Source organism: Triturus cristatus, chromosome 7 (genome assembly GCF_964204655.1).
Source record: "Triturus cristatus chromosome 7, aTriCri1.1, whole genome shotgun sequence".
Lineage (NCBI taxonomy): Eukaryota > Metazoa > Chordata > Amphibia > Caudata > Salamandridae > Triturus > Triturus cristatus.
The window spans coordinates 765,954,650-766,026,738 of record NC_140590.1 but is presented as its reverse complement, the minus strand read 5'-3'; the positions used below and the strand labels follow the sequence as shown (position 1 = coordinate 766,026,738).

Sequence of the window (72,089 nt, the reverse complement as noted above, 5' to 3'; positions counted from 1 at the left end):
TTGTCCTCGAGAAGGGGGGCATGCTCCTCCTCATAGTACCCATACTCATCCTCCTCAAAGTAGGCCCAGTCTTCCATGTCCACCAAGGGGCAGGCGGCACATCAAGACCAAAAAAAATATATATAGATATATATGAATCCCAAGGGGATCAGTCAAGGGGGAGCCACCCTAGTGCAAATCACTTTGAAAAAATATGAGTAAATATCCTCGGCAAAGCTGTATTCAAAAAACCCTTAGCGCACAGACAGCCTCAACTGTCCTACCAGCCTGCACACAGCTGGAGGCCTGCCACTATTATACAGCCTGGGAAGGCGTCAATTGAAGGGTACTGCACTGGGACAACCTGTAGCTCCGACGCGCGAGGTAGAATTGCGTGGAGCGAGGAGGAAAAACAAAAGTAGGCGTCGCGTAGCCCAAAAGAACCCCAAAAGGAGCCCAATTGGGCTACGCGACGCGAGGCTCAGAGACACACTGCGGGCTCGAACGAGGGAGAGCACCGCCCGCCGCCGGTAACGCGGTGAAATGGACCGGGCACAGAGGAGGCGCGATCGGAAGGTGAGGAGTGCTTAATAAGCAGAACCGCCACCTTCCGATCGGCCGTTAAAGCGCGTGAGCGCAGTGTGCTGCCAAGAGGCAAACGAGCGCGAGAAGTCAAAGCACCAGTAAGAGACGCGCATAAGATGCAAAGCACCAGCAAATAGGCATAAAATACACAGTAAACTACACAATAAAAGGCTGCAAATATTACACTGAAGTACCAAGCAAGAGAGAAAGCAAGATGGGAAATCGAGCACTTATCTCTGTGAGGAGCAGCAAAGAAAGAGGAGGTGTTCCGGTTTGAGGACTGTTATATTGAGCTAGTCTCTATGGTTATGGTTTATCTTACACTAAGCATTCTGGGAATGTTGTGTTATATGTTATCATGATTCTCATTGGCTGCTGTTTGTTTGCAGTAAATGAAAGAGAAGCCTAATCTGAAGCCTCCGGTCCTGTAATAGAATTGTGCATGTGTGAGGGGCGCATTTCATTTCAGCCTTCTCACACATTCACAACTCCATAGACACGCAGGGCATGCTCAAAGCAGTGCAGCATGTCTAAACATAGGAGCGTGCTCGGGTGCTGACGGGTTTTTCGCAACATCGCCCCAGGCCCAATAAGAAGTCAGGATAAATCTGATTGAAGGATTGAGACCCAGCTATATTCTGAGACCTGATAGGGAAGCAGCAGTCGGCAGGCTGAGGCTCCTGAGTAGAAAAGAAACTTGTTTATTTGTGTGCTGCGCTTTCTACGTTCAAAGCATATACAAGGAAAGTGAACATTTTATTTATTTTGTCATGAAGGAATGGCTGGCTACAAAGTGGGTAATTCATAGGATTCTGGGGTGTAGTCATGGGTCAGTGCACAGTACACGTCGCACCCTGGCTCCCTCTCCAAAGTCAGAAGCTGTGCTCAGCCTCTGGCCATTACGGCCATGAACCCTGTTGCGCAACTTCTACGTCGCACGCAGGACTGTGTTCGCCAATCATGGTTGTTACACAATAAAATGATGAGCTATGATGGACGCTGAGTCTCGGACCTGGTTCACCTGAAGAGAGCCAGGTTCGAGTATCGGCATCGTCGGCTCAACATCCTGTGATTCTGGGCAAATCACTTAATGGGCAAATCACTTAATTGAATCATCATATTTTAATCTCCCTGTGCCTAACAAAAAAGTAAGTTCGTTCCCTCATGGACTTTGTGAAGTTCACATTGCCTGCACACCACACTGCTTGACTTTGCAAGACTTTTTGTGTGAGGACACTGACTGACTGTGTCCTCCGTGTGTACTGACTGGCGCGCGCATGTATAGCCAGCCACACTAATATGTTCGGGTCGCGTTCCCGCTATATAAAAATTAACACTCTTTGAAGTGCAGAGTGACTCTGCACTTCAAAGAGTGTTAGTGTTTATATAGCAGGAATGGAGACTGATGCAGACACTCAGAAATGTTTCTGAAGCCGAGCCCTACTGGCACACACCCAAGAGGTGAGTGCCAGCACCACCTAGCTTCAGAAACATTTCTATCTACAAGGAAAGTAATGTTTCTGAAGCTAGGCCCTGCTCTGCTGGCATGCTGCGCACAGCTGAAAAGCATACACGCTGTGTGCCAGCAGGGCCTAGCTTCAGAAACATAACTTCTTGTAGATAGAAATCGAATTCTATCTACAAGATAAGTTATGTTTCAGAAGCTCGGCCCTGCTCTGCTGGCACGCACCTCTGAAGCACGCACCTCTGAAAAGCATACATACTCCATGCCAGCTGTTACAAGTTTTCAGGCACGGGGAGATTACATAATGTGCCCACAATAACAAGCTGCTGGACTGGGGTTGGATTCATACTTGGTTCCCCAGTTGCATATTCAGCAGCTTTAGCTAGGTCACATCTCCTCCCGTGTGCAAACAGAAGTGCAAAGTTTTCAAGTCAGATTGCAGGGTGCTTTACAATGTAAAAGGAGATAAGGAATTTTACGTACTTTGTTTCCAGTTGGTGTAGGCCTGCTCTATTGTGGAATTAGAGCATAAAGAAAAGGTGTACTGTGGACTAGCCATGAAGATCAGAGTGATGGGGCAGAGGATTCTACAAGCACTCAGGTTAACCGGATGTGTAATAGGTACATAAACTCTTCAATCTGTTTTGGAGCGGAAGGCCCTGATACAGGATTGGCACTGTCACAATTGCTTTATTAATCTTCTTGCTTTCTCATATTTGCTTGAAAATGCACCATTTGCCTACTCTTTTAAAAAAAAAACCCGAACCCCCTTACGTCATTCAGGCTAGCGCGCACCGTACGCTCACCACAGTGCGCTCCACCACAAGTGTTACGCCTCGCCAATTTAAAATCTCACCAGCCGCCACTGTCCACTTTTTCATCTTGCCCGAACCATCTAATCTACGTTTTCAATAGCACTTTCTGACAGGAAATCTACTTAAAAGGGGCGTGTTGGGAACATTACATTACAGAGAAGTCAGGATGGAGGCTCTAACAGCAGTAGCCAGAGTGTCCACAAAAGCGTAATTCATTCAGACAATGAAATATCTCCACCAATCATAAAAAAACATTTGTAGCCTCTAGGAAAATCATCAGCAATAAGTTTCTGCAACTTATCATGAAATGTAATCAGCGTTTTGTTTTCTTGAAATATACACAATTTGCAATTAAATACTTGTTCTTCATTTTGGATAAATAGACTTGTTACTTAAATTACTCCACCCCCAGGCCCATCCTTCCTACTAAACTCCCCAGACCAAGTCCTTCTGGACTTGCAACTCCCAGACCCCCAGTTGCCTGGATTTATAAAAAAAACTCAGCACCCAGGTTAAACCACCTTGCGGAAAGCTACTTGAAGATGAAAAACTTAATGCAGAGATCCCACTGAGCCCCTCAGAAGATTGGCACCCCGGGCCCAGCTTGCCTATGCCAAAAGCCAGCCCAGCTAGAGGTGGCTCATTACATAAGAACGTAGGGACTGCCCCCCTATGGTGCCAATATCGGCAACATTCCTCAGTTCTCATACAGCAACATACATAAATAAACCACAAGACACCTTGTTAGTGGAGAAAATTGCTGCAGGTTTATTTGCATAACAAATATGCCAACATGGTGGGTTATCTTACGGGTGATCCAAGGGCAGGCCAGACCCTATTCCGCCTGCCCGCCTGAAGAGAAAAATTACACCGTGGCTGTCCCCAATCGGTGGTTACCAATTTTGGGAGGGGCCACCCCTCCCATCAGTGGATCGCCAGCCCACGCCCTTACTCACGCCCCCCAAAAGGTGGGCGGAGAGTTCCAGGCAGCCCCTGGTTGCTCAGATCCACAACCGCCCGTAGGACTAACGGGGTGCCGTCGTTCTTCCAGGGGACAACGCTAAGACATCCCTGGGTATCCTTGGCTTAGCCCCCTTGTTGTGCTGCTGCATATAGTACCCTTCTGTACCTTGCAGACTCTGGATCGCCCTGTATTTCCACCACAGCTCTGGGGGTGGCCACCGTCACAACCAGAGCCCCCCACCAAGGTAGGCATCTTACCTACATCCTGCTGATTCCTGGGCCTCTCCCAGGACCAGCCAAAACAAGTCCAAGCCCATACTGGACAGGAGGCCAGCATGCCCCTTCTGGACAGGTGCCCCCATCCTTTCTCAACTCCCTGTGGACTTTAAATGGATAAAACCAAAATCCTTCTGTTCAGGGATGGATACATAACTTACACCAGGGGGAATTCAATTCTGGCAGCAGGACCCTCCTATCCTGTCCTAAAACAATTGATTTGGTGTTGGTTCAATGTTAACATTGGCTGGCTGAAGAGCAATACCTTTGACAAGCCACTCCTGACAAGAAGTGCCAATGCGGGTGGAAGTAAGAGTTATCAAGCCCGCCTTACTTCCTCTCTCACCCAGTTATCTGTGTATAGCACTTGTCGGAGTATGTCCATCGCATTCAGCCAGTCACCACCCTAGGTGACGCCTTGCCCTCCCAAACTTCTGCTAGTATACCAGGGAGCAGACAGGACAGTGTGAACCAGAGGGGAAACATAAGTATAAATACCTGCCCTGTTTTGAATACTGGGAATGCCAAAGTGTTCTTTAATACTTTGTAGCCCATTTGTGCTTAACCCAGGGGTTTCCCCAATCTTATGGACCATAGCACACTCGTTGGATGACGACTTCCACAACCTGCATGGCTGCCAGCCAAGGCTATAGGGCGGGAGAACTTGCCCATGTTATTGTTACTCAACTCAGTGGTACTTGTTTCATCGACCTCAGAAGGATGAACTGCTAAGTGGACCTACCAGGATCTGAACCTCTGACCAGCGGTCAAACCCAAGCCCCTTTCAGTTCTACCGCTCCACCTGCCTGTGAACTTGTATCCCAGGGCAGACTTCAGGCACCATAACCCATACTTGGACATGCCTGAGCTAGAAACACACATCTAAAAGGCCTGCCAACCGGCTAACCACCAACTTTGCAGGCCGAATGTTCGCTGACCACTCCCAAGGCAAATTTGCTTAACTGAAGCCACTGGTGACATGCCAACAATTCAATCTTAACTATTACTGCAAAAAGTGCTCTGATAGTTTGTCCGTATTAGTGCTCCATCCCCTCCATATCAGCACTAACAAGGCAACGCGCACCCTCTTCGCAATGGCACACTCACGCCCCAGCTGACAGAAAGTGCCTATTCGTGTGTAGCCCATGACCTTACGTTTATCACTGACGGTATACCAGGCTTATCTTGAAACTTAGCTGGCTCTACTGCTGTGTGCGTGTTGCACCATCACAGGAATGTCTTTGCCTCTTCAGTTTCTGGCTGCAAAGTTTGATGACATTGCCAGCCTCAATCCCACGTGAAATAAAAGGACGCTTTACTGCCACTCATGTGAGCCGCTGCTGGTGCTTATGAGGTACAAATAGCACCGGTAAACTAGATGCTGTACTATAGCATTAGAGGGCCATTGCAGCACTTCTTAAATTCCATGGCTAGCCTACTCACAGTATGGCTGAGACAAGAGAGGCTGTAAATTTAAAGCCCAAAGAGATGATCGTTAGATAGACCCAACAGAATGATCCTGTGAAATGAGGTAGGGACCACCACACCCCACCTGTGAATCAGTCCCAGTTTACTTTGTCATGTGCAGTAGCGTAGCCACAATTCGCCGGCATCTAATCTGTGCAGTGTCCTGTGCAATCCCTCTCATGCTTCCACTGGGCACCTCTGCCTGATGTGCATGACCTAGGTACATAGTCCCCTAGCATGGCGGACTGCCAGTGAGACAATACATCACATACTTCATAAGTACCGCTACCTGCCTTCGCTAGTATCTGACCTGGCATCCCTCATGCCCAGATAAACCAAGTGATAGTGGCTCAACTCGGTCAAATGACCCGACCACACATAAAACCCACAGAGACAGATGCGGCCCGTTAACCTGCCCCGCTAATCTGTGGATAAAAGCATGACAGTCATCAAAGTATCTCACACTGTTGGAACGTAACCGCAGCTCCCTGATATTACTGCAAAGAAATATCTGACACCCCCAATTCTTCATAATTGCTGGATTTACTGCTAAATGTGCCCAGTTCCTACACTGCTATTCCTTTACAATTTTATTCTTTCTATAACTGCAAAATGCAAGGAGATTGTAGGCCCCAGTTCTAATGTTGGAACAACTACAATGCAAGCCGAAGTTGTCAGGAGACATTCAACCACTGCCTATGAAGCGCAGCAACATGGCCAGTCCAATACAGAGTTAGCACGCCCCTCTAATTACCCTGAACTTAGATGCCCCGGACTGCTGGTCCTATTACCTGGAAAAGTGGGGTGCTTCCCCCCGCTGGTAACGTGTGTGTGCCCACCGACCCCTGCATCATCTAACATGTGAGGCCCAAGCTGTTTTAGCAGTCCACCCCAAGTTTGCCAACTATACTTTTACTCAAGGTGTCAGGCTCTTCTCATTAGAGCGGCTGCATATCTTTCTATAACTGCAAAATGCCAGGAGATTGTAGGCCCCAGTTCTAATGCTGAAACAACTATAACACAGCCGAACTTCTCAGGAGACATTCACCTCTGTCTTAGAAGTGTAGCAACATGGCAAGTCCAACACAGAGTTGGAACGCCTGCACCATCTAACATGAGAGGCCCAAGCTGTTTTGCAGTTCACTCCAGGTTTGCCAACTATACTTTTAAAAACAGAGTCGGGCTCTTCCCATTAGCGCGGCTGCATATACCCTTCAAGCATGCCAAGGGTGTTGAAATTTGTCTGTTTCAGTGTCTTTTAAAAATCCCTGCTCCTTAGTGGTCAATCCTACCTCTTGTCCCTCCTTTTGTCTTTGGTTTCCTCCCACAGGAGCAGGGGTCAACTACGGTATAGTTACCCATATTTGGGGGACTATTTTTTCTTTGTTTCCTGCTCCCACATCCCTCATCCCTCCTGCCACATCTCCCAAAACCTCCCATGTACTACATGCTCACCCCCACCTACCCCTTTGCTGCTGTGTTTTTATTCCATAAAGTTCATATTGATCTCCCCGTTGTCCTCCTCTCCCTGCACTCCTCGTCTTTCACCGGTCACGGAAATCACAGAATACTGGGACATGTAGTTTTTTTCCTTTAAACTGCAACTATGTGCACAAATAGCACGAGTTACAGGGACTACATATCCCATCATGCCAAGCCCTTTCTCACTGCGCTTTGATATCAGCTCTATTCCAGCTGGATGTGCAAGCGTTTTTAGTGAGCCCTGCCGTTGTTGTAGATGCATTGTACTGGTGCCGCAGCGGAGGTCGGAGGATTACAAAGGAGGCGGCTGCGGCTCAGGAGACAGCAGCGGGCAGCAGTGCAACACTGGCTCGACAGACCTCACTCTAGCAGAGCCCAATTTACAAATTAGTCAAAAACACCAAGATTACTTAAATTTTCCGACTCCATCCATTTCATAAATCCTGGAGGGGATCCTTCGCTTGTAGGCCCTGCGTCACGTTCTCTAAGACAGTGCATTTACAAATGATTGCTTAATTTTAAGCGCCACCTCCAAATAAACGGTGTCTCAAACATTTTAACCGGCAGAAAGCTGCCCTCTCCTCACTGTTGGTCCATATAGTCCCCCAGTCTCTCTTTATCTTCGCCGTCTTCCTTCCTTAAGAGTGCAGCCCTTCTGTCCCTTAGCTGCCCCCCTCTGAAATAATGGCTTCTGATTGTGCATTAACAATACCTACAGTAAGGGGCACAGCTGTTAGAGCTGGTTTCACAGAGCTTGCCCAGCCCTACACTTGGCCTGCTTACGTTCGCTGCAGTCTCAGTGGGTGGGGAACCGTGCAGCAGCATTTCACTCTCAGCGCATCCCTAGACAGACTGACACATGAATGGGGCCAGCTAGAGGTAGATGTTTGCCGCAATCTATTAGCATACATTTTCTTTTGACATCAGTGTGAACTATTTTATAACTTTTGGGATTTCAGCAGCCAGGCAAAAGATGTTCTTTTTTTTCTCAAGAGCTTTTCAATTAAAATAATTTCATGAGAACAAGCAGGCTTGAAATGATGCAGTCACGGGGAGAATAGGTAAACAAGTACAGCGCTTGCACTGTGAATATTTTACTAATCTCTCCGTGGCTGCACACATTTCAAGTGTGCTTGTTGATCAAGATGAGGGATATACTCACTGCCCAGGCAGTGACTTTAAGAGCTGCCACCATTCTCCTACTCGGTGGGGCTGCTTGCCATTCCGTACAACTCTACATGCTGCTGCGAGGCCTGGTGGTAACACTTTCCTACTGATTACTTCTTGCAGAAGCTCACACATTCAGAGGGAAAGCCCCGAGCTTTAGCTTAAGTGTTCAGAAGGGAAACACTATGCATGCACTGTATGCAACTGTCCACTCCAGATGACTATTATGTCAGCACAGCTGCTGCTCGGTGCCAACTTCATCAGGTTTCTTTGAATGCACCGTCTGACGGAGGTCTTCTTCACGTGACGTCATATGATAGCGAGTGGGTTAAAGTTGCATTATTGTCTCTATTACAATACAGTACCTTAAAAAACACAAAAATATCAAAAACAACATTCTTTGTATCACTCCTAGTATAGCCATAAATATTTGTTATAAATGTAATTAAGAAAATTACATAATTTCGATTATAAACATGCAAGCATGTCAACCCACACGCGCTCTAGGGAAAAATAAATTCATTGTACTTCCAAAAGTAAATCTTTCGATTTACATTAGCAGTTGAGGTTTCCATTAAAGGCATGCCCTTCAAAACTCAGTCTCTGGAAACTCATAAACGTTTCACCGGTTGCGACAGGCTTTGGCTGCTGTACCGGAGAAGGCACCCAACCCACGCCTTTCCTCTCAATCCAGCACCCACACCTTCAGCCAGTGCTGTGTCTTCGACCTGCTGGTCTGGGGCTACAGTTTAAGCACCATGTTATATTCTCTTAGTCTCTCTTAACTGACCTTTGTGTGTGCCAACGTGTCTTCCTCCTTCTTTGTGCTTAGACTCCATCTATTCCTTCTCAAAGTAGCTATAGAATCCTCTCTGGGCAGAGGCGCAGAGCCCTCTCCACATAACCTGCCCTCTACCTATGTAAGCTCAGGGAAGCCCCCCAGAGTTTGTCTTTAGAAGTCACAGTAGGACAGGGACCACCAGTACTTAAGGACTACCATTTTATAAGGATTCATGCTGTATCCCATCATTTCATGAGCACAAATGTCACTAGGGGTTGACTCTGAATGTTTTCATTTTGACATTTTTTTTTTGTAAATCTTTTTATTAACATTTTCACTTCCAACCTTTACTGCATTACCATATCGTGTTTCACAACGTACATTACATCTTTTGCGATTACATGTGTATTCTACATTAAGGACCCCTTTCAGGTTCTTCCTTATCTTGACACCTGTCTCCTTCAACACTCCCCCATCTCCCTCCCCCGATCTCTCTGCACGCTCCCCTACTAGTCGGAATTGTCTGATTGTGAGTCGTCCTGTGGAGGATCGCAGATGTTGCCCCGATATACATTCCACTTCCCCCATATCTTGTTCCATTTTTTGGGGCAGCCTCTATGTACGTATACTGCTCTTTCGGTTACCATCAGTTCATCCATACCACTGCACCATTTTCGGAGTGTCGGGGCTTGCCTGGCTCCCCACTGCTGCGCTATATCCCTTTTTGCTAAGGCCACCCCTAGTGCTACCCATGTTTGTACTGTCTGAGTAATGACAGCTGCCTCCCAGATATTCAGGATGCAGCCCCGCGGTTCGGGAACCAGGGTTACTCCCGTTACCTCCGCCATTGTGCGCACTGTTGCTTTCCAATAGTTCTGGATGGCGACACATTCCCATAGTATGTGCCAGAACGTGCCCTGTTCCCCGCACTGTCTAACGCAAAGCGGCGTATCGGCTCTGTGTAATTTGTGTAGTAGCGTCCTTGTGTAGTAGGTGCGGTGCAGTATCTTTAGTTGTATTAGTTTAAATCGGGCCGAAATCGCCACCTCCCTGGGGGACGCTAACGCTTCCTGCCAATCCGCCTCATCCAGCTCCCCCACGTCAGTCTCCCATCTAGCTTTTAAAGTTTGCGTAGCGTCTGGCTGGTTATTTATGATTTTTTTGTAAGTGAGTGATATGGCTTTCTTTGCCATATGGTCAGTAAGGAGCCTGTCCTCGAGGGGAGAGGATTCAGGTAATTTTGTGCCTTGGGGTATGAGTGCTGTCAATGCATGCCTTATCTGTAAGTATCTGAACTTCTCCGAGTCCGCCAGTCCATAGCTCTCCTGCAGCTGCGTGAATGCGATGATCTCCCCCTTCATTTTGAAATTTTGACAAGTCTTTGCATATTATAAGGTTTTGTAAATTTGTGCGCAACGAAAAGCTGCCTTTTTTTGTACTTATGTTTCATAATTTTTGAACTTGGTAACACAATTCCACATCATGCCACAAAATTCAACAGCACATAATTAAACTTCACAACATACCACTCCACAACACAAAATGACATTCCACATAATTGGTCTGACACAAAATGTCACTCCACATTATTCCAGGACACTCAATACCACATAATTACTATCCACATATTTCCACTGCACACCATGCCACGTAATTCAACTACACAAATCCATTCCACACCACACACAATTCCACAACTAACAATTCCAATACAACCCACACAATTCCACTCCACTCCACATACATCCACTCCCCTCCAATACACAAAAGTAAAAGACATAGCCATTTACAACTCCAATAACTCTAACTCTCACAAATGTGAGACCAATTTGCATTGCATATGCTTGTTTTCATATGTGCCTCTTCAGCGCCGGCCCCCTCATTTAGGTTCCGCTTTCATGCCTCTGCCATCAAGGCCGGAGGCTAATCCAGCTGATCACTATGTGACATGTGTCATTTGCCACTATGAGCCCGAAAAACCATGTATCTCCTAATCAAGGTCTTTTCAGGACTAGTACTCATTGGACTATATGTCGGTGGATGTCCCAGCCAGTAATGTGTTTGATACAGGACAGGGCGTCTGTCCAGAAAGGTTTGATAATGGTACTGTGCCCTAACATAAGCACAAAATCTGCCGTCACCGCACGGCAGCGGGAACAGCTCTGCTCCCTAGTGGGGTATATGGAATGCTGTCTCTTAAAGGGATAAATATACCATGTGTACAATATTGTATTGGATCTGCTTGAAACTGGTGCAGATAGATTTTTCGGACCCCTCATGGATTTGTAACCAATCCATGGGAATAATTGGTTCTTCACTGGCTCTCTGCCAGACTGCCTCGGTGCGAAGCTGCCGTAGTCTCCTGTCTGTGCGTAGTGCCCTCTATAGATGTGTAATGAGCATACGTCCTCCTGCCACAGCTAGTAAAGTCACCAGAGTTTGTGAAGGATCAGGGGCCTCAGGAAAGTTGCCCATAATTTATGCGCCATGGCTGCTATTTCGGTGCATTGTAAAAATTGCCTCCCTCTTCTGCCAAAAGATTCTATTGCCTCCTGCATAGTGATGAAATGCCCCTCCAGATAGAGATCCGATAAAATTATGCATCCGCTGGATTCCCACTTATCAACTGCCATAAGGTCAACTATTTGGGCGAATGGGCACAAAATCCAAATATCTAAATCGGGGGCATAGGGTGTGCAGCAGATTATTCATGTGACTGTCCTAACGCAAAGCCCTCCTATGAAACGGATCAAGTGTGGAAAATGGCCTGGGATATCCAACAGCGGTGAATGATCTGAGATGTAGCGGGCCAGATAGTGTACATACTGTATCTTATGTGCCACGGCTGCAGGGACGAAGAAGTATTCAAGGCAACTATGCGTACCTGGAGTGGTCAAGCTTTTCATAGTCTGGCAAAGAGCCGAAGTCATAAGGATTTAGTGTCAGAACAAGGAGGGGCTCTGTCCATCTGACCGTCCAATACACAATGAAAGTCCCCAGCAAGGAGGACCTCCGACGTCTGGGAGATTAAGGCATCTGTAATCACCGTACCACTAAAGGCTCCATCGTCAGTATTAGGTGCATAACTAATGACTAGACAGAGATCGAGAGCATCTTAAGAACCCTCCACTATGATGTACCTGCTTTCTTCACCAAGGGTCACTCGGGCGCGCTTAATTGGTACCCCAGGAGCTACCCATATTAAGGTCCCTCTAGCATCGGCGGAATAGGATGTAACATATATCTGACCCTTCAGATGCCTCTGCAGACTCTTAATACATTCACCCCATAGGTGCTTCTCCTGGAGGAAAGCAACAAATATGTTGTACCTGCGGAGGTAAGCATCTACTCTGTTTGTTTTCTGTTGACTTTACAGACCCTGTACATTCTAAACCAGCAGTTTATACGTGTTCCCCCAGACATGCTTTATAAGACGGTGTGGTGTGAACATCTTCCCCGTAAGTAGATATAACCCTGGAACTAACTAACCATTTCTGTAATATGTAGAAGCTCTACCCCCTCAATCCCCAACATTGACAACAAAGAAGTAAATAATAGTACAACACCCCCCCCCCCCATCTCCCTAAATCCCACCCTCAGGCAGTAGTCAACCACCCTCACGCCACAACCAATGGACAAGAGGAAACCAAGCACCCTCCCAAACCCCAGAAATTGAACTAGAGGAAAAAGATTTCATCAGTGGTCAATGTTACTTCTGTCCAGGGAGCCCAGACCCATGCTGATCACAAGCCCACAAGAAGCTCAGCAATCCATGCTGGCCTAGTCCCCAGGCCAATCCCGCCAAGGGTAGTAGTATGCCCATCTCAACGATAGTGTAAAACAAGACAAAATAACAGCATGTATGGTGTCTTTATTAGTCTCCATACAAACATAAGCTTATTTATATACCTCCAGGAGTCTGGTGTTTGTTATAGGTCGTAACAATACTTAAACCACAAAGAGTGACAGTGCCCCTCAAACCAGCATTCTTTGCTCATCCTGCCACAGCTCCATCACTTTGGGTCTCATGGACTAGGCACAACATTGAGAAGAAGTTCTGTGTAGCCAAAGGCTCAGTGTCCGCCCGTAGGGTTACGGCCTGGAAAACCAGGATATGTTCTTGTCCCTCCGACTCTGCAGAACTTGGTCAATTGACAGGTGTGAGACATCTTTGAGAAGATCTGCGCCCCCCTCGTCATCTCTGCTCCCTCCATTACAATGATTGCTGCCCTAGGCCTAGTTTCAAAGACTCCAACACGTCTGCTGCCTCCCGAGGGGATTCATAGAAATACACTTTGCCCTCATGTTGGACGTGGAGCAATGCAGGGAAAAACAGACTGTATTTGACATTATGCTCGCATAACTGTCTCTTAACAGCCAGGAATGATTTCCAAAGTTCTTGCACTCTCCTGGTATAATCGGGGAATATTTGGATAGCTCTGTCGCCATGCCCGGGGGCAGGGGGAGGGCCATGCACACGGATATGCTGGAGAATGGAGTCCCTGTAATTGAGAAATTGTGCAATCAGGGCATGCGGTGATGCGCCACGACAGGGCATAGGCACCAGAGCTCGGCGTGACCGTTCGATGGAGATAAAGTTAGAGAGCCCCTTAGGTTTGAGCTCTGTGGTTATCCACCCCTCCAAAAAGAGATCTGTTGCCAGACCCTCCTCTCGCTCAGGAAACCCAAGAAAAATGCAGGTTATTTCATCTGGAGCGCCCTTCTGCGTCCTCCAGACGTTTCTCCACATGTGTTGTGCTACATTTTAGGCCCTCAGCTGTTGTCCGAAGCTCTTTAACCTGCTGCCGTAATGCAGTGACCTCTCCCTCAGTAGATGTAACTGTATCCGCCATTGTGCGCAGATCTAATCCTAGGTGGTTGAAGTCCATGTCCATAGAACTCATTTTTGTTTCGAGCACTACCCTAGAGTTTTGCATGGCCGACAGAATATCAGAGGTTCTCTGCGCAGGGTCTCGGTGCTCATGACCCAACCGGCCCCCATGCTCCTGTAACTGGGGGCCAGGACCACCATATCTTCTTGGCTTGGCCTCTTTTTGGAACTTTATTGGCTAGGCATCACCCAGCCTGGGGGCATGACAAGCACCTCTCAGCTACAGCAGCACACCTGCAGGGGGCAGACATCCCGGTGGGTAAACAGCCCTGGATGCGCAGTTCAACATGCCCAAGAGAAGACCTCTGGGGCCCTGGCCAGGAGTCTGCCTCAAGGAACACGACTTGCAGATAAAGGCCAGGCAAAAGGGGGCACCAATCTGGCCTCCAGGGCACATCGCATGCTGACATTAGGAAAAGTGCGCTGTTCCCAGTCGTACAGGGTACTGTCTCAGCCCAACCGGCCGCCCAACATCATCAGGTAGAGTTACCTCCAGCAAAGGGGCCGATGAGGAGGATGCTGGGCAGCCACGCCACAGGCTACAGTCCGTCGCCGACACCTGCTCCTTATCCAGTGATCGTGTCAGACAGGCACACTGTCTTGGAACAGTACGTAGCGCGCTTGCAGAATTTCAGCTCTCACCCACCAGTAGCAGAAGTTGCCAACACCCAAGCCCCTAAAGCAATTCACTGGCCCCACCAGTAGGACCTTTTCACCTGGGGGCCACCATCTTGAGAGACAATGCTCGACAGCCTCACCTCATGCTCCAACTGCCTGCTGGCAGCTCCGGGCAGAATGTCTCCCTTCTCCAGGTCTCCACAATCGCCGACTTGATACTTTATGATTCCGCTACAGCTTAGGTAAGTGTTCTCTCCGATCCACTGTAATTTACTGTCGCTACTAGTAGGACCTTGTCACTGGGAGGTGCCATCTAGATAGGCCGTGCTGACAAAATAGTTGTATTTAAATTGTTGTTTGTGTAAATACTGGGACAGACCAACATATCTAACATTCCTACAGTGCATTCATATCTCTTCGATCCAGGGACTGAACAGAGTCAAAAGCATGCCTCTCTTAAGTACTTGTGAAGTGATAAGCTGTGTGCATTTGTTTTCCCTCAATTGCTTTTAGGTGTTCAACTCCCCCTCACCAATCTCATAGCTCCCAGCTAGGATACTTAAACAAAAGGAGACCTGATGGCCCCTTAATTTCGACCTTTGTTATGGGCTCAGCTGAAACCCGATAAGCCCTTTCCCCTCCTGCACTCGGACAAGCTTGTCTACTCCTCGAACATATTTATCGCATTTTTCCTTTTCTATTTATAAATATAAACAATGGAAACATATTTTCTGGCCATATTTATATGCAAAAATCTGTTTAAACGGAAAACGGGAAGCCTTATTTATATTTCAATTTACCCATGTTGACACAAGGTTTGCAAGAGGTTTTCAATGTACTGCACAAGAACTGAATTACATGGCATATTTAGGTACTCAATATTATTAAGATCTGGTAAAAATGTAGGGGTTTTCTGCATACCCTTGAGGAACTCTGCACTATGCCAAACCCCTATTTTGGGATCTAAAGGTGGAAAAGGAACTGGCTTTCTACATGCAACATAATGGAGAAGAAAGCCTGGCACAAATCGACAACAGTGAACCGCTCAGCCTCGCTTGCTAGCTAGAATAATATTACAGCTGGATTCGGTACCACAGGACAACAGGGGACAACAATATTATTAATTTTCCTATGGTCCTGCACGATCTGGTGATTACAGTTCAGTTTCTGCAGGTCCATAATGGGTGATTTACGTGGACTCCCCATTAGCTCTTTCAGAATGCCTTGTATCATTGACCCATTCACTGGAGTAATTCCAGCTATGGTTTCAGGGGTGAGATCATATTGGGGCCTCCTAGGGTATTCAACGTTTGGTTTAATGGTTATTCGGATAGGGTCAATATTCTTAATTAGATCAATGTCTTTACCCAAAAAGTCTCAAACTTCGGGCTTCACCGTATTTCTAAGTTCTGGCGGTAAGTCTTTAACAATCATCAAGAGATGCAATCCGACAGCTGTCCCTAGTGAGGCCAGTTTGAAATCAACATCTACATCACGTATTTGAAATTCAACACCATCCGGTTTGCAGTATATATTGCAATTCAACTTGCACAACAAGTCTCGTCCTATAAGTTTTACAGGACTAGAATTGCAAATTAGAAATTAATGGTCTTCCTAAATATTCCCATTTTTACAGGTACCTTTTGTGAAACAGGGTTAGTAATATATTTGTTAACAACTCCCACAACTTGAATCTGTTTTCCCAGAGGAGTAGGTTTGGAACTTCTACTGTTCTCACTGTGGAACGGGTAGCACCAGTGTCAATAGGAAAAGACACATGATAGCCATTCACTTCACCTTCTATGAATGGACCACTCTTGTCTTCCTCCAAGACTACGCCAAGAACACAATCTTCCTCCCCGCCTCAGGCACCATCATTGTGACTGGTTGGAGCCACACACAGACGATCATGCTGGGCTCGTTTAGGTCCCACTCCATCTCCATCAACAAAGGGATGCTTCTGGGCTCATTCTTGAGCCTGACGTTGTTTAACATATATGTAGCCCCCCCTTGCCCAGAATGCTAACTCTTGTGACTTTGGTGTTATATCATATGTGGGGGATACCCAGCTGATCATCTCATTCGGTCAGGATTCTGATGGTGTTAAGCACCGATTCATGGACTTGATGAGAAGCATAACTCCCTGGATGACGGTGGACTGTCTTCAATTGAACAGCAATAAAACAGAAATACTGCTGTTTGGGAAAGCCCATCACCTCTGGCTCCCTGACTGGTGGCTTTCTGAACTCGAGGAAGTTCCTTTCCCTAGGGTAGTCGTGAAAAATCTGGGCGTCAAATTAGATCAGGCTTTATCCATGAAAGATCATATCTTAGCAATCTGAGGGGCTTGCTTTGCAACCATGCGGCTACTGAGGAAAGTTTAACTCTGGCTACCATACTCTGCAAGGAAAACTCTGGTCCATGCCCTAGTATAAAGTTGCCTTGATTATGGCAACGCATTGCTTATGGCCACCAATGACACCTTATTGGCCAAACTCGAGGTGGTGCAAAACACGGCTGCATGCCTGGTTTGTAATCTTCTGGCAGGTTCTCCCTCGGCACCCATTCTGAGAAACTTACATTGACTCCCAGTCAGAAAACGCACCGTTTTCAAGATCTGTTGGCTTACTCACAAGTCTTTGATGTGTGGACCACCCACATATCTAAAAGACAAACTGCAGTATTACTGTCCCGCAAGAACTAATAGATCCAGTAATTAGGTGCTTCTTACTGTTTCCTGCATCCGCACCTTCAGATTCTGTGGCAGAGCTGTCTCCTTTAACACCCCATTGGCTTGGAATCAACTTACTTACCATCTCCGCTGCTGTTCTGACTTTGCAATGTTAAACAAATTCTTAAAGACCTGGCTGTTTTATGCTTTTGTGGTGTTTCTGTGTTGGCTGACCACCGAGATATACCTTCAGGTGTGAGTTGTTTGTGCAATATCAAGAGGAAATAACAAGACATAAAAAATAGGGAATTGTTGAACGGCAACTTAGTTTGGAAATGTGTTTGAATTGGCTCATGGACATTTAAATTTAACCTAGGGTATTGTGGCTTTTGCGCTTGAGGAACGTGCATCATTGGAGCTTGCGACATATTAGGATTTTGCATTCTGTGCACAGGAGAATTTGGCATCTGCACAGTGTTAACATTCTGCATTGTCATGGGATATGCGACTTGCACCTGATTATCATTCACCCCCTTATTGGGATTCTAGCAACACTGCCGCTTCTAATGGCCCAACTAATTACAATAATGACTTGGGTTACATCTCTTCAATGTCACAACGTCAATCCCAGTATTTGAATCAATTGGACCACCACAACGTCTACCTTGTGAACCACCAGTTCCACCCTGTACCATGTGCCCTCCAGATGGGTATCCTACATCTTGCATTCCAACAACATTTCCCACATAAGGTGCATTCTGGAACCCTTTCTAAGCCAATTTTGTTTGGGTTAGCACAAACCTTTCTTTAAGCCGTTGCTGTTTCATTTCCTGCTCATAACTGCAGTATTTCACATACCGAAGGACCACATCTACCGGCTTATTCTGCCAATATATCACATTCTGCTGAATATGCATGCTAATCTTTGGCCGTACCCAAAGAGTTTGAACACCAAGCCTACTACTTGTTTGTGGCCTCTAGTTCCTGCTTATTCCCAGCCTTATCCAGCATTATCCACTGACACAGCTGCTTCCTGGGTGTTTCTGCCTGGGTTTTCATGCTCACCTTTCTTCTTTCCAACAGAAGCCCCACCCACCCTAGGACCTACCTAATGCAGGCTGCAGTACAACCGGGAAGCAGATGCACACAGCAGGTGCGCTAAATGAACACCAAGGGCACTTTCTTGGTGAGTAGCACACTACTTCGGAACCCATAAACGATTGATGGTGAATTAGTATTGTGAAATATTCAAGTAATTTGAGTGGTGGACATGGTAGTTTGTTAATTGGATTGAAAAGGATAGTGGAGGAAAAGAGGAGGGAAGGATTTAGAGATCATTTTTTTGGAGCTCATAGCAGTAGATGGAGACTTGGGATGAGTAAAAAAAGGGAGGTGGAGGGGGAAGAGTCAGAGTGAAGGGGTTAAAAAGGCTTGTTTGGGAAATCTAAATAGTAAAAGAGGTATGAGGTGATGCAATGAGGGGTAGAGTAGGGACAAGTCTAGGAAGGGTTATTTTGGAGATCAATAGTAGTGGTATGGGGTTTGGGATGAATGAGAGAATGGATGTAGAGGATATATTCGTAGAGATAAAGGGTGAGAAATAGGGTAGTGCATTGGAAAGAGTAGTAGAATGAGGCTTGTGAGGAGTCAGAGAGTTAAGGTAGAGGACATATTGAGAGCGGTATAGGGTGAGAAATAGGGTAGTGCATTGGATACGCTGAATTGTGTGCGCAAAAATGCCTTGTTATATAATACTGTAGTCAATTTATGCTTAATGTGTTTGTTTAATAATCACAGTAGACCTGAAAGCCAACGGTGGAGTTGCACTGCCTAAGACAATAAATGAGGATGTGGCCTAACTGCTAGAGCGGTCGACCTTGAAGCTGGGAAGCCGGGTTTGAGTCTCGGTAGGGACTCTCAACATCCTGTGATTCTGAGCAAATCACCCAATCTCCATGTGCCTTACAAAATGAATGTGATAGTCTGCAACGCAACTCAACTGGTGCTCATGTAAAGTGCTCTGATACCTCCCGGTCGAGTTCCCGCTATAAAAAACATTGCAGTCAGAGAAAACAGGGTAGAGTGAGAAAAACCATCAACATGGGTAAGTGTACTAAATCTGCACATATCTGTGTAGGGGCGTAGCTTCGGAGGAGGCTGGGTGTTTGGGATGTGACACCCCCCAAATAAATTAATGCATTCTTGGCTTGGTAGCTGTGTCTGGGGGAGCGGCGTGAGCCAGGTCTGCTATGTCTGTTTATAAGACAAAAAAGTGACCTTTGACGTAAAACAGGACAGACAGACAAATATACATCTGATGGCTGAATTTCAAATGTGAAACCAGATAACCTGTGTGTCCAAATTGCATGAATCTAGACAAACATTTTATGTCGCAGAGCCTCCTTTTTCTTTATCATCACATATGAGAGCACTTTTGAATACTTGAGTCCAGAATGTGCCCTGTACAAAAACACCTCCTATGTTTGATTTCATAGACTATAATGTTGTCTCCATCTACAATAAAAATCTAGGCCACATTTAGGATTTGCGTGACTTCTGACTTGTCTCTGAGTTAACTAATGACATTTACGCAGGGAGAGAGCCATTGATATATTGTGATGTACTAAGCTGAAATGATTCTGCATGATAAAGATATTTAAAAAAATGAATTTTGAAGAAACTATCATATTTTTACATTGCACAATATACCGTCCAACGGTCTTCATGGCTTAGCTCATGCATGAACTCTTACACTCCAGCTAGACCCTTGGCTCGGCTCACCCTATTAGTTTGCTGGTGCACCCTCCTCAATTTGCAACTGAGAGCTGCCAGTCTTTTGATAAAATGATTTGTAAAAGGTGAGGGCTGGAAACAGGAAACCATTTAATGAAAGTATATTGAAGGGCACTGTTACAGCCAGTAGAGAAAAAGGGCCTATGTTAAGCTAATCTATCTTTGTCTGCCTTCACAACTCCTAAAAAGCATGGAGGGAAGTTGTTCTACTACTAGCCCTTACTGCTTGTGAGGATTGCAGCAGAAACTGGTGGTGAGGCATATAAAATACAGGTCAATTATGGCAGCAGTAAGCATTAAGGTGGCCACTGAATAGTCATCTAGTGATATTACTCTTGTCTTGAGTATACAGACCAAAAATGTTAGCCAGGGTTAAATCAATGGAATCTTTCGGGGGAGATACATATGCATCACATAGTAGCCTATTGCCTCAGTTTAATGGCTTCAAAATACTATCACATTTTCCTGTTGTCACCACCACCAGGAAGAAATTTCCAGAGCTGGACTAGCCTTTTATTCTGAAGTGGGCTGACCCATATCCAATGCTGTATGATGTAGTGGGGGGTGGAAATGTGATGATACCAGAAGCCAATGCATGAAGAGGGGTTGCGGACAATCTAAAGTACACTGTATATGTTATTTTCCTAAAACCAGAAGGTCTTGGTTAATGCTAGGCATACGAAATAATACCGTTAGTGCCATTGCCACAACATATTGATTTAACGTTTCTAAGTCACATCATTCTTGTAGATGCTATTCCAACAAGAATTTCTCAAAGCTAGAGCACAAGCTGTGACTGGAAAATGATTTTCTTTAAATCAGTGCCCAGTTTAATTTTAGTCATGGATTTCTTTTCTCTCCAGCTACATAAGACACAAAGCAGATAGTATAAAACACTCATGAAACACCCAAGAAAGTAAAATTGTGCATGGTTAACCGCCCCCCTTCAACTAGAGCTTCTGCACCTCACCTCACCCTCCCTGCAAACGTCACAAAAGTGCCCTTCCTCAATCCAATGCAAACCCTGGCCTTGATGTAGCATGCTCACACTCCACCCACCCTCTTCACTTGAACTACTCACTGTAAAACTCATATTGTGTACACCAATTTATGCTGTAACAAAAGTATGTAAAACCTATAGAAAAAGTTTCTATGTGTCGGGAATATTGAGGGGAAATAAAATGTGTTCTGCTGTCTCCTGTTCAACTTTAAGCCTTATTGAACAGGTTTAAATGACTAACAAGATAACAGAAGCAATCCACCTGCTACAAAGTTGTGAACCTGTATATTCTTCGCTCTTTTAGGTGTCAACCATGTTCGCATTGTGCATCCTTGGCCACTCGTTAAACACTTATATTTTAAAAATGTGGTGAATTTGCAGGTGGTCTTCACCCACTTTTCACTGGCGGCTTGCAACTTGAACATATGTAAGTAGCGTAAATTTCGTACATAAAGAAGATTTGCATTGGGAATTGAAGTCAGACCCATTTTAAATGTATGGGTTTTGTAAATTACCAAATTTGCTTATTTTTAGGTTTGGGTTCTGCCAGCATAGCTGTCAAATAGACCTACTGCTAACCATATACGTAGGGACTTTGGATTTACCCATTTCAACAATTTGCTTTCTTTAACCAGCTTCTTGCCATCAGTGGCCTGAGACATTGTCAATCATGTATTGTACCAGCCCAATGGAATATTCATCTCTCAACTTATAGCACAGCAATCTTTCTTTGTCCGAAGGTAGGCTGCCCACAATATGGAAGCATGGGAAAATTCTCCCTCTTTTCAGAAAACCATCAGCAGATCCACTGGTAGTTAGTAACTATCGGCCCATATCTCTCCTACCGTTTTTCTCCAAGGTGGTGGAGAAATATGTGAATACAATTACGACAGATTTTATTGAAGGAAATCAGATACTTCATCCGAGTCAATCGGGTTTTAGAGCAAACTATAGTACGGAAACTGCCCTACTAGAAATTGTAGAGACGATCAAGAACACCCTAGATACTGGAGGAAAGGCGGTGCTGATACTATTGGCTTTATCAGCAGCTTTTGATACCGTGCCCCATGACCGGCTCCTTCATAGATTGAGGGAGAGCGGCATAGGGGGCACGGTGCTTAGATGGTTCACTTCTTTCCTAGAAAATCGCCATTAAACAGTTTGGGTCCCTCCTTTTTCTAGCCCCATTCAATCTCTGAATGTAGGGGTCCCGCAGGGTTCGGTGTTGAGCCCTACCCTTTTTAATATATATATGGCCCCTCTGGGTTCATTGGCCGAAAAATATGGGGCAAAAATTATATCTTACGCATATGATACGCAACTGCTTTTCACCTGTGGTAAGGGAGAGATGTTAGATGGAAATAAAGTCAACATCTGTCTAACCGAGGTGTTCAATTGGTTTAACCAAAACCAGCTACTCTGTAACTCGGATAAATCAGAAATTATCTTTTTCGGGCACACCCCGTACAATGAATGGCGCAAATGGTGGCCTAAGAATCATTCCCCTCCGGAGAAGCCTGCCCTCACTGTGAAAAATTTAGGAGTAAAAATGTATTCTGATATGGCCATAAAGACCCAGGTTCAATCAACGGCAGGTACATGTTTTGGATTACTAAAAACGATGAGAAATTTTCTCCCCCTTCTCCCGAATGTGCACAGGAAAACTGTGATCCAGGCTCTTTTCATGTCCAGGCTGGACTACGTGAATGTGCTGTATCTGGGCCTCCCGAACTACCTATTAAATCGTCTGCAGGTGGTTCAAAATGCAGCGGCAAGGGCAGTTCTTGCAGTGGGACCAAGAACCCATATGTCCCCTCATCTGAGCACTTTGCATTGGCTTCCAGTAAGACAGAGGGTCTGTTTTAAATCCCTGGTGTTAACTTTTAAGGCTTTGAATAAGATTGGACCCCCGTATAAAAAATCCAACCCTATAAACCCTCCAGAACACTGCGTTCATCATCCCAACAACTAATAATTGTGCCCAAATTTCACCGTTCTCACAAGGGAAGCCGCTCTTTTCAGGTGGTCGCAGCCAGATTATGGAATAGCCTCCCTCTTATCTTGAAGCAAGAACGTGACCTTCTCAAGTTTCGTAGAGGCTTAAAGACCTGGCTTTTTCAGAAATAGTGTGGATGTTATTCAGGTTTGCTTCTCTGTTATGGGGTCAGGCTAGCGCCAGGACACTCTGTGGAGTAGCCGTGCGCTTAAGAAATACCCTATAACATAACAACATAACAGGCTGTTTGGATGTACCCTGCCTCCTCTTGAGTGATTGAACTGAACTACATGGGGACTATTTTACAACTACATTCCTCTCTCCTCTTTGCTGGTTCCCACCCATGGGTCTATTGACTTTACCACCGGTTGGTACTGGTCACGCCAGTTCATGGATAATGAAAACCTTTGTGAATCTGCCTCATGGTTATTACTAACAAATACTTATTTTCATATTTCATATGGTATGGCAGAAGTTCCACAGAACCAAATGGAAAAAAACCTTTTAACTGTGGATTTTGACCACAAAATGTCATTCAATGGTCTCTAATCGTATCCATTTTTAAAATGTACTTCTAAAGAACTTTTAATTTAAATGATGCATCTTAACCTCCGAGTGTCCCAAAACGTTCCTACAAAATTAAGTCACGTGGTGTACACAAAGAAATTGAATAAAACTTACAGTGGTTACAAATCATGCACTGCCCTGGTGAGCAGACAAACATATTTTTATCCCTGGCAGTGTACAACAAATGTCTACAACTGACACATGCCAAAGCCTTAATGGACAAACATAGCGGCTACTGAGTTGCGCTATTTTTGTCACAATAGTATTTGGGACAATTTGTCATGTGTCAAAATAGTGGCTGTAAAAACATGAAACAGTGTCAGCAAATTAAGTAGGCAGAAAATAACCTGAAAACTGTCAGGGCATGACTCAATGTAATGATGTCAACAATACATGGGATGGAGCTTTTTTCTAGGTTTGAGGAACATTATACTCGCCGAATGCTAACATATGACAATATTATAATTTTTAAAATGGACAAAGCTTTGAGTCGCTTTCCATAGTGTAAAGCATGCCACTGCAAATCAGCGCCAGTGCATGACCTGAAGAGTCCCAGGACACTGTAGAGGAACAGCTTGGACATACACCAAAGAGTGCATAGTATAGCCAGAAGAGTGCCGGAGTATGCACAGAGGAGTGTCAGGTCAGAATAGCAGCATAAAGCCTAAGGACTAGCGGGGCATACCCAGAACTGGCATGGTGACAAAGACAGTGCTTCAGTTACCAACTTCTGATGGCATTGGTGTCACCGCTGCCTGCACAGACAGGCTATGTACCCACCCACCAGTGCTACACATGTCAAAACATGCCACTAAAATTGAGTATGGCAACATTTGCGGAATCATGGCAGCACATTCCCAGAATACAGCAAGATTGCAAAAAAGTGGGGCAGAGCAAGGTGGAGTCAGAGTGAAACTTACGCCGCTCGGCCACACACGCCTGCCACATCGACTATCGGCTAGGCGCCCTGCGATGCGATGCAGATGCTGCTGCTGAAAGCGAGGAGACTGCAGACGATCGGCTTGTGCCCTCAGCCAGCCGTTATCGAATTGTTTATCGAGGAAGCGGATGAGGTAAATCCCAAAGACTACAAAGGTTCCCGGGTTGTGCCAGTGCCTGCACGAGTGTGTTGGGGGCTTCGGACGCTGCTTTTCCTCTGGATTGTGCAGTGCGCTGCTTCACTGGTACTCATTCCAGCTCTCGCTAATCTTGAGATTTGTGTACGTGAGAGAGCTCAGCGGCATCGGCGCTGGTCTAGGATCATATTGACCAGGGGAGCAAAGACGGATAAAACCAGCAAGATAAAAGCAGCTGCTGCCAACGCTGATAACGGAGACACCGGACTAGGAGAGAACATGCCCAAAACCAAGCTCGAGGTCAGTGCTAATAAAAAAACGGTAGGGAGGCACGGGGGAGGTGGTGCACATAAGGACTTAGTGGTTTCCCAGTCTTCAGTTGCTAAGCTATTTTCTGGGGCTAAGGGACCACTTCCTTCCACAGATCCTAAGACTAACCCTGCACCTCACATAGCTCCCCCCGAGAATGCCCCTGTGGACTCGCTAACTGAAGAGCCAACTATGCTGATCACTCAGCAAGGAATGTTCTCCGCCAAGTGAAACCCTGCAGGAGTACAACAAGCTGACATGGGGACAACGAGTGGCCTGCTAGAAATGGGTGACAACTTGACCGCCCCTCCCTGTCTTCATGTAGAAGGGGATGTTGGGGGACCGACTGCTCAGGGGAACTTGCTACCTTCAGTACCTGTTGCCCAAAAAATAGGAGGTGATCCCGACCCCAAGACATGTAATCTGGAGAATACTTCTAAAACCCCTGAAGCCAATATTGATAATTATATCCAGGGTTTAGAAGCTGCTTCTGGCCCTCAAGTCCCATGGACACCAGAGACAGGTATTGAAAACGTATTCGGTATCGGATGGCACTGGAACCTCCTCGGACGAGGGTGGATTTAACACAAGCGAAGACAATAGTGAGGAGTCACTTAAGGACACAGGAACAGTACAACGCCCTAGGAAGGCAAGAAGCAAGGCTAAAAGATGCAGCCAGCTCAAATGGGACTATTTAGACTCACAGATGTCCTACCCTCTCGAAGATGATGACTCTCACACGACGCTGTGGGAAAACACAAAGAGCGCACCGGAAGACACTACCGAACCCTCACTAGCTTCGATCCTAGCCTCTATAAAAGAATTCCAAGAAGAGGTTCGGGCAGACAATCGCGCAGCAAAAGGGGCTGCTAAAAAACTACAAGGTGGCATGAGAAGACTGAATAAAATCTGCACTGACATAAGTGACCGTGTCACCATGGTTGAAGGTCATACCGAGTGTCTGGAAACAGAGGTCTCCTCCGTTAAAAATCAGAGCGACTCCAATACCGCATGTCTGCTTGTTCTAATGACAAAAATTGAGCAACAGGAAAATCTACAATGCAGAAACAACCTTCGTCTGCTTGGAATCCCAGAAGGGAAGGAGGGAGAAGATCCCAGGCGATACATAGTGAAACTTCTACAAGAATCCTTTCCTGATCTATCAAGTTGGGACTGGGACCATGAGGTACAAAGGGCACATCGTTTCCCTTTTAATTTGAGATGACAACATGACGGCAGCAGCTCATCCGGTGGACAACCAAGGGCGTTCCTGGTGTTCTCTGGAAACTTTCTTCTTAGGCAACTTATATACGACCAGGCCCGCCCTAACTCCATGAAGGGATCCAATGGGGTAACATTCTTTGGGAAACCTGACTTTTGCCATCAGACGGTAGAACGAAGATGGCACTTGCGTCAGCTAATCTCCCCGTGCCAACAGATTGGAGCTCAAGTGTGTTTAATGAACCCTGCCAGACTTAAAGTTATCTTTAATGAGGCTTCTAAAATATTTTTGTCCGAGATTAAGGCTGGCGAATACCTGGGAGAAATCAAGTCTAAGAAGGGCTCAAATTAACCTTAAGGAGATTATCCCCCTGCTTTTTTGGTAGGAGGGGAAAGGAGGGAGTGGTGGGGATCTCCTCTTTCTTTCTCTTTATCATTATGTGCTCCTTTTTCGTTGATTAGCTCTATCAAGAATCTAGGGCACACCTATCTAAATGTTCTTATATAATATGTGATTAGACATAGCCGAAGGCTTACTTAAACTCTCTAAGGCATGGTCTAGCGGCGGACACTTACCCCTGACTACCATCACTCAGGTTATTCCTGATTGCTCAACAAGAGGGGGGAGGGTTGGGGTGGGGTGGGGGGGAAATCGCAATGAAATGGCTGAATTGAGGACACTTTTTTAATATACAATCACTTGTTAAAACACTTGTAAAGTAAATAAGCTCACAAAGTTAAGCGTATTTAAGGGAACAAGAATGTATTGGTTTAATCTCCTTAAAATGCTCAAATGACTAAGATAAATACTCTTAGATTTGTCTCAGTGAACATATGTGGGTTGAATGAAGCTACAAAGAGACAAAAAGTAGCACAAGGTTTACGATCGCTGGGGGCCGATATTGTCAGCCTCCAGGAAACGCATATAGAGGGTTCACAAAAGCACTTATTGAATTCACTGGGGTTTAAAATAATAGGGGGTACTTCACAGGGTGCAAAAATAAAAGGCGTAGGGGACATGGCTGAAAGCAGACTACCTTTAAAATACCCCCATGTGAAATCTGACTCATTGGGTAGATGGGTAATCGCAGAGTGCCACCTGCCACCTAATCTCCCTTTTACCTTATGTTCAATCTATGGGAGCAATGCAGACGACCCAGGGGTCATTAACTGGATTACAGGGGAGCTTGCCCATTGGCTTTCCCCAATTATTATCTGTGGCGACCTTAATATCAACCTGCCCTGTAATTGGAAAGCGGATGATAAATGGATTTATGCGGGAAGGAAACCCCGAGTATATCAAGCAATAGTTAACCTAGTTCAAACTCATGGGCTTAGTGATGCCTGGGCTAACCTAAACTCTTCTCTGCCAGGCTATACTTACTTTTCTGCCCCACACCGGTCATTTGCTAGATTAGATTACTTTCTGATCTCGTCCTCTCTACTCCGTGAATGCTCCATAGATACTGCTCCGTGGTGTATGTCAGACCACAATCTGCTTATTCTAAACATTGGGGAACTTGGGAACTGGAGGGAAACCCCGAAATGGAGCTTCGAGAAAGCATTACTACAAGACGCGGGATATCGGACACACATGCAAGCATGGGTCCAAGAATTTCTTCCGATAAACATGGGATCGGCCCCAATTATGACTGTGTGGGACACATTAAAGGCAGTTATTCGGGGGGAGACACTTAGGTTTTCAATTAGGAAAAACAAGAAAGAAAAATTTTTGATTGGTGAACTTCAGGAAGAGCTGAAAAAGGCAGAGGAGAAACTAATTCAAATTGTTCAAGCAGGGGGGATACTGAGCTCACCCAAAACAAAGTGATTCTCATTAAAGCTGAAATTGGGTCAGTATTTGCAGAGAAGGTTGCAGCTAAATGGGCCACGACGTGGGAAAAAAACTACGAATGTAGTGACCTTATTGGCCATCATTTGGCTATTAAAACCAGGCAGCAGGTTTCAGGCAGTGAAATACTGTCGATCCAACTTGCAACGGGAGAAGAGGCTAATGACCTCAGTAAAATACAAGAGGGCCTCCAAGAGTTCTATTCTAACTTATATGCAGAGAAGAACAGTAGCTCAGTAGATGTAAGAGAGGACGAAATCATTAGGTATATGGAAAAATTGACTCTAACCCAACTTAGTCAGGAAAATCACGATCAGCTTGATGCTACTCCGACTTGGGAAGACATCGCCGAAGCTCTAGCTAGTTTGCCGGATAGGAAAGCTGCAGGGGTTGATTGTAACTCTGTGGAATTTTATAAAATGTTTGCTCCCCAAATAAAGTCCATTTTCTTCCCTTTAGTAACCTCTATCTTTAACGGGGCTTCTCCTCCCGCTTCCTGGTCCAATGCTAAAATCTCTATATTTCCTAAAAAAGACAAATCACCGTTAGAAATGGGTTCATATAGGCCAATCACGCTCATAAACTGTGACTCAAAAGTCTTCTCTAAAATCCTTGCAATGAAAATATCTTCAGTAATTGAACCCCTGGTCTCAGAATGGTAGCATGGATTCATCCCCAAGAAAGGCACCACCGAACATATTAGGCAGGCCATCATTCTGTTTGATGCAGCACAAGTAACAGGGGACCCGATGTCATTAATTCTATTAGATGCTGAAAAAGCATTCGACCGGGTCTCCTGGCAGTTTCTCTGGGACATTATGAGAAGGATGGGATTTGGACCAAAGTTAACACAAGCTGTTCAAGCTCTCTATCTGAACCCGACAGCCAGCGTATCAATAAATGGGAGGCTAACTAAGCAATTTAAAATCTCTCGGGGCACCAGGCAAGGGTGTCCGTGCTCCCCCTTGCTTTTTGCCCTTTATATAGACCCCCTGATCAAGAAAATAGAGAATAATCCAGCTATCCAGGCAGTAAGCAGATTTAGATGGGACACTAAAATTATGGCTTACGCCGATGATCTGGCCATAGCTACCCCAGAGCCCAAAGGCGCTATTTTGGCATTGGAATTGGAGGCCCAAGATTTGGGGAAAATCTCAGGGTACGCACTGAATAAAAATAAAACCCAAATTATTGTTAACAAAGAAATTAACTGGATAGATAGACAGGTTGTCACAAAGGCTAAATACTTGGGGGTGATTGTGATGGCAAACAAGGATGAAATTGTGGCAGAAAATCTAATCCCTTTGGCAACTAAAACAAAGAGAGCGCTCAATCGAACTAACAATCTACATTTGACCTTAGTGGGTAGATGCAATGTAATTAAAATTACTTATTTTCCAAAATTACTTTATTTTTTCGATCAATCCCACTAGAATTTTATAAAACCATGTTACAAAAATTCCTGCAACTCTTTACACAATTTATATGGGCTTACTCACAACCCAGACAGGCGCTTAAACAACTGTCTCTTCCCAGGGAGAGGGGTGGATGGGTTTTCCCCAACATACGGCCTCATGCATCAAGCCAAAATCCAGTCGGTAAAATACCGAATCGCTAATAACACCCGTTAGCGATTAAAAAAAACTGAATCCCAATGCATCAACCAAAACTGTGACCAAATAACGAATCGCTAAATGAAATCCGGTAAAATACCGAATCGCAATTAACCAACATGCAAAAATACCGAATCGCTAAATACCGAATTAGCAATCACCGAAATCACTAATAGCTCCCGGCAAGTGCCAATGGCAAATAACGAATCGCTACCCAATGCAACAACAGTCGCAAATACCGAAAATCCCCAAAATCGCTATTTAGCATGAGCTAAATAAGGGGAATCAGAACCTGGAGGTAAAGTTAAAAAAAAAAATATGTGAATAAAAAAAAATGATTCTACAGGTGCAACTGATTGTGGTAATCACCAACCCCTTAAATGTGGCCAAGGAGACCCTGTTGGCTACCACAAAATGGCAGCCCTCTACGTGCTTGCAAGGAGGATGCGTATCAATGCGGCAGGACAGCGCAGGAGAAGGGTCCAGGAGAGAGTTTTCAGACTGCGCATCACCTTGCTCGGCCAGAATGAGGACGAGGTGTACGAGAAGTATCGACTCAATCGTGCCATGATCATGCGCCTCATTGCAGACCTGGAACCATTACTGCAGCACCAGACACACCGGACCAATGCAATCCCTGCGCACGTCCAGGTCCTATACAGCCTGCACCTACTGGCCTCAGGAAGTTTCCAGGGGGTAATTGCGGTAGCCGGAGGCGTATCGCAAAGCGCACTCTCACGCTTCTTCCAGAAATTCCTAGATGCCATGCTGACAATGCTACACTCCCACATCAGCTTCCCCACAACCCCACAGCAGTTGGACCGCAACAAACAGGCATTCTACCAGGTGGCATAATTCCCCCATGTAATTGGATGCATCGACTGTACGCATATCGCCATATGTCCACCGGCAGCAAATGAGTACATATTCTGTAACCGTAAGTCATACCACTCAATCAACGTGCAGGTTGTGTGCGATGCCAATCACATCATAACGGACCTAGTGGCACAATTCCCAGGGAGCACATACGACTCCTACATATTCCGCAACAGTGGAATCCACAGGCGTCTACTCAACGGAGAATTTGGAGAGGGACTCCTGCTTGGTACGTACAAATCCCGCTTCCCAACATGAACACCACACATGTATGAACTTCACCATTGCTAAGTCTTTGCTTCTATCTTCTAGGTGACAGTGCTTACGCCCTGCGTGATTTTATACTCACCCCATACATCAATCCAGCAACCCCACAGGAGCAACGCTACAACGCAGCACACATTAGCACCAGGAATGTAATAGAGAGGACATTTGGGATTCTGAAGAGTCGCTTTCGAATCCTACACAAGACTGGCAGCGCCATGCTATACAAACCTGAAACCTGCTGCCGGATTATTGCCGTATGTGCAATGCTGCACAACATTGCGACCAGAAGGGGGATACCCATAGAAGTGGACAGGAATGGGGACCACAGGGATGACCAACCACCCGCCCAACACTGACAGGCACACGTCCCTAACACAGCAGAGGGCCATAGAAGGCAGACATACATCATGCAACATCATTTCTGAATCAGGTGAGAATGATACATAACTAATTTGTTGGGGGTGCAACTGTTTAATGCACAGTAGCACTGCGGTATGTGCAACAAAACAAGCAATGGAAAAAATGCACCACATGTAAGAAGTTAAAACAAATGTGCGTTAAAGTCACGGCTGTGCAGACTCAGGAAGGGGAGGACCATGGTTGCCCCACCACGGTCAGGTAGGCCTGTAATTCTGTCTAGTGGCGCTTGCCACGTACGCCAAGCCTCCGCTCAGGTGTCTCCGACGCCTCACCACGCCCTGTCCCCGTGGAGGCCCGCGAACTGCGGCGCCTGGTGTTGGCCTCTGCCACTGACACACTGCTGACACTCGAGGCAGCCTCACTGCCATCTTCCCCTCCCAATGCACCAGCACTGAATGTGCCGCTCTGTAGGTGTTCGACAGCAGCGGTCATCTGCCCTAGTGCCTTTGCTACATCCCCGCAAAAGTGCCCAAAGTCCACCTGCAAGGACACAGAACGGCGTGCCAACACTGCGGTGCTGTTGCTGAGACGTGTGATGGCCTTTGTAGAGGCCGCGGACCGCAACAACTGCTGACGGTGCCTCCTCCTCTCGCACTCATGGCCCTCCCTCATGGCACGGGTGAGCTCTTGGATGTCCTCCCTGAGGTGCCCATTGCCCTCTGCCACCACAGTGGACATGTCCCTAACCGCCGCACTCATGGCACGCATTTCCCGAGCAAGGCGCACGATATTCGAGCTAATTGTTGCCATGTGTCGTCCCTGCAGGCGCTGTACACGTAGCATCCTCTCCTCGATGGCAGAAGTGTGTGGGAGACCAAGGTCGCCTGAGGAGACAAAACTTGGCCGAGCCCTGCGCCGCTGTTGGAGTCTGGCGCGTCCAGGTGGTGCTGCAGGCGGTGTGATGGTGCGCAGACTTTGTCCCAATTGTGTGGAGGGTGTTTCCATCACCTGCAAGGGCGCTACTTGGGACCTGCGCCTCTGCGCTTTAGTGGCTGGTGTTGCTGCAGCTGGTGTGGATGGTGCTGGTGCTGGTGGTGCTGGTGCTGGTGGTGCTGGTGCTGGTGCTGGTGGGGTGGCAGGTGGAGGTGATGGATGCGCATCCTGCGCTGTCTCCATGTCGGAATCCACCGGTGTCTCAGATATGATCAGCTGGCCGCTGTCGTCCGATTCCCCAGGAGATGCATCTGTGTGTGAAACAGTGCATGGTTAGTGGGATAGTTACACCTCCGTAGTGTTGTACACGTACATGTCCCTCTGTGATCCACTAAATAAACAGTCTACATCCCTGTTCAACTGATGTGGTGATCCGTAATTGTATTTACGCCTGTACATGCACACTGGGCTGACTAGACTACAACTCCCATGATGCACTAGTGTTAAGAGTAAAACTGTGTGGCCCAAAGCTGCATACACACTCAGGTCCTGCTGGGGGCATGGGAATGGATTTACGCTATGCTGGGTATGGGCACAGGCATGCATCTTACCTTGGGCACTTGTGGCTGCACCAGACGTGTCCATCTGGGTCACTCCCACGACGGCTTCCCGCTCGATCGTCCCTTCCACCAGGTCCTCCAGGGCAGTGTTGGATTGTACTGTTGAAGGTCCGCCTCCGGTCCTGCTCGCCTCCCGGAGTCTCTCCGCAATCCTCTCCTTGGCACGCTTCCGCAGGTCGTACCACCTTTTCTTGAGGTCGTCGATGCTGCGGGGCGTTACACCAACTGCATTCACCCTCTCCCGGATGCGCAGCCATATGCGCCGCTTCTCCTGCTCAGGCACCTTGAGGGACAGCTTACCAAAAAGGCGATCGTGCTTGCTGCTGACTCCCTCTATAAGGTACTCCAGTTCCCTTTCAGAGAACTTGCGCTTGCGCTTGCGTGCTGACTAAGCACTGGATGGCACTTCCTTCTCCATGTTGAATAGGTTTTGGGTTTTAAACAGTTGGTGTGGCTTCACTCTGCACAGGCAGGCTTCACTCACAGCTCCTGTTTGCTCCTTTGTCGAGGCAATGAGGGTGGGGCTGCAGTATTTCCTGGTTGGTGATGTCATCTGCATGTTCCCGGAGCGACGCGGTCAATTGCGATTTCGCTAATACCGAATTCGCTAATTGCTAATTCGGTATGACCGAACTCGCAAATAGCTAATCGGAGTTTGCATGCCCCGGTATTGATTATTCGGTAAATATAGCGATTTTTAAGGAATCGCTAAAATTTACCGAATCTGTTGATGCATGCTCAATAGCGATTCCTTAATAACGATTCCTTATTTCTCGCTATTAAGGAATCGCTTTTGGTTTGGTTGATGCATATGGCTGAAAGTGCTTTATTATTGGGCTTCAGTTTTGCAATATAGTGTGAAATTAGTGAAGGAACATTCCTTCTCTCCTCCTATTTCAATTACTACTAGGAGAGGAGGCCCGTGGCTGTCTTACCAGACAAATGTCCCTTGAATATTACAAGCGAGTCAGATTTAAGACACTGATGAGCACTTTTAAGGTCTTTTGAAATGTTCGTAGGATTTACGGGCTAGGGAGATTGAACTACTTCTCCCCTATCAATAAGAATTTTAATTTGCCTGCTATTTTTGGGAGGTCTAACTTGCAAGACTGGTATAATGTCAGTATTTTAAAACTAGGAGACCTAATCTCTATTGAAGGAATTAAACCCTTTGCTGAGCTTCAAAGCAAATATGGATTGAAAGACCAAGACGCTTTCAAGGTTATCGCCATATGCGATTTTCTGTCTCAAAAGGCTGGAGGACCCGCCGGGTTTGCGAAAATAGAACTTATCAAAAACTTAAGGGCCCCAGTTACGCCTCAGATTGGCTCTATCTATTCTGCACTAAACAGTCAAACTCCTGATGACCTACCCAGAATAGCAGACAAATGGCAAGCAAAGTTGGAGGTCCCGCACAGCACGTCTTATAATGCTCTGAAACGTGCTCAGAGCGATCTGCTGTCAGCCAAATTATAGGTGCAATATTTTAAAACCATTTTCTTTTTATACATTACTCTTAGCAGAGTCACCAAATGGTGCTCGGAGTTTGGTGTAGACGCAGTACACATGTTTGCCACTTGCCCGAAACTTACTCCACTTTTCGTTAAAATACAGGACTTCCTTGGGAGGGTTATTTCCCAGGCCATAGAACTGACCCCTACGACTATCTTATTAGGGACCCAAGAGGAGGTCAGTAGAAAGCAGGGTGGAGCACTCATATTTGTGGCAATGACGGTGTGGAGGATCTGTATAGCCTCAGTATGGGTAGATGCAGATCCTCCTCCTTTCTCCCAATGGTTGGCTAGATTAGTCACGACCTACCACCTTGAGAAGGCCATCTACGCCAAAAAAGGCTGTAAACGGCAAAGGAAGGGACTAGACATTTGGGAACCCCTAACTACCTGGCTGGATCAGACTGGCCCATAAAGCTAACCAGTCTATTTTGTCAATTTAAGGGCCTTTCTCTCTCTCCCTAATCGGCACATACTAAAATCATGATAGATTAGGATTGTGCCATATTTTTTCCTTGTATCCTTTGATTTTACGTAATTTCTTTGTCTTTTTTTTCTCTCATGCCTATCCACTGTATGATTTGCGTGTTACTTACTTCTATGTCCCTGATTCGTATTGTTGGGGGGGGGAGGGGGGGGGGGGGGACTTGGAGGTTTAAAAAAAAAAAATAGATTGCAAAAAACGTAAACAGCAGAATGTCAGATCCAGATTGCAACCAATCACTATTACTTTGGTCCACCATAAAAAATGAAATGACTGCATGGAATGGTTTGCTTTGTGCACACAAGACTAATCCCAATAACAAACAGTAACCAATAACCCTGAACTAACCATTAACCTTGGGTGCTGCCCGGTTTATATTGCTTTGACTCCTTGTCAAGGATAGTAAGCAATATATAAATACAATTACATAGGCATCCAAGGAGCCTCTCTCAGATGGATCGCTTCTTTCCTCACTGGAAGAACATAAAAAGTCTTCCTTCCTCCCTTCACCTCCGAAACCAAGGAAATCATCTATGGAGTACCCCAAGGATCCTTGCTCAGGCCCATCCTCTTCAAGTGTCAACTAGCAGTCCCTTGACTGTATATTCAAACCAATGTAATTCAAAAACATAATTTTCACACTCTCACGTTTTTTAAAAAAAAATATAGCTACCATTTATTATTTGTCAAGCATGTTATACATCACCATTAAAAACTCGATCTATTCTAGTCCCTACTTAACATTGATCAAAGCAGAGAAAATAATTCCAGCAATATATTCAATTTGAACAAAAACAAAGATAAAAAAGCTAAAATGTCATTTGATATTACAAACAATCAGAAAATACAGACAGAACAATTTGTTACATTACACACACCTCGTTATGAACCAGCATAACTGAGAAAACACAACAACAAAAGACAAAACACTTTGTCATATATTCACACATCCAAAACCAATACTGGACTTTAACCGCCTATGGGATGTTTTGGGTTCTTTATTCCTATAAGCATGTATCCGTTTCTGTGGATTGTGTGTTATCCATAAGCGTCGACGCGTTTCGATAGGCTATGTTTTATGCCACTATCCTCCTCAAGACCATAGATAGTTGTTTTCTCTCAATATTCTGTGCTTCTTTCGTAGTTGATGTCGTTTCTTATGCCAACATTATTCTTGTGATTCAAACTCTATCTGTTTATACTGCTAAGATGGTATTGGGGATCAAGCCTGTATGAAATTCTTCGTATGCTTTCCACCCCGTGTTCTTTCTTATGTTACACTAATCATCCCCCTGCTTAGCAGAACCAAGACGTTTCCCCGCGTCCATGCAACTATCGGCGTGTTTAAGGCTATAGGGGACCCATAATACGAAGGACTATTTAAACATAACGGTCTCGTCTATAAGCCTTCCGTGGTTGCAGTTGAGGACAATCTATATACCACGGACTACGCGGGGGATGATTAGTGTAACATAAGAAAGAACACGGGGTGGAAAGCATACGAAGAATTTCATACAGGCTTGATCCCCAATACCATCTTAGCAGTATAAACAGATGGAGTTTGAATCACAAGAATAATGTTGGCATAAGAAACGACATCAACTACGAAAGAAGCACAGAATATTGAGAGAAAACAACTATCTATGGTCTTGAGGAAGATAGTGGCATAAAACATAGCCTATCGAAACACGTCGACGCTTATGGATAACACACAATCCACAGAAACGGATACATGCTTATAGGGATAAAGAACCCAAAACATCCCATAGGCGGTTAAAGTCCAGTATTGGTTTTGGATGTGTGAATATATGACAAAGTGTTTTGTCTTTTGTTGTTGTGTTTTCTCAGTTATGCTGGTTCATAACGTGGTGTGTGTAATGTAACAAATTGTTCTGTCTGTATTTTCTGATTATTTGTAATATCAAATGACATTTTAGCTTTTTTATCTTTGTTTTTGTTCAAATTGAATATATTGCTGGAATTATTTTCTCTGCTTTGATCAATGTTAAGTAGGGACTAGAATAGATCGAGTTTTTAATGGTGATGTATAACATGCTTGACAAATAATAAATGGTAGCTATATTTTTTTTTTAAAAACGTGAGAGTGTGAAAATTATGTTTTTGAATTACATTGGTTTGAATATACCGTCAAGGGACTGCTAGTTGACACTTGTAAAAGTATCCTATTCCCTTGATCTTTTAAGGGATCTCTCTCTACTTTCTTAAAAAAAAACATCCTCTTCAACACATACATGACACCTTTGGCCAGCATCACCAAAACCCACGGGCTCAACATCATATCCTACGCTGGTGACACACAACTCATCCTCTACATCTCTGAAGACACCGCCAAGACCAGCTTTCACAACTGCATGACAGACGATGCCAGCTAGATGAAAGACAACTCACTGAAGCTCAACACGGACAAGACAGAGATACTGATTTTTGGAAACAAAAGCTCTCCATGGGACGCATCCTGGTGACCCTCAGAACTCAGACCTATTCCTATCCCCACTGATAATGCTAGGAACCTAGGCATCATTCTGGAGAATCTAACCATGACGGCTCAGGTCAACTCTGTCTCCTCCTCCTGCTTCTTCATCCTCTGCATGCTTCATAAAATATTCAAAGGGCTACCATAAAGCTTAAGACACACCATCACCCAGGCCCTCATCTCCAGCCGACTGGACTACGGCAGTGCTCTCTATGCAGGGATTGCAGATCACCTCCTCCAGTGACTACAGACCATACAGAATGCCGCAACCAAACATGTCCTGGATCTTCCTAGATGAACCCACATCACTACCTCAGGGAGCTCCACTGGCTCCCTGTACAGAAAAGATGCCAGTTCAAGCTCCTGACCCATGAATACAAGACCCTACACAACTGCAGACCCGCCTACTTAAACCACTGCCTGAACTTCCATCAGTCCACCAGACACCTCCCTGCTGCGTCTCTTTCTTGAACCCTCACCCCACGCCATCCGACGTAGCAGATGCAGAGGTTGCTCCTTCTCCTACCTAGCAGCGAAGACATGGAATGAACTTCCCTTTCATCTACGGACCTCCCTATCTCTTTCAGAGTTCCAAAAGTTCCTGAAGACCTGATTAATCAACTTGACCCTGGATACCCTTGTGGGTGACCAGTAGCTCTCTACAAATCTACTGATTGATTGATTGATTGAGAACAAACTAAGACATGAAACTGTTCATATTTCCCTTTTGGCATCATCAACCCCACTAAGTTGCTTTCAAATCTGCAACAAGCGCTCATAATAATCATGCACCAACTTCTGGTTGGTACGAGTTATTTTCAATCAATCAATCTCCTTCTGTGGAAATTTACCCTTCAAGAATGTTATCACCTAGTCATAGTTTGTCATCACCACAGGAGAAGGAGCATTCGTCTCAGACACTATTGGTGGCTACGCATTTGGCCACTGTATGGACACCTTACATTCGGCCCACAAATCACTAGGAACCATTATTTTAAACAAAGTATTAAAATCCTCCCATAAAACCTGTGAAAAGTTTACAAATCGACCAACTTGATTATACCACTGGCCAGGATTTTATCTTAATTTCGGAAATTGATTTATGCACATGGCAAGATAACCTTGACTCCATGAAATGTGTACATATCCTCCTCCATGTTCCTCTCTTAAGGGGTAATTCTGGGTCATGGCCCTATTTGGGGGAGAGGAAGGCATTTCTCTCTTCTTCCTTTCCTGTTTTCTTAGCCCATCTATTCTTCCATTTATCTATATCACTCAAATTCTGTATGCTGCTAACCTATTCCCTCATCTGCAACTTCATCCCAGAAGTCCTCATATTCAGGACAGCCTCGTTATCCAAGTGAGCATGGAAAATTTTCTTCAAAGACTTAATTAGGTTGATATTTACATCATATGAATCCGTTAATTCAGCCAGACAGTTATTTGGGAATTCCGAGACGTAGGGGTAAACTCCTCAACTGCCCCTAATTTGTGGGCATTGGGGCACTAATCAATGGGGTGGTCCTTGTCGGGACGTTTACAGGTTGTGCCGGTAACTTAGGTGATATCAGTCTGAAAATAAGTACAGATAATCCTAGAAACCTAGATGAATCAGGCACAGTAGCCCCTTAAATGGTTGGAAAGGGCACTCCACCTTGCACCAAAGTGGGATCAACCGGGGCTGTGGCAATAGTACTACTACTAGTGGCGCCATTATTATTTGAAGATGGGGCAGCATTGTAAGGTGGGGTACAAGATGACAACAGGTCGTCTAAAAAGTCATAGCTAGAGTCACCATCTGTACCAGATTTGTCTGTTTTTTTCCACGTCACGTCCTTCTCTCCTTCAGCTTTCTCTTACCTAGACTTTTCATTTGTCAGTACAGGATACATCCTAGCTCCTTCAAACGCCTCCTCTCTCCACTTTTGCTGTTCTACATCCCATTTCGCATCCATATAACTGCAAACAGTTCTCTTACCTCTGTTTTGATATTTCTCTTTACCTTTGGCATGAGCATCATGCTCCCAGGCAGTAAAAGCCTCATACCAAGTGTGTCTAACCAGTTGTTTCATATAATATAGTACATGCACCAAATGTCAACTATTCTTAAGGTAAAGGTCCCATATTGGGGGAATTGTAATGACTCTTCTTTCTTGGTGATCTTATGTCACTGGCAAAGCCAAATGCACGTGTGGAGCACCACAGTTATTGGCCATGTAATGACCAATAGTAGAACTTCCTAGCCCTTGCAGACGGGAACTCTCACATCACCCCTCATCATATCTCAAATAGCTCTGAAACATTTCATTTTTATAATAATTTCAACGCTCAAGGACAAAATTGTATTTTATACAAATCACAATTGCCTACTTTTCTGACATAAGTACCTAATCTCCAAGTGGCACCTTCTGTCCTGACCTATCACAGCATGACACCTGCTGACGTAACGCGAATAACTGTGCAGCACCCCCACCAACCGTCCAAAACAGCACAGCACACTATAATATAACTCTCACTCCCTGCAGCGGTTCACCCTCCTTTACAATGTTTCTGCATGCACAACTCTTTCAAAGCATTAAGCAATAACTTTTAATACAACATCCTTGTCTGCTCCACTAAAGAAATTAAAAGTGAACACTCTCCCAAAGGGAAAGGGCAATAACATTTTTTGATGTCAGCACACGAACAGATGAGATCTCAGCTAGCTGGAAATCACCTTGACTAATGTTGTTTCTCCTTTGTGCAATAGGATCTACCAGCACCAATCACTTGTTAGTACTCTCACAGCAAAGTTACAGTCCGCTATCCATTGTGTGGTTGATGGTACTTTACATATCTGACACCACAAAACTTTAGCAGACAAGTTAACTAACAATATATTCTTATCTATTCTGGGATCTTAGACTCCGTTGCGTCCAATAACAACTTTGACTGCTCAACGTTACGCACATAGGCATCTATAGAATTAAACCCAAAGGCAAGCTTACACTGTAAGACACTCAATTGCAACACAACTTCACAAGCTTGACAGACACAGTTGTGACGCGTGACCCTAGTAATACTCACTCCTCAGGTACTGCAAACACGTTCAAGCCCCTTGCAACACCACTGATCATCCTAACTGGGCCATAGACTTTAAGGGCATAGACTGAGCTTGGACAACTCCGGATTTCCTCTAGTCTCGCTCCCTACTATTCAGGAACAAACCGTCCTCTGATCACTACCACTTGGTAAATGTTTATTTTCCAGGTGTTTGTCGAATCACAAATCAAGGATATTGGCAATGGTTAAGAAAATATATCAATGCAGCAAAAATATTGAAATGCTCAATTATTCTTGATTTAAGTTTTACAAAATACAGAATGGTAACAACCGATATGTAAAGAATGCAAACTATCCAAATTAGATGTTCCATAAAAAACACTCCCATGTCTAAATTAAGCAATGCAAAGGAGTTGGGGGATTTCTCAAGGGAAAGAAAAGAAGGAGTCCGCATGATGCAAACCTCAGTGAGAGGTTCTGAGGTAACAAAACAGTGTCCGCGCCTCAGATGTGCGCATGCGCAGCCGGGCCCGGTAATTACCCGGTCCACGCCGTGAACTTCATTTACCCACTAAAGGAGGGCCCTTACTCTGCGCCATCCGGTGACGTCATGAGTATGCGCGCGCGGGGTGGCTACCAGCCTAAGGAAAGCGTGACTCCCCAACCCGCGCCCCTTTGAAGCACCAGTTACCTTGCCCCTGAAGTTCTAGGAGGGGCCAATGGCCCCTCCCCCTGGGCGGGAACCTCCATAGGATGATGCCCGCCCCCTCAGACCTTAAAATAGTTGCTCACCGGTCATGACCTTACCGCCACAGGCCAGCATTGTTGACCGACGATCTGGCCTCCCCCTTCCCTAGACCTAAGCCAGGAGCGCGCTTACTTTGCAAATCCCTCCAACCAGGCCCAGACATTATTAGACCACAAGACGTTCGCTGCCTCAGTCAAGTGCACCCCGTCCCTCAGGTAGAACTGCTCACCCCAGATACACCCATGTGGAATCGTCTGCAACCGGGGGGCTCGAAATAATTTGTCCAACTGTGTGTTGATCCTCCGTACCGAGTGATTCAACGCCCTGACCGAGTCCCCCCCTCGCCACTGCCACCGAGGGATAAGTTGCGACCAGACTACCGTGGAACCTGGACAAGTCCTGGCCACTTACCCCGCAGTGGAAATGATCTCCTCAATAAGCATGCGCCTCCCCAATTTGGCCAAATCATTCTCCCCCAGGTGAAGTATCACCACTGAGGGGGGAGCGGGCTGCTGAGCTAAGAGTCCCTGGAAAAAGTTCCGAAACTGGCTGAGGCATAAACCCCCTCTCCCGAAGAATGAGATATCAAACCCCTTTTGCGCCACCTTCTTCCTACGGTCTCCTGAAAGAAAAACATGTTCCACACGCCTAACATAAGAGTGGCCCACAATCCAAGTCACCAATTTCTTGTGTCCTCCGTGCTGTGCCGATGTCGGTAGTTGGCGCCCGGTGGCGAGTTCCTCCCCTGCGTGACAGGTTTGAGAAACTGCAAAAAAAACAGAAACATACCAGGCGTGAGCACCATCCTGTCACAACATGTCAATTCGTACATAACTCTTGTAACGTTCGGACGACCATCTCCCCAGTCTCTTCACATTCTCAACTGAGAGACCCCTCGCCACTGCCTCAGTTGCTGCCCCAATCCTAAATGAGTGGGTGCCGAATTCCTTTGGATCAAAACCTGCCCGTCTGACCGTTAGCTCCAAGACTCGTCTAAACTGGTACCTGGTCAATGGTGTACCATCGGCATGACACAACAGTGCGCCCCCCACCGTGCCCTCCCGCTGCCTGCAGAAAGCCTCCACGTGAGAAACCGGGCAGCAAGGGTTAGCCCGTGCCCGGTGGAGCACTATGGTGTGGCCCCGAGAATCCTGATCAGTTTTTGATCTCTGAATTGTTATCCACATAACGTCCTCCCTGATCTTCACGCCGGCCCACTGTAATCCGCCCACCCTATCAGCCTTTGACCCAGCCACTAACTCCCCAACCCTCAAAGCCCCATAGAAGGCCAGGGAAAATGCAGCCTTGAACAAAAGTACTTCCCACTGTGAGCTACATACACTGTGCAGCGCCCCCAATAAGGCTGTCAGCCGTGCCAGTCCAATGGGCCTTCTCTTATCACCCCGGTAACCCTGTAAACGGCGCCAACCCCTCAAGGCCTTGCGTACCAGAAAGGTGTTAGTGGGATCTCGCATACCCTTACCCTGTGCGAAGAAGGAGACCGCCGCCCTATGTCTGCTCGCAGCCGCCACTGAGCGCCCTTCCCTGTGCATCGATTCTAGGTAAGCTGCAAAACTGTCCTCCTGAGCCCACCTAACCTCCCATTCCTGCCCCAAAAAAGCCTGGTAAGACAAAAACGCCCCTTTGTAAGCTGTCTTGGTCCTGGGGGCTAAGCTAGCAACCACGAGGTCCTGTAATGTGGGGCACCAATCTGCCAAAGTACTGCCGGGAATTGCGCTGGCTGGGGGTCTGCTGCAGGAAGATGTTCCCTGAAAACCTGCATTTTAAAGCGAGAAAGGGAGTCAGCTGCATTGTTGAGGATGCCAGGGACATGCTTGGCTCTGAACACCACATTCCATTTTAAGCATTGCAACACAATCTCCTTTATTAAGCGCAGTATGAACGGACAGCGTGCCCCCTGCTGGTTTATGCATTCCACAACTGTCATGTTATCAGACCAGAACACCACGGATTGATTGCATAAGTGTTCCGGCCAGACCATCAATGCTACCCATATCGGGAAGAGTTCCAGAAAGCCAATATTGGCGGTCAAACCCCGTGTTCTCCATTCCGCTGGCCACCGCTGGGCGACCCACTTAGTCCCCAGGATGGCACCAAAGCCCGCACTCCCCGCAGCGTCTGTCCATAAGCCCAATTCTGCTTATGTGGCGGGAGGACCTGACCACACTACTCTGCCATTAAAATCCTCCAGGAATGCCATCCAAATAAGCATATCCTGGCGAACCTCAGATGACAACCTCGTGCGGTGATGTTTCTCCCGTAACCCTTTCATAGCTTGAGCAATGGAGCGTGAAAAAGGGCGTGCCATTGGGATGACCCGAAGCGCAAAATTCAATTGCCCCACCACTTCCTGTAGCTGTTGCAATGTAACCTTGTCTTTGCGTAGGCATTGAAGTAGGGCTGCTCTAAACCTAGACACTTTGTCCATGGGTAACCTGAAGCATCCTTCCACTGAGTCAATTTCGATACCAAGGAATTCTAAACAGGTGGACGGTCCAACCGTCTTCCCCGACGCTAGCGGGACCCCAAAAGCCCGCATGAGCACACAAAATTCCTGCAACGCCCAAGCACACTCCTGAGATCCCGCCGCACCCAAGAAAAGGAAATCGTCCAGATAATGCATAACCTGGCGGTGGCCCGTCGCCTCTCTCATGACCCATTCCAAAAATGAGCTGAACGTCTCGAAGTAGGCACATGAGATGGAACAGCCCATGGGCATGCATTTATCCATATAGAACTTGCCATTGAAAGTGAAACCTAGTAGATGGTGGTCCAGAGGATGGACTGGTAGGAGACGGAAAGCAGATTCTATGTCTGATTTTGCCATCATCGCCCCTGGCCCCAGCGCCCGCAATAAGTCAACTGCCTGGTCAAATGAGGCGTACTTTACACTACAAATCCCCTCATCAATCGCATCATTCAATGAAGCTCCTCTAGGTGCCGACAGGTTGTGGATCAGTCTGAACTCCCCCCTCTCTTTCTTGGGTACTACCCCTAGTGGAGAACACACAAAATTGGGGACAGGCACTGTCTGGAAAGGGCCAGCTATCCTACCCAAAGACAGTTCCTTGCTAATCTTAGCAGCCACCACTGTGGGGTTATGTTGTACTGACAGTTGGTTCCTGCAATGTGCACTACCTGTGTACCCCCCTGCCGGGATCCTAAAACCTTGGGAAAAACCTTCCTGAAGTAGAGTGGCCGCTGTGTGATTCGGGCACCTATTCAACCAAGGAATCATTGCCAAAACATCTATAGGGGTGGGGATAACCAAATTATCTGCACTACTCTGGCTTCCCCCTCCCCTTCTGACTGTGGTTGCCCTGCTTAGACCTGCAAGATGACTCGGGGTGGGAGGGGTGACCGCAGACTGCACATGCATGTCTAAATCTACAGGTGCCACGGGCCCTCGTGCAGGTGCGCTTATTAAAATCCCAGCACACCCCTTTTCTCTCAAACCCCTCCCCCCCTACTCCTACCCGGGACCTCGCTCCCCTGGGCCGACCGAAAGGGGTGTTGAGGTCTGGTGGAGTACCCCCTGCCCGCACTGGTGGACTGGAGTGGGGCTGAGCTCCCTGAGAACTGCCTATGCCACGACACAGAGTCAACCCTATCCCATGTCAGTGATGAGTCAAATTCTTTAGCTTTCCTGAAATTGACATCATACTCCTTCCAGGCATCCCCCGGGTACTGCTCGCTCCACCCCACAATCCTACTCTGGTAGCAAGCCAATGGCGCCTGCACATTAGGAGGCCGTTCGGCCATGATGGTCGTGAATACTGCGAAAGCCCTGACCCAGTTGAGCAAAGTTTCCTCCACCCTAAATCTAGAACACTGTGCCCTCCATTCACTAGGAAGCATCCATTCCTTTAGTGTCTTCGCATGTTCCATTTCCCTGCTATCAAGTAGCAATGAAAAAATGTAAATATATTTTCCCGCCCAGATCATTTCTTTCGTTGCCTGGGACACATATTGTGCCAAATTCTCACTCCTGGAGGGCATTGACCCATCCCCCAAGAGAGGCAGCGCCACCTCCTTACCATTTCCTTGTACCCGGGCCGGTTGACCACCATCTGCGTTCGGTTGAGCGGGGCTGGAACCTGAAAGTGAAGCAGATGAGGGTACCGCAGCTCTGTCGGCTGCCGCTGCCGATTTAATCCTTTCTACCAACTGCGCTGCTTCCGCAGCGTGATCTGATGAAGCAGGTAACACGCCCCCCTTTTGTAACCAAGGCAATAAGGCCGTTATTTGAGATGCCAATTCAGCAGGGACCGAGTCCGGGTTATCATCTGGGACTATGGGTGCCCCAGGGTGCGTGGCCGGTGGCACTGGTATGGCAGGCAACGGAGTGACCGGTGGCGGCAGGCCCGGCACTGGCATCGGTACCACGGGCGGGGAAACAGGGCCCACAGGAGGTAACGCCGGCGGCATGGCAGGAGCCGGTGCAGCGGGCTCCGGAACTACCGGCACAGGTATAAAAGGTACTGGACTCGCGGGTGCGGGAGGAATCAAAACCGGAACTACTGGGGCTGGGGCACTGCACCTGGGCTTCTTGGCCTTAGACTTCTTTGGCGGGCTAGCAAAATCCCCCCTTGGCAAGGGTGCCTTTCGCTGCCGCGCGGGCCTGCCCGAAGGGCCTGGGGGATCAGCAAACCTTTCATTCATGAGGGCCTCCAATTCATCCACCTTCCCCAACCGCCTATTAATGCTGTTCATCTCCTGCATCATGGCCTGCATCATAACCTCCATCCTGGACCCTCCTTTACCACCCATCGACCTTGGCATGACTGAGGTGCACCGCCCTACACTCGTAGTATTCCAACACAGGTGTGAGTGTGCTTAATACCTTTACCAGAGGGAGGATGTACAGGGGGCTGTAAGCACCATGCAACCGTAACCGCAACGCCCCGGCTTATCCGGTTTGTCAGGGGTGAGTAAACTCTAACGTAGACCCACCCGGCGGCTACCAGAAGCGATGTAATGCGAGCCCCCCGCTCTCCTCTTACCGTTCCAATCCTGCGTACTCCCAGCCGGAATTGACCTGTGACCACCACCGCTGTCCACCACTCAGAGCGTACCACGTGACGTTGGAGGAATGCAGTAATAAGACACCTAAAATAGAAAATGCATTAATTCCTGGGAATGTTACCGCCCACAGTTGTGAAAAGCAGACTGTATAAAGTTAAACCCCCATGGACTTGCTCCAACTCTCTTTTACTGCCCAGTCCACTGCACCTAGTAAAAGAGAAACCAGATCCAATTGGGCACAATCAACAAAGGTAAGAATTCCCTGTTCACGTGTGCACGCAGTCCCCCATTCAAGGTCTAAGAAGTAAAAGGCCAGGAAAAACAACCTATTCACCCCCCTATTCGCTCCACAAAAGGCTGCCCACGTGTGCACGCCGTTCCGCTATGGACCCCCGCACTACCGACCTGGGCGGTATAAGGCGCGCTCGTGCTCCTGATACGCTTCCTGGATTACCCCTCACCTGAACCGGGGACAACGAGAGCGGCGCCGCGCAGCCTCCGGGAGCCGACAATGCTATCGTGCTGTACACGCGCCGACCCCGGAAGCCACACGCCACACCGCCCCCCACTCCAACTACCGTACCTCAATGCAAACGATGTCACCGGACAAGGCAACGGTACTTGTAGCCGACCGCGTGTCTGCCCAGCGTCCCGCTTGTTCACAAGGCAGCAGCAGCGCGTCCGTCGGCGAAAGGCTGCTCGAGCCGGCAATCACTAGCTATTCTGGCGAAGCCGAATCAGACCTGGAGCAAAAAGAAATAAAAAACAGTCAAAAACACGAAGCCCCGAGCGCGGGGCACGTCCGGTGTGGGGGAGCGTCCAGGCAACAAGGGGGTCACCTGGGCGCTCCCCGCCTCTTTATTCACCAGTGGCCCACCCCCCCCCTTCCCCCCGACCCGGATGTCGATTAACGCCATCCGGGTCAAGGGAGGGTGGCAACCAATCAGTGGCAGGGCGCGCCCCAGAGGACACGCCCCACCACCGAGAGGTCCGGAGGGCAAGGGGGGGGGGGTCGCCGCACCGCCATGCGGGCGGGGGGGCCAAGAGCCCCCCCTTTTCATATGTTGAGTCTCACCTGAAATCAGGCTCTTTTTCAAGTCTGGGAATCAGGTGATCGCTAGGTTTACTTTGCAATTTTTTCTAAAAGTCTTTGGTTCAAATTAATTTGGCATAACATGGCTGCATTTATTTAACACAATGTACTGATATGTCTTCTTAATCGATATAAGACAAAGCATTGACCTGTTGTAGTAAATGGGGAGAGAAAAAGATACCCGTCTAGTGGCTGAACTGCACTACCTGGAACCCGGGATGGATGCCAGCTTCTTTGCTTCAGCACATTGTGTGATTCTAGGCTATTACCATAGTTCACAGGGCCTCTTTTTTTCTTTATAATCACATTTGATAGTATCTTGAAATGCTTCGGTTCAGGGTGTGTGTAATATCAAAATGTCTATTGTAGATGCTTTAATAGACGATAGACTACAAGGCTGTTGCATCTATACAAACAACATATGCTACATCCGGCCGACTTGACTCCTGGGTTAACTACTGGCATCCAGATCAGGATGGTTGGGCTGGGGCATGAATGCTTCTCCGTTCATGTTTAAACCATTTCCATTCTAATAACTGCAACTCAATGCAGTCATATCATCTAACCCTTGAAAGTGAAACACTTCCACATGTTATGGAATTTTGAGGAGTCCTTGTTGCACCATTTACATATCAAATATTTTGATGCATCAGCTCGTGCTCCTTCAGCCAGCCCGGATACTTTGCTCGGCTCTCGGTATTACCTCAGTGGATTACTCAATGAACTGACTGCCAGCAGGTCTGCAGTCAGCAGCTTCTGGTCAACTGCATACTCTCTGTTCTGACTCGGTCGTCTCTCACGCACACCCGTTTGCGCCTGCACACAAGACATTCATCCACACAAACTCTCCCGCACAGATCGCCCCTAGTCAACCCACAGCGATCCATCCTGGTCAGCCTCTATTTTAGGGATCCCCCACCAGACGACGAACGGCCTAATGCCCCGGTTACTTACCGGTAATCTTCATTACTCCGAGTCCTAGTCTTCCTCGCCACAGTAATACAGATGAGCCTCCGGCTCCACACAGAACTCCAAGTAAATAAAAAAGCAGCGCTCTAGTCTCCCCTCCCTCCTCCAATATGGCCCCCAGTGGCATCATCCAATCCTATAAAAGGATACAAACAAACCAGCTCGATCTGACAACCAAGCCGCAGACATGAAGCCACCACCAGGGCCGGGAGGGAAGGGAAACTATACTGTGGCGAGGAAGACTAGGACTCGGAGTAATGAAGATTACCGGTAAGTAACCGGGGCATTACCTCCTCGTCCAGTCTTCCTCGCCACAGTAATACATATGAGCCGATACCAAAGCAATCAGCTTCATGTAAGGAAAATAGATCACACCAAAAGTGCAATGAAAAACAAAATTTAATACACCGAGGTACCGCAATCAAAAGAAAAACCTCTCAAGTCACCCCCGCAGTCAGAACAGAAGAGGCAAATGAAACAGAACCCCCTCCCCCAAGCTGGAGGCGGTAGTGGGACATGAATGTATGAGGGGAAGACCAAGTAGCAGCCCTGCAAACATCCTCCATGGACACCCCTTTGAAGGAAGCCCAAGACACAGCAACAGATTGGGTGGAACGCCCCTGAACAGGAAGGGAGGGAACCTCAGAAACCGAAGCATACGCCAACAAAATGGCCTCCTTAATCCAGCGACTGATCGTCGAGAGGGAGGGTTTCAGGCCCTGACGCGATAAACCATAATTGACAAATAAGTTTTCCACTTTGCAAAAGGAAGAAGTGCGTGACAAATAGATCGATAAGTCCACCGACTCCAACGGCTCGAAGGGAGCCAACTGCAAAGAACGCAAAACCAAAGGTAGGTCCCAAGGAGGAGGACACATGATAGGACGGGGGCGTTTGAAAGAGAGAGACTTAAAAAGTCTAGCAACCAATGGTGAAACAGAAACCAAAGGGAGGACATGGAATGCCCGAATCGCAGCCCACTGCGCCCGAAGAGTCGAAATGGCCAAGCCCAACACAAAACCATTATTTAAAAAATCCAGAATTCGAGCCGGGTCCAAAGAAGCCACCGATAGATCGTGACTCAGACACCAAGAAACAAAATTATCCCAGTGCTTCACGTAGGATTTAAGAGTAGAAGGCCTCCGGGATTGCTGAATGACCTCAGCCACAGTCACCGAACAACCATTCCGCATCAATGAATCCCTCTCAAGAGCCAGGCCCGCAGACCCAACGAACGGAACACAGGCAGAGGAAGAAGAGGGCCCATCAGAGGATAAGGCATGAATAGCAAGGCCCACCCCGGAGACACAGCCAATTCCAACAGTAGGGGATACCAAGGGCGACGCATCCAACCCGGAGCAATTAGAAGCACAAAGGATCCCTCTCTCTTGATCTTCTGCAAGACCGCCGGAATCAGGGGAACAGGTGGAAAGGCATACAACAGGCCCGTCGGCCAAGGGAATGACAGGGCATCCACTCTCCAGGCATCCCGGCAAGGCATAACTGTGCAAAAACAACGGATCTTGGCATCTCCCTGGTTCATCGTTTGCAACACGTCCATAGACGGGAACTGCATACCAGAACCAGAAGCCACAACCAAGGGATCAGGAGCAGCAACATCCATAGAACCACTCTCCATCATAGCCAAACACAAGTGGACGAGTGAATCAAACACAGGCAATGAAGACAACACGCCCGGTATAAAAAGGCCCCGGGGTCGCTAGGCAACCACACAAGCCAGCCCATGCATGCCGAAAAACAACAGAAATGCCGGAAGAGAATCCGCGCGCATGCGCATATACAGGCACAGACCTTCGCGTGAGGTCTGAGTCAGACCGAAAGCTGCACAGAACCGCAGCATAAAAGGAACGCGAGCGGGAGCCTCCGGCCCCCACATCAAGCCCACTCGGCCTCGGTGAAGATTACCGGCAAGTAACCAGCAGGTAGGAATGCGACCGGGAGCCTCCGGCCCCCAGAACAAACGCACCCGGCCGCGCTACGTCCGCTCAGCAGGACGCGCGGTCGGGAAAGGAAACAAACACCCGCAAACAGGTAGGAAGCACCAGCACAACAGGACTCCAAGAACGAGTCCTGACACAGAAACAAACGCCACGAAAGTCATCCGCTCAAGCAGGACCAGAGGCGTGAAGGCAGAAGAAGGCAGAAGAAGGGGAAAAATAAAAACGGTAGCAAAACAATACAATACAATGCAACTACTTCCCCCAAACTTGATACCCTAGGGCAACACGGGGGCTGCTCAAGCAGGACCCCAGCCCCACTCACCTGACCATCAGGGAACACAGCACTCGGAGAAGTGCAGAAAAAAAGAACAGATCGAGCTGGTTTGTTTGTATCCTTTTATAGGATTGGATGATGCCACTTGGGGCCATATTGGAGGAGGGAGGGGAGACTAGAGCGCTGCTTTTTTATTTACTTGGAGTTCTGTGTGGAGCCGGAGGCTCATATGTATTACTGTGGCGAGGAAGACTGGACGAGGAGGTATTTTAGGGATCCCCCACCAGACGACGAACGGCCTAATGTGGGTTTACCAAACACATGGTGTGCTTACTGCCCGCCCGCTGCTTGCCACTGGTGGGCACGGCTGTCACTCTCTTTTAATTGCGTCTTATTCTTGGCTTCCTCTTGTGCTTGTCCCTCCCCTGGAGTATATTCCGGGACAGCACTCACGCGCACAGTGTGATTGACGACGCAAGCAGAGCCGGCTACATTGCAAACAATGGTGCTTACCTTTGCTAATCTGAGGCCCGACCCATGCTGTTGAGCACAGCGCTTGTGTGAGGACAGGATTGGTTTCGGTGGCATCCGCAGGAGTGTGGGTGGGGCCATTACGTTTAAATCACAATATGGCACATGCGTGGATCTTAGCTGGGTGGCCCCGGGCAGGCGTGAGGACCCACTAGGACTGCACATTAAAGCCAGTGGGACCCCTATGACCCCTCTACTAGGGAGGCCTCTGCTGTGGCCTCTGGGGGCGCGGAACCTCTATTGGATATGCCGTGGTGGGCAGAGCCTGGAGGCTGCTGTTTGCTTGTCCTTTGCATCGTTATAATTCCAGAGCTACTTAGAAGAGTTTATTCAACATAGTCGAAGCGTCTCTACTGCTGCAGGCAGAACACGAGGTCTGCGCAAACATTGGGCCAAAACACGACGCTCCCAATCACCAGCCACGACAAACAACTGCAGGCAAGACCTGACTGCACACGCCATGCGTTCTACAACTGGACAGCAGGATTCATTACCCCCTGATGTACCTTTACATCCGTACCCTTGCCTTCCCACCCATGCATACCAGAGCCGCAATGGTTATTCTTCCATTCTGTCATTTTTCTAGTGGGTTGCTAAGGTCTGCTTTCAGAGTGAGATGACTGAATCTTGTTTCATGGCTTCATTATAATCATGGTCTCTGGCACTGTGGGGCTGGTTTATACATTTTTGTAGGGCTGATTTTGATTTCCACTCCAGCCCTGGTGCGCACCACCTACTACCAGGAGACTGGCACTGACAAACTACTAATATGCAATCACTTCTGGCGTGAACCCACACAAAAACGAGCAACCAAATATCTAAACACCAGCTCTTACTGACTACCAGTGTAATCAATCACCTAGCATCCAACACCCACATATACGTGTACACACCCTCATGCCTGGTTTTTGGTCCCACTGACTAATAATGTTCCCTAAAACTTGAGGTGCCACCTCATTAAAAAAAAAACTCTACACTCCCCTAATACTGGGATGCCAGTTACCAGTTACCAATATGTGCTCTAACTTAACAACCAGGACCCCCTGCAGCAAATGCAGATTCCTAGGGCAGAGCAAATACACTATTGAGAAAAGGACCCCCGAGGCAACTATAGGTCTATGACAATAAACAGACCATGTATACTACAAACATGATGTAAGGGACACAGTGTACGTAAAATGCATTTAAAAATTCATTTATTTAGTACAATTTTTTTTAAAATCGTGCTAGTGCATATATTAGCAATCTTCTAGTTACAGACATATAACAGCATCTCAACATGAGTCACAGAGGTACAAAGTGCAATAGATAAACATAAAAATTGACAACAAACACAATCGAAAGGAAATTCATAGACTATTATATGTCTTGTAGAGGCTCGTCAGTGTCACTATCAGGCGACAGTGAGGAAGATGGGTGTCTGATGATGTTGTCAACTGAGGAGCGACATGCACATGCAGGGTTGGCAGCATACAAAGAAGAGCACAAACTAAAGAAAAACTGCCAAACTAAGCAACAAAATGCATTTGGACAGTGTTCTAGAACAAACTGAAGGTGAATGGATGCATGCCCAGACGTGGGTCCCTTGCTCACTTTGTCAGTGGAATCAAGCTAGCCTGGCTGATGAGGGGTGTTACCCCGAAACCGGTCCCAGGATGCTTGTTTCCAGTCCTGGGAAGACATGGCCTAGCAGTTTGGGCTGGACTGTTTCCATGAGGCACAGGGTCAAAACTGATTTACATATAGCTGTGTCTGACCTGGGGTGACGAAGTGAGCTAAAGAATGATGATGGATTTAACCGAGATCTGGGACTGGGGGTGAGTTTTTTAAAAGTTTCACCGCTCTGTCCGTCATCTTCTTGTGTTTGCTTTGTTCTCCCTAAGTTGGCAGGGTATGCCCAGACATGGGTCCCTTGCTCACCTTGCCACTGGATTAAAGCTAGCCTGGCTGATGAGGGGTGTTACCCCAAAACCGGTCCCAGGATGCTTGTTTCCTGTCCCGGGAAGAACTGGCTTGGCAGTTCGGGCTGGACTGTTCCCATGAGACACAGGGTCAAGATGATTTGCATATAGCTGTGTCTGAACTTGGGTGGCAAAGTGAGAACGATGATGGATTTAACCCAGATCTGTGACTGGGGCTGAGTGTTTAAAAAATGTCAGCCCTCCGTCCATCATCTCCTTGTGTTTGCTTTGTCTCTTAAATTTCATTATAGATAGTGGTGCGTTGATCAATATCAAGCTGGCAGAAAAGTTCAATGAATTGCCTCCTGAGCCACTCCAAAAGGACAGTGGAGGTGCAGTGCGCATTTGGGTTGACATACGCCTAGCCAACAAGGCAATCGAGAAAGAAAGATATCCAGCTCCTCACACAGCTGACAACACCACACAGCTGAATGGTGCCAAAGTCTTTTCTTGTCTTGATCTGAACAAAGGTTAACATCAACTTGAACTGGAAGAAAACTGTCGGTATATCACTACTTTTTCAACTTATGTTTGTTTGTTTTGATACAAAAGACTACGTTTTGGAGTGTCGTCAGCTGCAGACCGGTTTCAAGATGTAATTTGTCAAATAATTGACCTGTCACACATGCTTTCAATTATACTGAGGATATTCTAGTGTTTGGGGCAATGAAAAAAGAGCATGACAAAGCCTTTGTACAAATATGCCAATTACTTATTGATGCAGGTCTCAAATTCTTTGGACATATCTTTTCTGAAAGGGGAATGACTCCTGATCCATATAAAGTATGGGGAGGAGGGTCAAGACTGATTTGCATATGGCTTGGTCTAAACTGGAATGGCATGGTGCACAAAATAAAAGATAGATATAGGCCCAGATCTCTGTACCGGGGGTGAATGTTTGACATTGTTCAGCATTCTGTCCATCAATTGTTCTTTTTGTATTTGTCGCCCTAAGTGGGAAGGGTATGCCCAGGCATGGGTCCCGTGCTCACCAGGCCACTGGAGTCAAGCTAGCCTGGCTGATGAAGGGTGAAACCCCGAAACCAGTCCCAGGATGTTTGTTTCTGGTCCAGGGAGGACCTGACCTGGCAGTTTGGGCTGGACTGTTCTCATTGAGAGCAGGATCAAGACTAATTTGCATATGGATGGGTCTAAACTGCAATGGCATGGTGCACAAAAAAAACGATGGATTTAGGCCCAGATCTCTGTACTGGGGTTGAATGTTTGACATTGTTCAGCATTCTGTCCATCAATTGTTCTTTTAGCACGACATAAAGTACGAGCATTGTCCTCTACCTGTCCCCCACAAGATGTAACCATGCTGCGATCCTCACTAGGCATGGCCAGATGTTGCTTCATTTGCGACTTTGCCACATTGAGTGCCCTGTTGAGGAAGCTAACGGAATGGAAAGCTCCATTTCACTGGTCTTCTGAATGCAACCAAAGTTCAAAAAGATAAAACATGCAATTGAAAATGCAACTGAAATGACTTATTTTAATCCGAAGTTATACACTGAGATTGTGGTGAATGCAACCCCATGGGACTAGGTGCCATTCTTGCTCAACATAAAGGACATTCAAACAAACAGACAGATTGTGGCTTATGCCATTCAGAGTCTCTCTTGAACAGAATGTGCTTATTCGTAGCCCGAAAAAGAGAGCATGGCTGTGGTGTGGGTCTGTGAGCATTTTCATTTGTTTCTCTATGGAAAACATTTCACTCTTGTTACTGATCATCAGGCACTCCTCGCTATCTTTGGGAATCGGAAAGTCAAGATGCCACCTCCAATTGAAAGGTGGGGGTTGTGATTGTAAGAGTATGATTACATTGCTGTGCACAAACCAGGGAAGCATCAAAACCCTGCAGATACAATTCAATGTGAAAGCAGCCAGAAGAATACATCAGTTTCATTGTGAAGTCTAGGACACATGCCGCTCTTTCCTTTGAACAGATCATCACTGCTACTAACGCTGACAAAGACGTTCTCACAATCGAAGGTTCTCACTATCAAAGATATCATTACAAAGCAATTATGGAAGAAAGCCGTGGGACCTCTGGCAGATGACGTTGAATATCAAAAGTTTTGAAATGTGCAAGAGGAACTCTCTGTTACTCGAAAGGGTTTCTTATTATGAGGTGCAAGAATTGTGTTACCTGAGAGCCTGAGGCAGCAGGTTATTGAACTGGTACATGAAGGACATCGTGGCATTGTAATTGTACAAAAAAAATCCCTAAGCAACTCTAGTTCTACTTAACAATATGTAAGATAATTGTTAAATGGTACTAAAGAAAGGCTAAGTGTGCAACTGAAAATAACTCATAAAATACTTTTATTCTTACGAAATATCTAACAATCTATGATATACAACAACTGTATGGTTACATGACAAATTAAAAACAACATGCTTCACAATCCAGCTGTCTCTCATTGGGATAAAGGCAACATGATCAAGGCTCATTAATGTAGTTTCGAAAAGTGACGTGATATTACTTGATACTTTGAAAACAATAGTTGCAATTATGAAAACATTTTAAGATAAAGTCACAACTGCATCAAAATAAATAACAACATGATTAACAAGAGTAATTATTTAATTCATATAGTCAGCAAAGAAAGGAAAATTGTATTCCCAATGAATGTATCCGTGCTGAGAGACAAAACGGTGGCTTCGATCATGGATAGATCGGCGTGGAATCGAGTCTATGCACATTTCGGCAACCCCAGCGCCTTCACAGGAAAGCCACAAATACGACATGCCAACTATTTGACACCAAAGTCAGCATTTTGCCAAGCCCTTCGTGATTATTGATCAACTCCCCACTCCACCAAGGGGGGAGAGTCCTGCCTCCTTGATGTTTGTGAGATCTATAGGAACATAGATACCACAATGGACCTCGAATCGTCCACTGGATGCAGACAATAATCACTACAAAGACACTTCTCAAAAGTGCAAAATGAAAACCTATGCTGACAAACGCATATGCATTAAGTGCAAGACAATGGGGTAGAGGAGCACAGTAACCATATGTGATACTTATACTAGTCGAAACCTTAATCTTATAAGGCAAAAAGCATATGTATGCAACCACAGTAGAGATCTCTTTTATAGTAAAGACAATACAGCAACTTCTTTCTTTTGAAAAATAATTTTTTATATCCTTATTCTTTTCTTTTATTCATAGATCTTCATATCAATGTACATGTATAACAATGTACATCCTACGTGTGTTTCGTCCCAATCTCACAGGACTTCTTCAGGGCTGTTAAAAAATATGCACATAAAACACGACTTTAGTAAAACAATAACACAAAAAAATACAATACACAATGATTACAAAACAAACAAATAATCTTTATATTAAAATACCCCTATTGGGGTGTAGTCAACAATACATGTCTTAAATACAATTCATTATAGACATGAGTAGAGCGCATGTTATCTTTGAACAGTTTGTTCAATAGAATCTCAAATATTCAATAACACACTTTTTTGTGTCAATCAGTCCCCTTGTTCCTATGTGTGTCATTATTCACTAAATGCAATCTGTCTTTTCTCTAATTAAATGATAGGAACCATGGTGACTGTCTTCAAATACCTATATTTATAATGTTTTATATCCCAACTGTAAGGCATGTTCTTGCTACAAGAAGTTCAAACCGTGATTACGGAAAGGACCTCTTCCGTCCTCCATTTACCGTCAAATATAATCCCAAAGTTACAATGTTGTCTCCTATTCAGTAAAGTTTGAAACTTAAAAGAGCTTCTTGAAATATCCACTTGAGTACGAGGTCTAATAAAGTGCCATAGACTATTACCACCATAGGGGCACCTCACTCAAATAGCCTCTTAAATATAAAGAGCAGAGAACTCACCAAAGATTAAGTATTAGTTCATCCGAAAGAAAGAATACATTTTATCTTAGTATTGGATTTTTTTTGTTACTTGAATATGCTAGATGTAAAATGACCACCAAAACGCCCAAACCGATAAATATTTGATTCATATCAACAGACCTCATCCACAAACGCTGTGTGCTCCACAGTATTCCAATCGTGTTCACTGATCTAATGCCCAATGTAACTTGATTTCAGGTTTAATAAACCCACCGTCTCCGCATCCTATAGATCATAGAAATATATAGGTAAAATCCTTTAGTGTCCCTTCTAAGAGAAAAGACCCATAAAAATACAAAGATTTAGGACATGTGCTAGCAAAAACGCTCACCCTTCTCCTAGGCGTTGTCAAAGCGATATTCTTTCACCCATCTTTAAAACTCCTGATATATCCTCATTTGAGTAACTCACAAAGGCGAAGTAGACACCTATTCAGGCGTTGAACATTATCTAAAACATGTTTGGAAAGAAAACACACATCATTTCAAACCGCTAGTTCCTTGACCACTTAAAGACTAGTCTACCGTGACAAACCATAGTTTGTCATCGGTATGAGTAATGCGTCATTAATGATATAATCGGGTTGCCCTATTGCTGAAAACGTCTCATCTGGTTAGAGCGAGAACGGACGTCCAATTTGAAGAGCTCGAAACTGAGTATACAGTGTCCAGACATTTAAATACCCCACCGAAAAAGCCGATTGGATCACAATATCGTCTAAGGACATAGAAAAAGGACCACTGGCAAGCAAAAAACGTCAGCCATCTTATAGCAGGTATTTATATAACCAGTAAATGTTGTCAGAGCCTATTACAATATAAAACAGAGGATGATTCTGTTTATTTTACTAATGTAGAACAAAAATGGGGTCTAAAAAGACTTAAAATTATGCACATTGTTATTCATTTTTTCGTATTCTCCCATTGTGACAAATCTGTTTTATTGCTACGTTGATATTAAAGCATAGTAATAGAAATTATGGATGGTAAAGAGAGTGTCGGCCATCTTGTGACTGACAAACCATTGTCCGTGCCACCTTGTAATTAAAAATAAAACTTGAAAAGAGCTTTTATGAACCTAGCATGAAACAAAAGAGACATTTGTAAATATTATAGTTCCAGATCCTTTCGTGATGATAGAATCCTATCTTTTCTATTTCTTTCATAATTCATTCCTAGATTCCAAAATTCCAAACAGAAAGTGCAAACCATTAAATTGAAACTGTATTCAAATATTTCAGTGAAAAATTCATTAAGCTCCAATCTTGAGTAAAAAGGCCTAATTATATTTGCAGTTAGTTGGTAAAATGCCTCATGTAAATTCATTTACAGTTGTGATAACAGGATTCACAGTTTTAGGAGTACCACTAAGTCGCCCAAAAGTGCAAATACACGCCTCGTAACACGGAAACAACTGATACATCTTCAGCAAGTCTATAAAAAGTGATGAAACTCATGCTCGCATTGAGACCAAACTCTACTGTACGTAAACGAGAAAACCACTTTGATTCCCGCTGTCTTAACAGAAGCTCGCTATCACCACCTCGCATATTGGTCCTGACAACATCTATGCCATGGAATCCAAAAGGAGAGTCATTGTTTCTGTTACATGCCTGTGTAGACAATGGATATGCAGAGTCACCATTCCTTACTGCTCTCAGATGCTCCGAAATTCTAAATCTAAGTTCCCTTGTTGTACTGCCTATATACACTTTTCCACATGTACAAATGATCGCATAAATAACAAATGTTGTGTGACAGTTAATGACGGTGTTAATCTTGTACTCACATATAGTGTTAAACATAAATAAACATTGTTGTTTTGTTAATGCCCAAATGACTATAAGTGTTGCAAGTGAAAAATCCTTTCGGTCTGGGGGGCAGCCAGTTCAGTGTGCTGCTCTCCTTCACCTCTCACGTGTAACTAGGGCTACTATATCCCTGATGGTACGACCTCTTCTATAGGTTATTCTTGGATGTCTATTTACATGTACCTCCAAACCTAGAACACTTTCCAGTAGATTCCAAGGCTCTTTCAGCACACGCCAAATCTGATGACTGGAGGAGTTGATGGTAGTTTTTAAGGCTAATGGCTTACTTTTTAGGTCTCGCCCTGCTATCGCGTAAGCGATCGCTCAGCGAGACTTAGGTAGGGGCTTCAGAAAATGCTCCCAAAGGCTTCCCAGGCGGATCGGGTGGCGGTTACACGCACAACCACGCGCATTCCATTTGCCACCAGCTACTTCCTGCGCGTGCGCCGCCTCACGCATTCAGAGAGATCTAGTAAGGGGCACAAGACCTTAGGAATGCGGTTTATGGCCAGTGCATGTGAGGCATTCAAGCGCAAAGCTGGCATCTGGCATCGGACTTGAAAGCAGCAGACTGCTTTCGCCAGCGCGCACTCAGCCTCACTTCCTGCATCCCCTCTTACAACAATTAACTTTCGTTATAACTCACACCCCATATGCTCGTTCCCTCCCACCCTTCCTTTGATGTCCGCTTTTCTTGTTGTTACAAACTACGCCACACACTGCTGCACGCCACACACTGCTGCACGCTGCACACTGCTGCACACCGCACACTGCTGTGCACACTGCTGCATTACACACTGCTGCATTACACACTGCTGCACGCCGCACACTGCTGCACGAAACACTGCTGCACGCCTCACACTGCTGCACGCCTCACACTGCTGCACGCCACACACTGCTGCACGCCACACACTGCTTCACACCACACACTGCTGCACGCCACACACTGCTGCACGCCGCACACTGCTGCACGCCGCACACTGCTGCACACCGCACACTACCGCACGCCACACACTGCTGTGCACACTGCTGCATTACACACTGCTGCATTACACACTGCTGCACGCCGCACACTGCTGCACGCCTCACACTGCTACACGAAACACTGCTGCACGCCTCACACTGCTGCACGCCTCCCTCTGCTGCACGCCACACACTGCTGCATGCCACACACTGCTCCACGCCACACACTGCTGCACGCCACACACTGCTGCACGCCGCACACTGCTGCATGCCACACACTGCTGCATGCCGCTGCACGCCACACACTGCTGCACGCCACACACTGCTGCACGCCACACACTGCTGCACGCAGCACACTGCTGCACGCCGCTGCACGCCACACACTGCTGCACGCAGCACACTGCTGCACGCCGCAAACTGCTGCACGTCACACACTGCTACACGAAACACTGCTGCACGCCACACACTGCTGCACACCACACACTGCTGCACGCCACACACTGCTGCACGCCACACACTGCTGCACGCCGCACAATGCTACACGAAACACTGCTGCACGGCACACACTGCTGCACGCCGCACACTGCTGCACGCCGCACACTGCTGCACGCCACACACTGCTGCACACTGCTGCATTACTCACTGCTGCATGCTGCACGACACTGCTGCACGCAGCACACTGCTGCACGCCGCACACTGCTGCATGCCGCACACTGCTGCACGCCGCACACTGCTGCACGCCACACAGTGCTGCATGCCTCACACTGCTACATGAAACACTGCTACACGCCACACACTGCTGCACGCCACACACTGCTGCACGTCTCACACTGCTACACGAAACACTGCTGCACGCCTCACACTGCTGCACGCCTCACACTGCTGCACGCCACACACTGCTGCATGCCACACACTGCTGCACGCCACACACTGCTGCACGCCTCACACTGCTGCACGCCTCACACTGCTGCACGCCGCACACTGCTGCATGCTGCACACTGCTGCACGCCACACACTGCTGCACGCCACACACTGCTGCATACCGCTGCACGCCACACACTGCTGCACGCCACATACTGCTGCACGCCACACACTGCTGCACGCAGCACACTGCTGCACACTGCACACTGCTGCACGCCGCACACTGCTGCACGCCGCACACTGCTACACGAAACACTGCTGCATGCCACACACTGCTGCATGCCACACACTGCTGCACGCCACAAAATGCTACACGAAACACTGCTGCACGCCACACACTGCTGCACACCACACACTGCTGCACGCCACACACTGCTGCACGCCACACACTGCTGCACACTGCTGCATTACTCACTGCTGCATGCTGCACGACACTGCTGCACGCAGCACACTGCTGCATGCCGCACACTGCTGCACGCCGCACACGGCTGCATGCCACACACTGCTGCACGCCGCTGCACGCCTCACACTGCTACACGAAACACTGCTGCATGCCACACACTGCTGCACACTGCTGCACGCCACACACTGCTGCATGCCACACACTGCTGCACGCCGCACACTGCTGCACGACGCACACTGCTGCACGCCGCACACTGCTGCAAGCCTCACACTGCTGCACGCCGCACACTGCTGTACGACGCACACTGCTGCATGCCGCACACTGCTGCACGCCGCACACTGCTGCACTCCACACACTGCTTTTATGCGAGTTTATGCTACTGACATTGTAAATGACAATGCCTTTTATTTGTTTTAAAACCAAAACATAAATAAAAGGCATTGTAATTTTACAATGCCAATAGCTCAAACTCTTATAAATGCAAGACCTATTGCATTGCAAATGCTTGTTCTATCTGCTGCTTTCTTTTTCAGTAACTCACCTCTGTTTGTATCTGCTATCTTTCTCTGTGCATCATTGAGTAATTTCCCATCATAACCTCTTAGGGACATACTATTCATAAGACAGTCTAAGTTCAGTCTAAGGACAGTCTGTAACCAGGAAAACTAGATTCTAGTGAAACAAAAACAAAAGTGAAAGACTGATGTTCCACTTGAAGACGAACCATTAGGATTCGTGACCAATAAAATAACTTATGGTGACTGCTCAAAGTCCAGGAAAATCCATTAGAAGGGACTCATCACACATTAAGCACTTGCCCAGATGTTCATCTGCTCCTGATGTCACGACTGGAATTATTCCATCTGAGTGCCCAAATACAGCATCTGATATCGCATTAACGACACTTGATGAAGATGCACCTGAAGATGTTCCTCTTCTACCTCATACCACTCAATCTGGCAGACTTAAGTGAGCGCCCGCGATGACTCATCGAAGAGCTATGATGTTCATGTTGTCCGTTTTTGTTATCTAATAAAGGGGGAGATGTGGTGCCTTGAGCTTGTGTGTATTGGGACCCGTTTGGTCCTTTGCAGACTCCTTACCAGAATTATGTAATTGGTTTGGGGGTGACTGGGTGTGCTCGATAAAGTTATGATGCAATGCACACAGATTTGTTAAAGAACCCCGTGTGTGGTGTGGTTATTTGCATTCTCCCAGGCTGGAGAGGATGCAACAACCACCTTGGGCAAATCCCTCATCCTCTAACTACAGCACCCACAGTAGCCCTATCCTGGGGTAAGTGGGATGACACCCCCATGCAAAAGAAACCTCAGTTGTGAAATCACATACATCATGAACCTTAAAGTGTCAACTGGGTACCCAGCTGATCAATATTACTCTATAACAGCAGCATATAACATAACCTTAGATCACAAGAACCTAATCTCTGACATATTATTCTGAGGGGCCCAATATACTGAGGGATGCACTTTTTGAGACTAGATCCTGCAAGATCTGACGTCCAGTGTTAGATCCTGAAGGCCTAACATGGTTATTAGATCCTGAGGGGACTAACCTCTGACATTAGAGTCTGAGTGGGGTGCTTGACTTCTCACACTAGTGGCAGAGAGCTCTGACATTAGAGTCTGAGATGCTTGACATTAAACCCCAAGAGCCTGATCTCTAACATAATATCCTGAGGCTTTTCAAAATACATAGGGGCATATTCAGTTGCGTTGCCCATGTGCCACACAAGGGGGAAGTAAGGGCAATGCTACTACTAACTCAGATTTATCATGCCATGCAAGGCCTCCTTGTTCCTCTGCCCCAGGCAGGTGTTCCATGGAGGAGTGTGGCTCAATGGTTAGAGGGGCAGACCCTGAAGCAGAGTTCTGGCCAGGGACCAGGGTTCGATTCCCGCCTCGGTGGGGCTCGGGCTCAATTTCCTCGGACCTGTCTATTCTCGCCTCGGTGCCTATTCTAATCACGGGCCCCACGCTGCAACTCTGGGCAATAGCTTGTTTAGCCTCCACACCGGCCCCAACAGTGCTAAGGATGCCTGGCTTCATCCTGGGGGTGCCCAGGAGTGGACACTTCACAGGGAAAGCCAGGAGGGGTTCCACAGCGGTATGAGTATCAGCGCCAGGAAACCGCAAAGGCGACACCGCAAGGTGGCTGTCTGGTGACAGTGCGCTCTATACATTTACATTTACCAAAAGCCACCAATGGTTTCACAGATGTGCCATAACAAACTGAAATATCTTTATTTCTCCTCGTTTTTTCTCTTTTAGTGATAGAAAGAGAAACATGCCTCAGAGGTTTACTTTTGTGTAGGAAGGTGTCTCTTCCCACTCAAGGCAGGTCCCCTTGCACCAAAGTGTTTGCGTTAGGCAGCCAAGAGTGTGCAGCGCATGGAAAAGACGATGTTAAATATGGTGCACTCCTGCCCTTTAAGGTGCCTTGCTGCATTGCGCTGCGTGAAAAATTGATAAATGTGCCCCATTGTGACAGTCAGAGGTCCTGCTAGGTCTGAACTCTAAGTGCATTAGATTCTGAGGGGAATGAGCAGTGGCATTATTTATACCCTGCGGCGCCTGCCCTCTGTCACTGGATCAGGGAGTTCAGGGGTAATTGCAATTACTGGTGGACGTGAGACTCGGACTCTTCATATTCTGGGTAATACTTTCATCCCTCACGCAAGTTCCGGTTGTGCTGTTTGCTAACCGCCACTCAACTACGAAATAAAGTTATTGTGACTTCGCGGCCCCCTTCAGTCCGAGTGATAAGAGACAGGGCGCAGTCTATCAGCCAATCAGAGAGAGCCAGGTCAGGTCTCTGGAGAGGAACTGCTGGCGAGGGCTGCGGCGTTCCGCCCGCACTGAGTCAACACCTCTGGGGATAGAGATAAGATAAAAGCCACCCCTGGCAGGTCACAGCCCACCGCCGGGGCAGACAGCGGCTCCTTCACAGAGGGACTGTACCCGCGTATTAGCAAAATACAGTTCGGGGTGTCAGCAGTGCAGGACTCACAAACAAGTCCGGACAGTAGAAAGGCAACTGAGCACCCCCAATCACTCCCCCCCTCCCCCCCAAATTGACCCTGCTTCGCTCCACTCAACAGTGAGAGATCGCGTACTGTGCACGTTATATATATTTAACTTTTTAGCTGCAGCTTTTATATAGCGCGACCTCGACCCTAAGGTACTGGAGATCTTTACATCCAGCACCAGCCTTTACACAAGGACGCATTCATTTTTTTTGGTAGGCGCGGGGTGATGAAGTGATAATGCCCAGAATCACAGGAAGTTGAGCTGACACCGAGACTCGAACCTGGTTCCCAAATTGCAAAGTAGGCAGCTCTTCCGTTACGCCACGTCCTCTTCATGTCCCGTACCCAGTGCAGACAAGAGGACAGCTGCCAGTTGCCCTCTCGAAGAGGTTTGGTGATTGACAGTTATTACTGTACAGACCTTAAACTGCTATTGTATCCCATTGGAACTAGTTTCAAAGGAAAAATGTGCAACAAGATGGGAGCTTGAATGTGTAAGTGCATGTATGTGGGTTTTGTTGGGTGCTAACCTTGCCCTTGTCAGCAGCGTGCTGGACAAGGCCAGAGGCCGGGGATCCACGGTCAGCAAAGGGAAGAAAACTCTCTGAGGCGTGGAGATGAACCGTTCTTTGACAAGGGGACCCTTCAGCTCGCCCCTGAATTAGAGGCGAGTTGTGGCGCTTCTGGTGGTTTAGGGGGATGCTGTACCCCACCCTAGGTGCGTAGATGGGGAAGACCTTTGCCCGTTTGCTTCCTTTCTTACATTTCTTCGCCTCGTACCTGGTGGTGTCTTGGCTGTGGGTGTGTCGAGATCTGCTGGAGGTGTGTAGCTTGTCAGCCATGTAGGCAGGTGTGCCATTCATGGTGTTAGGAGATGGCACAGCTGGTCTCGAAAGGACGTGTCTTGCAAGCAGGGCCTTATAGTCCACAAGGGTTTGTGTGGAGCGGGACAGCTTGCACTGATGCTGCCTATGCTGCACCCCCTTTGTGGCTGAACGGGAGGTCCACGGAGGCTATTTTTGAAGCACCTGGTTTGTGGAACAATCACAGTGTAGAATGTGCTGTACCATATATGTTATTTTCAGGTCCTGCACACAAAAGGTGATGGGAGGATGCTTGCAATCTGTCTAAACACAGACAATCACTCGCAGTAGCATTCTAAACCATCCTTCTTTTGCCCACAATGCCACCTCAGCTGGCCCAGCCATATGCAAATCGGCCTTAACCCTGCTCCAATGGGAACAGTCCAGCCTGAACTACCTGGCCAGGTCCTCCCTGACTGGAACACAAGCAAGCCAATACCATTTTAGCCCTGTTTGAGTCTCATCAGTGGGGTGTAGCTTTTTTCGATACTTTAGTTACAGATTCTGCCCACTATATATACCTGGTGTAAGGGTGTTATTTGCACTGCTGTTCTTTATGCTGTACCTTCTTTGTGTGAGGGAAGCTCTCACTGTTCTGCTGTACTTACCCCATGCGAGGAAAGCTTTGTTGTTGCTTTTCCTGCTGTACCAGTTCTCTGTGAGAGAAACTTGCACTGCTTGTTATACCTGTTTTGAAGAATAGCTTGCACTGTAGATACGCAAGCTGCACATCTACTGTATGAAAGTGAAGCTTGCAGTACTGCTGCTACTGATGGCATACTTATTTTGAACACAATTTAAGCTGGCACTGTTGTTGTCCTTGCATTACCTCTTTTGTGTGGGAGGGAAGCTGGTACTGCTGGCTGTGCTGTATTTCATCTGTGTTTGAGTGACACACACTCTATCACTGCTGTGTGTGCTGCATCTATCCTCTGTGTAAAGGACACTTACATTGGGGGATGCCTACTCGATCAGGAAACTCTTCTGTGCCCTTTGGTATCCGAAAAAATTCAAGGTAAATGGTGAGGTATTGTAATTAGTAGCAGCCAGACACAACCCCCTATTGACTTGCCAAATACTTATTTCAGTGGTTTTAAGAAATGCAGCGTGAATTTCCTTTACAGGAAAAACCTGCTGTACAAACTTCTTAAGACTTAGACTGGATCATCTGTGTTCAGTGTATAATTGTTTTATCAGTGATCAGAGTGGAGCAGGATTATTAAAATTGTTGCTTAAGACACAATTGTAAGTTTTTTAAGCTTTTGGTTTTCTTTCACGATACAGCAGGCAACTTCAGTTTGAGCTTGAATGCATCAAACGAAAATGAACCAATTCGCTTAGAGAACCGTACACAGATTCAGAGAGGGATATTAATGCGGATGTGCTTTTATTTTGCTTGTCTCTGCAGCTTAAGGCCTACTGATGCAGAACCTGCTGTTTATTTTTACCCAACGGGGTCCTTTTATGTTTCAGTTTGTCTAGTCCATGTGGCATGTGTATCTCACTGCACCTACATGTTTTGTTTTCATAGGTTAATTTCTAATTCTAACTTGATTCATGTTGCAAGTGCACCCACTGCCTCGTACTTCATAGATTTTTTGGCAAGTGTCCTTTCCAGGCTGCTCTCCAGATACAGCCTTTGTGTGGAATGATGCCAGGAGCGGCCCGTGCAGGTAGGAGCAGTGGGGCAAGGGTAGGGGGGGGGACTCGACAGATGACGAGTGAAAATTAATAATTTATCTAATTTTCCCTCATCGTATGTCAAATGCTGCCCTCACAGCAGCGTAGTCTCCAGTCAAGAACACCCACATCAGAGGCACAAAGAGGTGCGAGGTTTCTGCATCAGTGTGTCTTCAGCCCAACTGAAAGTGTAATCATGCAATAAAAAAGGCTGGGCCTCACCTAATGGTCTCTTCCACCTAACACAACAGAACCTTCAGGCCCAATTCTCACCCGACCATCTACCCCAGGGCAGTGCTCCAGGAAGACTAGTCAGGATCCCCTTGCTAACAAAGCCATCATTGAATATCTAAAGGGAGCTCCGTCACCATCGGACTCGCCTCAGTGTCTAGGTGTCCACCCTCCAGCCAACGGAATGCAGGTAATACATTTCCTCTATCCGGGGAATATGACCTCACTCTACAACTTGTGCCATGCCAAACCAGAGGCATCTAATTGGAGCCAGCCATGCTTTTGTAAATAAACCAGTGGATGAACTTCCCAAGTCATGCAATCCAGCATTTTCAATATTTGCATTCATTACTCATATGTTTTAATACATCGCTATCTATGAACTTGAGACGGCTGCTTCCTTTGAGGCAGTCTAATGCTTTCATACATGCATCAGAAATTAAGTCACGCTATAAAAAGCCCTGAGCTGATCAGCTGCACTGAGGGGCCAGTGGTATGGCTGTAGCCTGATTATGGCGCCTATTAAGAATTCCTAACGTAGAACTATGTCACATGCAAGCAATACTGTTTCTTTCTACAGATTTGCATCCTCAAATAGCAGGCTATCTAAAAAAATCATTCTCTATATTCCTTCAATCCTGCGTGAAATACTGACCTTTACTTAAAGCTTTGATTGTTCCCTCTCCTTTTTTCCTTCAAATTACCCTATCCTTTCGTTCCATTTTCTGCACACCTCCTCTCTCTGAGCACAACCTGCTCTAAGTCACGTGCATGTTTGCCCTAACCTTTATTATTGTATTTCTGCAAATTGCCTAAAACTCATTTCAAAGATTTCAACTTCTTCTTTGAAAGTCGTACCCGTGCAACCTAAAAATACCTAAACTCCTCTGTCCCATCTATTAACACCACCAACCATTTGCATCAACTCACATATCCCCTCTTATAATCACACCTAACTCTTATTAATTTCATATACCACACAGAAACTGGAGTAAATGCATTGAATGGCTTGCTCGAGAGTACACGACTATTACCAGTACCCAACAATAACCAATAACACTGGACTAACACTGAACCTTGGGCTCCAGAGCAGCGTGCTGTCTGGCATGAAGTGCTTCGATGCCTCACCAGTGGTAGAAAGTACTTTATACATGGAATGGCAATACAACACCTGTTCTGGGTGTGTTTGCACTGCTTCTGAGGTAACTGAGATCACCAACAGTGGCAGGTAGCTGCACTCCATCTTAGCCCAAGCTGCACCGTTCCATCTAAGCCCCACCGATACCTGCTTATGCCCAGACAGCCTGCTTTCAGAGCTGTGCCACACCTATACCATTAATCCACACTTCCTCCAACCATTGTGACTCCCCTGACAATGCCATCTGTGAAGGGATCAGCCACGTTTTTTTTAATAACATTTACTGTGTACATAAAAAGAAGAGCACACATTCATTGAATAACAATTAATAACAACATACAACATTCAAAACAAGCACTATACACATTTGCACACTATTACTTCATTTCAGTTCTGCAGCTAAACTGCAAATAATCCAGATCCAAAAGTGTGCACGCAGCAGACTGTTACCACTACACAAATGACGCCCAAGATCACAGGATGGACCAACACCAACCCCAATCATATTAGCACAATGGGAACTGAAACATGCATTCAATGTATACTCACAAACACTAATTAATTTTAAAGAGAATGATGGTGACAGGTCACCAAGAAACACAAATCTACCCATCAACATACCAAAACACTTTCCAAATACTACACCACACACAAGAGCAGCAATGTTATTGAGTGTAAACCCAGAAATAAAGAGAAAACCAAAACAAGCTCAAACTGTCATTGAGACGCAACACACAAAACGTTACGCTATCCAATGATATCCACAACAGGCTAAACACAATAAACATGAAGTTATCCACAAAAGGACCACAATACAAACTAGAGCACAATACCAACACATAAGCATCCAACAGCCCTAGGAAAAGCATTACTAGAAAGTAGCCACTCCTACTTGTGTCCCAAAAACATCCTTTACATTTACCAACACATCTGAAATATTGACTTCACCCAAAAAATAATACGAGGAAAACACAGCCAAAACTAAAGAAGCATCAGACCACCTTTAGCAACAGCGCTTACAACTGAAGCAGATACCAAAGTAATATGAACTTCCAGCCCTGAAGAAGGCGCCTTCAAAAAAACTGAAATCTCAGATCCTGAGCACAAAGGAAGGTTCAGATACAAACCCACTAACAAAGACAAGAGGCTCACAAAGGTGGCCAATAGAGCCGCTCCCTTAGCCACATTCAAATGACACAATGGGAGTGGATACTCTCCCTTTGACACATCAAAGGCACACATTCAGTCACAAAATAAAACTGTAGCTCAGTTGCCAAGTATGAAGCGCCACAAGTATATTCAATGCAAAATATAAATATCTGCTCTTCAGATTGTGGCAATGACATTAGACTCAAAAACCTTATTGTATGCAATGACATTTACCACAAGTAATTGTTTAAAAATATTAAGCTATACAAAAAGTGACGCATGGAAGGCTTGAGTTAATCTCAGCCACTGGAAGTTTTTGGGCTGTAGTCCAGTCCATTGTTTTTTGCCATCCATGCCACGTCAGAGAGCCATATAAAACTCAGCCTCGTTTCTGCTCCAAATGAAAGAGTCCAGGCTGAACTGCCATCTCCACTCGCGCGTCTCCGGACTCTAAACCTTTGGTCACTTCCTGATCTTCACTCATCCAGCAGAGCCCGAACCACATGACTGATTCCCAGTGGAGTTGCACCGACAGCTATAGGGGAGATTGGCTCTGGCACACCGCTATGGCCGTCACTTCGAACATATGTTCTCGTCGCTTTCTCCGCTGTTGTTTTCTTCCTTTTGACTCCTAACACTCCATTGGTCTTTCTGGTTCTTGTTTTTCGTGTTCTCTAGTAACTACTGTCTCAAATCTGTAATCATGCTGTAACTAATGTGCAATTCTGTAACTTGTAACACGCTGTTTCCTTATGTAAAGCGCTCTGATACCTCTGGGTCTAGCCAGATTCATGCTGCAGCTCTTACGCCACCAAAAAGTAGCCTTGCCTGTTTTTTTCCTTACATCTATGTTTTTAACGCATGTAACTTCGCTCCAGTAACTCATGTAACTTGTAACTATGCTCTGAAACAATGTTCGTCCTCATGTAAAGCGCTCTGATACCTCCGGGTCTAGCCAGCACTATATAAAACTTTTCAAATAAATAAATAAGGCACTAAGGGGAATATATTAAATGCAGCTATTACACAGACTATCATACGTGCTAATTAAATTGGTTTCTGAAAAAACACATTGTATCTATTCCTGCACTGAAACTCATAAAAGCTTGTTCACTGGAACATCTCTTTGAACCCAAGACAAGTGCATAACTTATTGAAATCTGCTGGGACAGACAATCAAAGCACAGGACTGTCCAGGCAAATCCAGGATGCCTGGTCATGATACCCAAGACTGGCTTCACCCTACTTGAGACTTATCAGCGCCTGGATACCCTCTCGGTTGACAAATTTTGTGCTCTACAAATCCATGTTATATTACATCAGTAAGGTGCAGCTTGAGTCCTAGTGCACAGAACCCACGCCTGGGCATACTCATCCCACTTAAGGCATTGTACTGACAAGGGAATCACAGCCCAGAGCAATTACCAGTGGCTGAGATCAAGCAATCTACGCATCACATTTTGTTTTCCTCCATTCTTTGAAAATAGGCACATAAAGGACAGTATCTAGTCAGGTCCCGGTCAAGGTTTGAGAAGCTATGTCAGTCATCAACACTCCATTGTTGTTTTTATTTTAGTGTTCTTTTTTTTAACCCCTTCGACGCTTATGACGGAACGGTTCCGTCATGCACGTCGGTTGGGCTGTGCTTATGACGGAACCGTTCCGTCATGGCCCCGCCCGCGCTAAGAACCTTCAGCACTGCGCGGAAATCCGCGCAGCGCTGAAGGGGTTAAATTATCGATTCACCCAAACAATGACAGCATACAAATGTTTCACAAACATCTGCTTTCACTGGTTCTATGTGCTGAGAAAAGAACTGTCAAAGACACCCTATAAAAGTATTATGAGGGCCAGTGCAGGAAATGAGGGTGTTCCAAGTGGATCCCGGATCCGGCAGCAGTTATTGAGTCAGATCAGGGATCCAGGCTGGCCTCAGTGAAATATGTTGAATTTGTCCATGTGTACTTTGCCAACACCGGGGCACATTCTGCAGTACGTGCACGATGTCTGCTTTCCATTCAGAGCAGCAACTTGTAGGGAGTGAGGGGCCCTTCGTATTTTCACTTTCAGCTGTCCTAAAAACATAGCCCTCATTTAAAGTGACATTAGCTGACCATCATCCTCGCTGGGCGCTATCTGGAGCCTAACAACTAAATGACACAAGCACCTAGGAGAAACGATGATTTGGAAGCAAGAAACTGTATTAACCACCACCGTTATCTTACTATTATTTTTATCCTCTGAAAATTGCTGGGCACACAAAGATCTCTGCACCCGACGCCTTAACCCATCAGATGTAAAAGAAAGACCAGATTTAGGGCCTGATTCAAATCTTGGCCGATGGGATACTCCGTCACAAACGTGCCGTAAGGTACAATGCACTTCTAATACCGCGGACGGGATTTCCCTCACGGTTGTAAAGGAGAATCAGATCCGCCAAGTTCTAAATCAGGCCCGTAGTGTCACAGTTGTCCGTGTTGCCAATTTCTTTTCACAACCGTTTTCAGAAAATACATGCATAAGTTGACTGTCAGACTCGCTTTTCTGACTCCACCAATTGTGACTCCACCCGTCCCGTTGCTGCACCCTTACCCTCAATTTATGGGATCACAGAATATTGTTTTTCCATTTCCGGCACTCAGGAGCACAATGCTGTAAAATAACAGCAAAATGGAACTCTTCTAACCAGAAAGACATTCCAGCTGGTTAGGGGGAGATGGTGTGACACCATAAATAAACAAACTTAGGGGCAGATTTACAAGCCCCTTGTGCTGCCAGTATGTCACTTTTTGTGACGCACTTGCAGTGCATTTTTCTGCCCCATATTTACAGGGACAGTAAAACCCACCCTGCATGGCTTTTCCTGACCTTATAAATACTGCCCCTTTACACGCAGCACTTTGCGTGAAAGCGGCGTCCCATGGGTGTTGCTGTGTGTGTTTCCACGCAACACCCATGGAACCATACCCATTTCCAGATTTATAGGTATTTGTAAACCTGGAAATGCGTTAGTATGCTACGCCACAGCGAGGCGCAACGAGGAGAAATGTTTTCATTTCTCCTCGTTTATTTCCTCTTTCAATACGTGCTGTATTCTACACACGCATTGAAAGAGGGAAATGCCTGTAGTGATTGTTTTCGTGCAAGAAGGTGCAGGAAGGTGCTCCTTCCTGCACAAAAACAATCTCCCCATGACGCAGGCATCCTTGCACCATGGTGCAAGGGTGCC

The 72,089-nt window shown here is 46.4% G+C and overlaps 1 protein-coding gene and 1 long non-coding RNA gene across 2 annotated transcripts; both read right to left on the bottom strand.

Annotated features, from left to right (window-relative positions):
* Nucleotides 1–31,245: 31,245 nt before the first annotated feature.
* On the bottom strand, nt 31,246–33,273 carry LOC146810504 (uncharacterized). The gene is made up of 2 exons (XM_085614430.1): nt 32,635–33,273; nt 31,246–32,334 (listed from the first exon to the last, which is right to left on the bottom strand). The coding sequence occupies exons 1-2, from the start codon at nt 32,666–32,668 to the stop codon at nt 31,367–31,369; spliced, it is 1,002 nt and encodes a 333-aa protein (XP_085470556.1). The 5' UTR covers nt 32,669–33,273; the 3' UTR covers nt 31,246–31,366.
* A 22,649-nt stretch (nt 33,274–55,922) lies between these two features.
* Nucleotides 55,923–57,282, bottom strand: LOC146810503 (uncharacterized). The gene is made up of 3 exons (XR_014965698.1): nt 56,985–57,282; nt 56,774–56,878; nt 55,923–56,019 (listed from the first exon to the last, which is right to left on the bottom strand). It is a non-coding gene; the product is annotated as an uncharacterized LOC146810503 (long non-coding RNA).
* Nucleotides 57,283–72,089: the final 14,807 nt, after the last annotated feature.

Bases quoted from the DNA above. Each gene is read 5' to 3' on its own strand.
- LOC146810504 (XM_085614430.1), bottom strand. From the start codon at position 32,668: ATGGACACGTCTGGTGCAGCCACAAGTGCCCAAG. The intron at 32,335-32,634 runs GTAAGATGCATG...TTTCACACACAG, and splicing joins TGCAGCCACAAGTGCCCAAG to ATGCATCTCCTGGGGAATCG.